Here is a 72,089-nt window from a genome sequence, read left to right on the forward strand (position 1 = left end):
CACCAGGCTCCCCGTCCCTGGGATTCTCCAGGCAAGAACACTGGAGTGGGTTGCCATTATGTCAATAAGAGTGTTCAAAAGAACCTATATAGGATTGGTGCTTTGATTGGATAATTTGGGAGAGGGCCTAAGAAACTGGAGATTTGCTCTAGCCTGGATGCTGTCAGAAAGCAGGGGAATTGCATGATTAGGTATATTATTCAGTCTTATCTGTCATGAGGATAGTAGGGTATGGATTAATTTGTCATTGTTTTTTTAAATCGTCACATTAAGAGAGGATGCTTGGTGTAAAGAGTAAAAAACTGGGGGGCTGAAGGACTGAAAATCGGCTTAAACTGAAAAAGCAGCAGCCCTGCCTGTTAATCAACCTGGGAAGTCAGACACAGATAAAGCCAGCTGCAGCTTAATAGACAATGTTTTTCCCAAGGTCATAACCCCCAGTGTGTGTGTGAGACCAGGGCTTTGTTATCACTGATGCTTTCAGACCTGCTTTGCAGTTCTCATCCATCTTTTGGGGGATACCCAGTTGCTAAACTGCCCTCACCTCAGGATAGCAGCCAGTCCCTTAGCTAAACCCTGTTGCTAATCCTGCTACAGAAGGAGCATCCAACCAGGAACTGGTCTCTCTCCCTTTAGAGCTTCCTCAGAATTTCTCAGCAGGAACTCAGACCTTACAACGAAGATGCCCTCCTCCCCCTGTGGAGAGCCTCATTTGAAGTATACTTTCTTGCTTACACATCAAATATTTTGTCAGACTACAGGCTTGAGCCCAGTGGTCTTTAGCTGACTAGACCCTAGCAGATACAAATCATTTAAGGGCATATACACTACTGCTGTATCGTGCCAGCCTAGCAAAATGCCGGCCCGGGACGGACTGGACACTGCTGCTGCATCCAGGCTGTGGGAGGCCATTTTCTGTTAGGTTTGTACTACTGTAAATCCATAGTCACCTTCATTTAGGCTGCCAGTAATCTGTGTTTCTTCATTCTCTTGCTCAATTCAAACCCTGTCTACTCTGTTTGCCTATTTATTCCCTGATGATTTGCTTCACAGAAAAAAAGGTCACTAGAGAGATGTTCACAAATGCATCTGAATACACTTCATCCCTCCTCCTCTTCTATAGGAAGTATCCCTCCTATTATTAAAGAACAGTTTTTCAACATGTGCTTGAACTCCATGCCCTCTCTCTCTCACAAACTCTGTTGTTACTTGGTCTGTATTTTTTTAAAAATTATTTCTCCATTGGACCTTTGCATGAGTTTGAATATGCCATTCCTCTCATCAAAAGAAATCTGGCCCTCACATTTCTCCCCAATAACAGTCCTGTCTCTGCTTCCTCATTAGACTTCCCAAGTATTCTTTTTTTTTCCATTCTCTTACCTATTTGCTCTTCAAACCCACTGTATATTCTGCCACTAGTATATACAACAATCCTTATTACAGTCCATGATGACATCCGTGCCATTTAATTGAATAAATATTTAATTGTTTAGCTTGTTCTCTAGGCAATATCTGACACTGTCAATACCAAAATTGAAAATATCCCAAGTGGCGTTAGTGGTAGAGAACCTGCCTGCCAATGCAGGAGACCCAGGAGATGCGAGTTCAATCCCCGGGTCGGGAAGATCCCCTGGAGGAGGGCACGGGTAACTCACTGCAGTATTCTTCCCTGGAGAATTCCATGGACAGACAGCGTGATGGGTTCTGGTCCGTGTGGGCTGCAAAGACAACTGAGCAACTAATACACACAGGCATCTAGAATACAATGGCTTGCTTCCTCCATAGCTTTGTGCTGTTTCTCAGGGTTTGGTACCAGTGTTCCTCAAAGCTGAATCCTAAGCATTCTTTTCTCATGTCAGCCCAAAGCTTCAATTAGCAGCTATAACTTTCAAATAAATATGGAGGTCAATATCACTGCTGACCTCCATATTTATTTCTAATATCCTGATTCTAGACCTTTACTAATTTGTTTCCACTGGGAGGTCTCACAAAATTTATGTCATACTATACCCTGAACTTATTCTAAACACCCACCTCTCATTGAGGGCACTGACACCTCTCTACTTTCCCCAACCAGAAACCCCTGGAATTGTTTTAACTCTTACTGTTAAGTCATCTCCAAGATTTAAGAGTTGATCTCCTAAATACTGGAACCGTGTTCTCCATTCTCACTGTCTAGTCTTGAGTCAACGTCGTCTCTGCTGTTGCTCTCAAAAGCCTTTTGAAAGAGCCACACATTGTTCTCATATCCTTCAATTCACTCTCCATTCAGCACTTGCAGGAATTTTTCTAAAGTACTGGATTGGCACACACACACAAAAAATCCAATGCAAAAAGCACCACAAAACCCCTCTGTAGTAGACAAAATTTATATATAGGAGGTTCTTACACAGTGGAAGGGGAAAAGATGGGGGTTTGATAGGACCTAAGTTAGCAGTGTGTAATAAAACTGAGATTATAGATCATGGTTATCTGAGGTTATTACACCTGACAAAAGACTGAAGTCAGTTTGCATATCAGACTTTTTAAAATGGAGATGAGTTTAAGGCATTGTATTTTTCTCAGTCCCTCAGTGCTGCCACCTTTGTTTAAAGCCCTTGTAATAGTTTACCACTACTTTTAAGATAAAGTCCATAATTCATAAACCTGTACTGCCTATCTCTATAATCCAGTTTCAAGCTTCTCTCCACCAAGAAGAGCCTTTTTATCCTCTTTAAGTATACTTAGAACAAACTGGCTTTATTTCAACACTTTTAAGGGAGGGGCCAGATTTTTCCTTTGGGCCTCAGGGCCTTAACATATGCCATAATCTCACCTTGAAACATTTTCCCTCTCTAGGGTATTTAGCTAACACCTACTTACTCTTTAGATTTCAGTGGAAATATTTCCTCAGCCTGGATTAAAGTGAAAGTTGCTCAGAGATTTCCGACCCTGCGACCTCACAGACTATACATTCCATGGAATTCTCCAGACCAGAATACCTGAGTGGGTAGCCATTCCCATTTCCAGGGTATCTTCCCAACCCAGGAAGATTCTCGCATTGCAGTCAGATTCTTTACCAGCTGAGCCACCAGGGAACCGCGGTTTAGGTCGCCACTATAAACTCTCACCAGGGCTTCCCTGGTGCCTCAGACGGTAAAGAATCCACCGGCAATACAACAGACTCTGGCTCGATCCCCGGGTGGGGAAGATCCTCTGGTGAAGGCAATGGCAACCCACTCCAGTATTCTTGCCTGGAGAATTTCACTGACAGGAGCCTGGAGCCCTACAGTCCATGGGGTCGCAAAGAGTCGGACACGACTGAGCGACTCGCACACACAAAACTCTCACAGACCTCTGTATTTTATTTTAGGAACACTTACCAAACTTGTGATTAAATTATTGTCTAGTTGTTTCTTTCCAGTTGATCTCTAGCCCCCATCCTCGACCCTGGATCTCATTCCCTGCTTTATCCACGGAACACGCTTAGTACATAGTAGACTCTCCACAAATGTTTGTTTCAGTGGCAATAAGATATAGCAGAAGCGTCCATTTGCTGTTTTAAACAAAAATTTTAAAGGTGCAAACACACACTTGAACGACATTTTCTAACATCAAACTAGGAAAGCAGAGGTCTCTATCTTCGGTCAAGTTTTTTTTTTTAACCGCTTTATTGACGTATAATTGTTTAGATTATTTAAATAGTATCACTCCACTAAATTCCAAATCTGTAGCTATCTTGGCTAGAGCATCAAAATGCGCGTCCGCACCAGGCCGGCTCCTTGGGGGGTACCGGAAGTAAAAACCTGAGAGTAGACCACTAACTTCCGGACAGAGAGCCCCTATCTCCCCTACTTCCGGTCCCGCCCTTCTTTGCGAGAGGAGGGCTCAATTAGGTCAGGACTTCCGGTCTTCCTTTGTAAAAGGGGCGGGTTTCCTAGGGTACGGGAAGGTTTGAGTTTCGACTGTTTGCATTCGGTTCGTCTTCGCGGTTGCAGCTGCAGCTGTTCCTGGCTACTCGGACTTGAAGAGAGACCGCCAAACCTCCTCCCTGTAGCCTTAACTCCTCTCGGTTATGACTTTTCTTTCATCGGGAAACATCACTTGCTGGTAACTTGTCAAATTGAAGAAATACTCCTCGAGAAGCGTCGAAGGCAGGAACACAAGCTGCTACTCCGAGTATTTTGGCAAACTAAAGCACAAGGGCCATTGACTGGCCTCGTTTCCACGACTTTAAAGCTCAGAACTGCTTGCTGTGTGAGTCAAAGACGTTGATTGTATGAGGCTTTTCCTGTAGATATGCGTTTGATGAGGTTCCCGTTAATGTCGAGAACAAAATTTTTGATCAAAGTAGACATGACGCTGGAAATGTAGGTTGGAGGCATATTATTATTATTATTAATGATGGCAAGAACTTAAGATATTCTGTTTCTTGTGTCTGCTTGATTATTTAAATAATCTAAGTAACAATTATACCAGAATAAGCTGTTGGAAAAAGAACCTTGGCTTTAAAATAGAGGCCTTTTTCCAGTTGGTATGAGAAAATATATTTTTCGACTGTGTATCTGCACCTGTTTTTTCTGAAATAGCAAGTGGACCTCGTACGTATATAGGATACATATAGCCGCAATATAAATATATTTAATGCTATGAGTATTTATTGCCAGTTAACAAGTATGTAAAAAAGTGATGTAAAGTGGTTGGTATGGTCTGGATTGTGGAAAATTACCAATGAGGGAAATACTGGAAATGGATTGGAGAGGTGGAAAACTGGGAAAAGGTCCCACACGGTTTACAGGAGTGGAGGGGAAAGCTGACCAGAAATAGAAAAGGAAGAGACAGATTTATGGGAGAGACATACAGAGTCAACAGGACTTGTCACAAGGGTGTGAAGGGAAACACTAAGAAGTCAAATTGAGATGCCGTTGACTCAAATTGCAAATTCAGGAGAAGCAAGAATTTTAAAATTCACTTATATATTCTTATATATTACTTATATATTTGTGATTAAATAGTTATTGCACCCTTATTATTATTGGCCAAGTATTGTTTTAGATGCCAGGGATACAGTGAATAAGAAAGATGAAGTCCCTGCTCTCATTGAGTTTCTGTCCACGACCCTGGGATCGAACGCGGTTCTCCTTTATCAGATTCTTTATCATCTGAGCCACCAGGGAAGCCCCATGAAAAAAGACAAAAAGCAAGTACATAAATAGAACCCATTTTGATAGTAATAGATGTTATGAAGAAAAACGATGAAATGGATAAAAAGTCATGGTTGGGAACAACTTTTAACTGGTCAGGTTAGGCCTTTGAGGAAGTTAGATATTTGTGCTGAGATATTAATGGTGCCAAAGAGCCAGTCGTGTGATGAGTTGGGGAAAGTGCTAGGCAAAAAGAACAGTGCAAAGGTTCTGAGATGCGTTGCTGCTGCTAAGTCGCTTCAGTCGTGTCCAACTCTGTGCGACCCCATAGACTACAGCCCACCAGGCTCCCCCGTCCCTGGGATTCTCCAGGCAAGAACACTGGAGTGGGTTGCCATTTCCTTCTCCAATGCATGAAAGTGAAAAGTGAAAGAAAAGTTGCTCAGTCATGTCCGACTCTTAGTGATCCCATGGACTGCAGCCCACCAGGCTCCTCCGTCCATGGGATTTTCCAGGCAAGAGTACTGGAGTGGGGTGCCATTGCCTTCTCCGATGCATTACAGCTTCTCAAAAAAAACATTTAAAAAGCCAATGTAGCTAAAGTGTCCTGAACAAGAAGAGAGTTAGGAGAAGACATTGAAGAACTAGATAGGTGCAGATTGTATGGCTTTTATAGGCTGTGGTTAAGAATCCGGCTTTTCTAAGTGCAGATACTGGGTTTAAGTCAGAAGGGGTTAAATCTCGTTTTTATGTTACAAGGTCCTTCTAGCTACTGTTTGTAGATTGGCATTGAGGGAGTTAAGAATGAAAGTGAATTTGAGGGTATTAACAGAAGTTTTCCTTGAGTGGAAGTGATGTTGAGTTTGATTTATCTGTGGAACCAGGACATGGAGAGAACTCCTGGAGGCAGCTGGATGCTCAGGAGAGAGGTCAGGTAGATTTGGAAATTCTCTAGAGAAAGAGAATGATTCAAGTTGTGTGAATTTCCTCAGGAGAGATCATGTGGTTTAATATTTATATATTGACATACTCTGCCAAAGATTGTAAGCTATATCATATGTAACTCATTACATACAGTGAAATGGGTAAGATTTTTTTTAAAGGCATAAAAACCTTTTAAGGGTGGGCATAAAAGCAACATAAGTGTATCTAGTAAGAAGAGATAAAATGAGGACTAACTAAGGTCAGGTGTTGATGAATCCCTTGATTTAAGAAATGGTGAAGAAGAGCAATGGTTAAACTATTAAGAAGAACAGATATAGAGGCGGGGTGGGGAGGACCATGGCACCCCCACCCCTTTTACATAAAAGGCAGAAGAAGAGAGTTTGGTGCAAAGAAAGACAGAAAACACTGTCACATATTGACTAGTTTAGTAGGATGAAGACTGAAGTCATTGGATGTAAGAAGATAGGGGTGACCATTGTGAAACAATTTCAGTAGTGAGGTGACAGAGAAAGCTGGATTGCAATGCACTGAAGATTGTTGGGAGAGAAAGTGGACACTGGGACTTGCCTGGCAGTCCAGTGATTAAGACTCATGTTCCCAATGCAGGGGGCTTAGGTTGGATCCCTCGTCAGTGAACTGAGATCTTGCATGCCTCGAAGCTCGGCCAAAAAAAAGACAAAAGCAAGTTGATCCTGAGTGAATACTACACCTGAGAAGTTTACTGGTAGGAAACAGAGGTAAGCTGGGGAAAGTGGTATCTGTGAAAAGTTACTATTTTTTTTTTTGGTCAGGTGAAACTCGATCACCTGGGTAACAGATGGAGATAATGTCCTAGTAGGGGATGCAGTTAGTTTTAGAAAGAATTATAAAATTTATTGATCTCCTGCAAAGCAGCATTCCCACTACTGGCACTGTTACATATGTTGTCTCATTTAATCCTCACAGCAGTCCTGTTACTACCCCCATTTTACAAATAAGGAAACAACCAACCTGAAGTTTATAGCTAGGAACTGGTAGAGTGTGAATGGAACCCAACTCTTTCATTCCCCTTCCATCACACCTATGTGGAAAGCATAGGTGAAAATACAGAGACATTTTAGAGGTAAAGAAGAGGAAATTGAATTCAGTGAATAAGATGAAGTAATTCACTAGGTGATTAGTTAGCTTTCTGAGTTGTGACATGGAGCTACTTCCATAATGCCAGGTTAGTGGCAGGAATCCAGGTGTTATTTTCAAGTGGGCCAAATAGTTACTTTTGGCCTGCCTTTTACATGTACTACAAATGGTTTGCTACATTTTTCTTTTTCTTTTTTAAAAATATTTATTTATTTATTTGACTGCCGCAGGTCTTATTTGCAGCATGTGGGATCTGGTTTCCTGACCAGGGATCAAACCCGGGACCCCTGCATTGAGAACATGGAGTCTTAGCCACTGGAGCACCAGGGAAGCCTCTGATTTGCTGTATTATTTTTGCAAAGATGGAATTTGATTGTTATTTGAAGTGAGATCCTGAGCATCCAATTTTCAGAAGTTAAACTTCAGAAGTAAAGCTACTAAAATAAGGGCAGTTATAACTTGGTGGGCTGTCTTCCCCCTCCCAATTATCTTCCCACACTACTGAGGTAAAGCCCTCGGGATTAATCAAGGCATTCAGGTCAGGTCAGGGTAAGATCATCACTTTTCATCCAAAAAAGTAAGCTCAGTGGCAGTGTGTTGTGCTTATGTTCATCCATTTATTTTGATAGAACTTTTGTACGTGAAGAGAACTGTTGGTGCTACTGTATTTGCTATTTCCTTCAGCCTTTTGCCTTGGAAAGACATTTTATCCACAGTCACAGTAATGGCGGCTGAAGTGCAAATGGTACTTTATGAAGATGATTCAGTGCAAGTGCAATATATTGATGGTTCCAGATTGCAGCTTTCTCCCTGTGGCTCTGAATTTTTATTTGAAAAGGCACCTCCTGTTTCAGCACATCCTTTACAACAGCCAGAAAGAATTCGCCAAAGGACACACTTCGTTATTAGCGCTTACCGAGTAAGTAAAGATGACACAAAAACTACTCTTTTTCATACTAAAATATTGTTGAGGTGTCCAGAATATAGAAAGTGGCTAGTATTCTGGATTACTGTCATTCTAAATGGATTTTCAAATCATTTTTAAAAATCACTTGGTGTTTTTTTTTGTAGGAGCAGTTACAACGAGCCCTCGATTTTCGTAACTCTTTTGCTACCTGTCCTTTTTTATCTGAAAGCATCATACCTTCTGAAATGAAAACGGTAATATTTTTTAAACAAATATTCAAGGACAAGTAATTGCAAACAGGTAGTTTAATATTTAGGTTTTTCCTTCATGTCCCTGAGCATGGACATGTTGCTGTGCAATGCGTAGGCCTGTACATTTCAACAGACTGATATTTTCAACTGATATTTTGTCCCTTGAGACACAGAAGTTACATAGTGTATCTCTGTGCCTTTTTTCCTTTTTATCTTTTTTGTATCAAAGGATTATACTCAGAACTTTATAGATTGGTGATTTCCTGATTCCCAAAGGTATCAAAATTAAGAAATTATATGGCCATTTTCAGTAGCTTATGTGTAGTTAATGTGTAGGAGAAATGTGTAATTACTTATAGGTATACACGTTTTATTCTATTTTCAACTTTTAGGAGCAATAATAACCATCATTTCTTGAGGGGTTATTATGAGCCAAGTTCTAGGAATGATATAGAAAAATTTTAATAGCTTCAGTATGGCATGGGTATCTGCTAATCAAAATGGATGTTCAAACAATCAGAACAGGTATATTGACTACTACCAGCCCCTTTTTACAGATGAGAGAACTAAATCTCAGACTGTTTACCTAATTTGTCCATGCAGTTTTTCTAAATGGCAAAGTCAGGATCTGAACCCAGTGTATCTGACTCTGAAGACTGTGGCTCTTAACCACTTTCTGCTGTAGACATGATGCTTGCCTGCCTGCTGAGTAATTTTCTATTACATTGTCTCATGGCAAAGGAGTCAAAAATTATAAGCCAGTAACTTTGTTTACAGGGCCATTTTTCCACTGTATCTTTTGAGTAACAATTCACTGAAACTATATAGCTTGCTGCTGATGCTGCATTAGATAGTCTGATTCTAGAAAACAATTGTCTTAACTGATCATCCTTATAAAGCACCTTTGCCATCAATGAATACTGGCCTTACTTTTTTTGTATTTCTTTTAATTGAAGTATAGTTGATTTACAATATTGTGTTAGTCTTTGCTGTCTCTGCTGTACAGCAAAATAACTCAGTTTACATATATATACATTTTTAAAAAATATTCTACTCCATTATGGTTTATCTCAGCAGATTGGCTGTGGTTCCCTGTGCTATGCAGTATCCATTGTTTATCCATTCTAATGTAATAGTTTGCATCTACCAACCTCAAATTCCCAGTCCATCCCTCCCCAACTCCCTCACCAAGTCTGATCTCTGTGTTTGTGAGTCTCTTTCTGTTTTGTAAATAGGTTCAGTTGCGCCACAGTTTAGATTCCACATGTAAGTGCTATCATATGGTGTTTATCTTTCTGTGTCTGACTCACTTCACTTAGTATGACTATCTCTAGTTGCATCCATGTTACTGCAAATGACGTGACTACTACCCTTAATTTTAGCACACTAACATCTGTACACACAGACAGCATTGTAAATTTACAAGGCTTTTGTAAGTTTTAAGGTTTTTTTATAAATGGAAGATGAAATATGTGATTTGGCAAGCTTAACTGGTTAAAAGACCATTATATTACACTCACTGTTCTTATCTTATATGAAAAGATGCAGCAGGCTCTGTTACCTATTACAAATCTGTTTGCTGTTGGTTCAGAACAGTTTACCTTTGAGCAATTTGATTTTTTTTTTTTTTAATGTTACCTTTTAAGGCACCTGGAATTTATTTTAGTGTGTGATGTACCTCTGTAGGGCAACTACCTTAATACATGTTATCCTATTTAGTCCATGTGATAATCCTTTGAGATAGCATTTCCCAATGCTATTGAATAATTTCAGTACCATTTGTTAAATACTTAATTCTCCCTTTACCTCCTTGTTCTGAAAACCTTAGGTTACCATATGTAACATTTTATGATATGGTTGAGTCTGTTTCTGTATTCTCTCAATTTATGGTATGGTTGCTTTTTCATACAGTTGTGCTGGTCTTCTCTCATTTATATTCTTTTTTCAGAATAGACTTTTGGGGAAGGGCTGCAAATCTGTTTATCTCTGATGCATTGTACACTTTAAATCAGAATATGTTTGCCATTAAAAATAATCAAGATGATTTTTCTTTCTCTTTTCTGTCCTGTTTGTCAGTGTGTGTGTGTGTTTTGTCTCTACTTTTCTGAGACAGATAATAATATCAAATGTTCTCTGGAAAACCATATATAGACTGATACTTTTCATTCTTTCTAAATGGTAAAGGACAAAACTTTTAAGAGCTTTCTTCCATAATATGTTAAGTATCAAATGATGGAAAACGTGTACCGTTAACAAAAAATACCATTCCTTTTTTTCCTCTCGTCTCAGCGTATCTTGATTGATGTCTCAGAAGTGAGATGGCCCAGTCTTGACACTGGTGATGGCATGACGTATATGCAGAGTGGCACTGTGAGGATATCATCTTTAGATGGTCATGCGTACCTTTGCCTGCCCAAATCTCAGCATGAATTTACAGTACATTTTTTGTGTAAAGTAAGCCAGAAGCCAGACTCATCTATAGAAGTGTCCGAAAAAAATAATAAAGGCAAAAAGGACAAACAGGTTGAAAAAGCTGGAAAAATCTGTACACGTGGAAGTTTATCAGGACAGAGACTGAAGAATAAAGAAAATGAACTTTATCATCAGATCATGAAATCCGAAGAACCTTCAGAGAAGAGTTGTGTGAATGGAGCCAAAGGGAGGGAGGTGCTGTCTTCACCTCATCCGAAAGACACATGTATATACACATGGGTAAAGCAGTGCTGGTCTGTGGCCTCCTGTCCGGAGGAATGGAAATACCCTTTGTCTTTAGCGCTTCATTTTCATGATAAAATCAGCAGTATGTCTGGAATTGATGCAGATATCACCCAGAAGAGAATGTTAACTTCTGATGTTTCTGAGGAACGAGGAAAAGAAGTTTCTGTTCTTCCCAGGGCCCTGTTACTGAGCTGTCCTGCCCCACACTTGCACAGGTAATGGAAGAATGACTTATTTGTCCTAACACTTTTGTCAAAACCAGACCTCACCTAAGGATCATTTATCTATCTGAATCATCTGATACCATGCATAAGGAAAGTTCAGTTGATCTTAAACTTTGCTTGTAACAGATAGGAAATAATGTCCCTAGCTAATGTGTTACTTATATTTCTTCCTTTATATACTACACTAGGTACTTTGTTAAGCACGGAGACTGTAGAGATGACTAAGACAGAGTCTGTGCTCTCTAGGAGCTTAGAGTCTAGTAGGGATCCCTGTCACCGAAAATTTTGATAAAATGCAGTAAGTGATGGCATAGAATTCTGTGGGAAGCAGCTCTAAGACATGTCAGCTGCTGCTCAGTGGGCCCTGTTACTTCTGTTGCCAGAGCATGGACCTGACAAGTTTGTGATCATGATCCTTGTGTCCATGATCCATGTTCATATATAGCCTCAGAGAATACCCTTGTCTTTGCTTAACTCAGTATAAATATGTCTGGGTTTCCTGGGTGGCACTAGTGGTAAAAACCCTGCCCACCAGTGAAGGTGACATAAGAGATGTGGGTTCAATCCCTGGGTCGGGGAGATCCCCTGGAGGAGAGCATGGCAGCCTACTCCAGTATACTTGCCTGGAGAATCCTATGGACAGAGGAGCCTGGCAGGCTATGGTCCATAGGGTTACACAGAGTCAGACACACTGACGTGACTTAGCACGTGTGCAGCATACATGAATATGTCCATTTCAAAAGGGATAAACATGGAGAGACTTCTGGATGGCTAGGTACAAACCTTTTACCATCACTAAGAGATGAATAACCTAATGGTTACAGATTTTTAACATGAACTCTGTATAAGTAGTATAGTAATAATAATAATAATAGCTAGCACAAACCACTACTTTGTGTGACCTGCAGTCATACTTTAGCTGTTTCATCCTCATAGTCAACCCTTGAGGTAAGTACTATTATCACCCCCAACACTGTAGAGGAACTTGAGACATGGAAATGTTAACCCGACCAAAGTCTCACAGCTGGTGCTTGTAGAATTGGGATATGATCTCAGGTCCTTTTCTGAGTACTTATTTGTTACTGCAAAACAAAATGCAGGACTTATTTTTAGGCTTGTCATGATTATCTAGTTAGAATTGGGAATTCCAGTATTGTTAGTATACATGAAAAGAGATTAATGCTTCTAAATGAATAATTTCTCAATAACTTGATTATCCTTAAACAGGACTTAACAGGCCTTCCATTATCTGGTCCATTCCTGGATCTGTAATCCTCACCCCTCTTGCCCTTGCTCTCTCTATACTAAACTGGATTTTAATGTGTGTGTATGTTTGGCTGTGCTGGGTCTTAGTTGTGGCTTGCTGAATCTTTTTAGTTGCAGCATATGGGATCTAGTTCCCTTACCAGGGATCGAACCCAGGTCCCTGAATTGGCAGCATGATGTCCTAGCCACTGAACCACCGGGGAAATCCCTAAACTGAACTTCTCGCCATCCCTCAAATGCTTGCCCAAGCTTTCTTTTACCACTTTCTTTTACCACCTGTTCTTTCCTGTGCCTGGAACACTCCCTTTCTCTCTCTAAGCTCACTAACTATGCTCATTTCCAGGTCTTAGCATAAGCCTTATTTCTTAGATAGGACTAGACTGTATACAGTACATGGTGGTGGTTTAGTTGCTAGGTTGTGTCTGATTCTTGTGACCCCATGGATTGTAGCCCGCCAGGCTCCTCTGTCCATGGGATTTCCCAGACAGGAATACTGGAGTGGGTTTCCATTTCCTTCTCCAGGGGATCTTCCTGACCCAGGGACTGAACCCACATCTCCTGTGTAGCAGGCAGATTCTTTACCACTGAGCCACCAGAGAAGCCCAAAGTGCGTGTATGTGCTCAGTTGTGTCTGACTCTTGCGACCATTTGGTGGATAGCCCACCAGGCTCCTTTGTCCATGGGATTTCCCAGGTGAGAATGCTGGAGTGGGTTGCCATTTCCTCCTTCAGAGGATCTTCCCAACCCAGGGATCAAACCCACATCTCCTGGGTCTCTTGCATTGTAGGTAGATTCTTTACCGCTGAGCCACCAGGGAAGCCCATACAATCCACAGCATCCAGTAGTTCTCCTTTCTTTATGTTCAGTATCTTCTGTTTAATATCTGAGCTAGATAAAATTCTCCACTGAGGGCAGGGCCCATGTCTGCTTTCTTGAGTGTAATATCCACAGTGTGTGTAGCACAGTATCTGGCCCACCATAAGTATTTCAGTAAATATTTACTGTTTGAATCCTAAATTTTTAAGGTCAGTAAAACTTAACATATATTTATGCTGAGATTCAACAATGAGATTATTAAAAATACTAAGAAAATATGTGGAAAAATAAGATTACAGTTGACTCTTGGACAACACAGATTTGAACTATGTGAGTCCACTTACATGCAGATTTTTTCAATAAATATAGTACCTGCATTTTTATTTTTTTACATCTTTAAGTTACTAAATGTGGGAGAGAGTTTGTGTTTGACTAGAGATCACAGTTTGTGGAATCAGAACTAGGGTTTGAGTCCTGATTTTAGCCAAAGTGTTTCAGCTTTTCCTGCCTGTGGGTGAGTCATTTATCAGCTCCTTTGTTTTTGAAACAGAGACAATAGTACTTGGTTTCCTACTGCACTGGTGTATTGCTGATCCTGTTCACAGCACAGGATCTTGCTGTTCACACTGTTTGCTGAACCCAGGGTAGGCAAGGCGTGAGCTAAGAGGCTGGAAGAAGACTTGAGGAGCTGTAGGAACGAACTGCAGACACGTTATTCTCTCCTGGCTGGCTTAACACAGCGTCTCTCCTGGCTGATGCAGCAGCCGGAGTAGCAGCCATAACATAACCGTAGTGTAGCCATAACACAGGCATAACATAACCTCATATAACATGACCATGATGCCACTCCAGTGTAACCCTGATTCAGCAGAAGCCAGGGCTTTCATGGTGGAGCTCACACAGGCATACGGCACAGAGTAACCCGTGACCAAGCAAGTACCTCCTGATACGCAGCATTATAAATGATCTCAGCTGTTACATAATCATTATTTATTTACACAACGGCACAAGAGCAAGAGGCCATGGGGCAAGAGAGCCTGACCACGCCATCTTGGCTAATTTGCTCTTTCCCTACAACTGGCATCAGTGCCCCCACCCCCATGTTATTCAAGGGTCAACTGTAGTTTTAAATTTTATTAATGTACTTCTGTATTTTTACTTTTTTTTTAATCTAATATAAGCAAGAAATAAGTCTTACTACAGCAGCACTGTTTTGTTGAATTCTAAAGGTAATTCTGTCAAGCAGCCAGAGTTAATAGTTTGGATTTTTGTCCTTCACAGGTGGAACTTTTCTGATTCACTTTCACAGAAACAGTTTGGTGAAGAGGAATATTCCTACCATGAACTAGTCAAAGTGGTCTGGTACAAGGGTGTTACCTATAGGTAAGGCTCTTCTGTTACATTTGGAACTATTTAGCGATATCACAGAGGGTAGAACTGGCTTCAGAGGTGGATTCCCCCAGGAGGATACAGTTTTGCCAGGACCACCGTTGTCCTGTGTTGGCCCTGTGTTTTTCAGGTCTCATAGTGCACCTAGGGGCTTTGTGACTGACTCACATTAACCACAATCACAAGATTTTTGTGACAACACCAAAGCCAGTGAGGGATTCGTTTTGCTTGAGAATGAAATGTTTTGCCAGTTATTTAGGATACCCCTTCTAAGAAAAGGGGACCTTGTCATCTTAGACATATCAGAGGGTTGCCTGTTGAGCATGGAATTAGGGAAGACGTTCACTAGCCCAGGAGAGATTTTGGACATCATTCATGCAGCAAATATTCACTGACCATCTCCTCCGTATCTAAACTATTCTATAGAATTATCCCTATTCTACCACAAAGTATACCTCTAGTGACTGGAGTACTTAGTGTTGGCTAGATTCAGAGTTTCACTTCTGTAAATAATGCTAGAAGAAATTTGTGAAGTTTTTTTCTTTTGGGTTCTCCTTTTCCTGCATGAAAACCCACCCCCTTCTCTCTTTTTTTTAAAAAAAAGTTTATTAAAATAATTTTATTGAAGTACAGTTGGTTTACAATGTTACGTTAGTTTCAGGTGTACTGTAAAGTGATTCAGTATACTTTAGTATGTATATATTTTTTCTTTTTCAGATTCTTTTCCCTTATAGTTTATTATAAAATATTCGGTGTAGTTCCCTGTGCTATACAATAGGTCCCTGTTGGTTATCTATTTTATTATAGTAGTTTGTATCTATTAGTCCTAAACTCCTAATTTATCCACCCCCTTGATTCTTTCCCCTTTGGTAACCATAAATTTGTTTTCTATGTCTGTGTCTATTTCTATGTCTGTGTCTATGTCTATTTCTGTTTCATAAATAAGTCCCTTTTTATCTTTTTTTCTTTTTCAGATTTCACATACAGGTGAAAAAACTATGGCATTTGCTTTCTCTGTCTGACTTATGTCACTTAGTATGGTACTCTCTAGGTCCATCCATGTTGCTGCACATGGCAGTATTTCATTCTGTTTTATGACTGAGTGACCCCATGGACTGCAGCCTACAGGCTCCTCCATCCGTGGGATTTTCCAGGCAAGAGTACCGGAGTGGGTGGCCATTGCCTTCTCCAAGAACATTCCATTGTATATACATAGACAGGTAGATCGCATCTTTATCCATTCATCTGTAGATGGACTTTTAGGTTGCTTCCATGTTTTGGCTATTGTAATAGTGTTGCATGGAACATTGGGGTGTGTTTATCTTTTTTCCTGGGACACGTGCCCAGGAGTGGGATTGTTGTATCATATGGTAACTCTACTTTTAGTTTTTGAAGGAATCACTGCACAGTTCTGCATAATGGCTGTACCAATTTACATTTCCACCAACATTGTATAAGGGTTCCTTTGCTCCACATCCTTGCCAACATTTGTTATTTGTGGTCATTTTTTAAATAATGACCATTCTGACTGCTGTGAGGTAATATCTCATTATAGTTTTGCATTTCTTTAATAATTAGCAATCTTGAGCATTTTCTCATGTGCCTCTTGGCCATCTGTATGTCTTCTTTGGAGAAATGTCTACTTAGATCTGCCCATTTTTGATTGGGTTATTTATTTTTTTGGTATTGAGCTGCATGAACTGTTAGTATATTTTGGAGATTAATCTCTTGTCAGTAGCATCATTTTCAAATATTTTCTCCCAGTCCATAGATTGTCTTTTCATTTTGGTTATGATTTCCTTTGCTCTGCAAACCTTTTATGTTTAATTAGGTTTAGAGAAATTTCATTTAGAAAAGTTAAGGAAACAATCCCATTTATCATCACATCAAAAAGAATAAACCTAGGAATAAACCTACCTAAGTCCCATCACTTCATGGGAAATAGAAGGGGAAACAGTAGAAACAGTGTCAGACTTTATTTTGGGGGCTCCAAAATCACTGCAGATGGTGATTGCAGCCATGAAATTAAAAGACACTCCTTGGAAGGAAAGTTATGACCAACCTAGATAGCATATTCAAAAGCAGAGACATTACTTTGCCAACAAAGGTCCATCTAGTCAAGGCTATGGTTTTTCCAGTGGTCATGTATGGATGTGAGAGTTGGACTGTGAAGAAAGCTGAGTGCCGAAGAATTGATGCTTTTGAACTGTGGTGTTTGAGAAGACTCTTGAGAGTCCCTTGGACTGCAAGGAGATCCAACCAGTCCATTATGAAGGAGATTAGTACTGGGTGTTCGTTGGAAGGCCTGATGCTGAGGCTGAAACTCCACTTCATGCTAAGAGTTGACTGGTTGGAAAAGACCCTAATGCTGGGAGGTGCCAGGGTCCAGCCCCGGCTGATCCAGGGTATTTGAAGTGGGGACGGCGTCGGTGAGGATCAGGATACAATAGCTTCAATTAGATATTAATTAGAGATGTAAAGAGTAATAGAATGAGGATAGCTCAGCAGGAAAATTCAGTGGAGAAAAGAGGCTGAGTAGCTTGGTTTACGCGGGAGACCAATAAAACTTCAAGACAAGAAGTTTGCACCACTTACGTAGGCCGCAGGCGTCCTTCCGTTCTCCCGAAGGAGAGGAGACACTGAGGCCTCCCCGGTCGGATCTTAGAAGCCGAGGCATAATTAGTAAGCGTGGCGGGTTCCGTGCTCCAGATGGAGACTCAGCCAGAGTGAGAGAGAGAGCGACATGGGGAGACCAGTATTTCGAGAAACTGATCCCAATTCTTTATTTTCCATGGTCTACTTTTATACACTGAGATGTTATGCAAAAGTCACATGGGGTCAGCAGTCCTGACTTTTATCAAAGTCAGGTGCGTCATACAAATGTATACAGAGGTCTTAGGGGTGTTACATCATCTTCTGGCCAGGGGACCTGCTGACAATTTATGACCCTCTCCTTGTGACAGCGGTCAGTCAACCAGGACACTTATTTCTCCAGGGGTGATTATTCTTAAAACAGACACCACCCAAATAAAGTTACATTCCTATAGGGTAAGGGTGTAGTGGGTTTTAGTTAAGGAAAGAATTTACTTAGCCTAAGGTCTAATGTGATTAATATCAAAGGTTAATACTTATTTCTTCTATATATTCATTAATGTGTGTAAGGGCAGGGGATATGGAGACTTAGCAACAAACATTGGCTCAACAAATGAAAAACCCTTCACCAATACAATTTCTAATCAGCCCACTATACTTATACTAATAGTTTTCTAACTTTTCTAAGGAACCTGTTTTTAGAAGGTTTAAAGCATCTCGTGCCTCTCACAGTTGGGAGGCTGTGAGCAATCACATGTGGCCGGACAAGCCTGTCAGGCAGGCTAGAGAACCTTCAGAGGAGTTTGTAGGTTAAAACACTCTTATCACGCCCAGGAATTATTATTAACTGGAGCTCTAAGTTAACTCCTTCTCTGAAAGAGGTGGTGGGGGACAGCCCCCCGTAAAGTCAGAGGTGTTGGTAAGAGCACAAAGTAGTAAAGTAGGCAGGCTCTGGTTATGGGGGTAGATGCTCAAGGATTTCCAGGGGGACTCCTGAGGCTCGATCCCGCCTTTGCGTATGTCGAGCCTCCTTCCTCATGACCTTTGTCATGGGCAGAGTGCCTCACGCCAGTTCCCAACAGGGAGGAATTGGGGACAGAAGGAGAAGGGGACGACAGAGGATGAGATGGCTGGATGGCATCACCGACTTGATGGACATCAGTTTGGGTGAACTCTGGGAGTTGGTGATGGACAGGGAGGCCTGGCGTGCTGTGATTCATGGGGTCTCAAAGAGTCGGACACAACTGAGTGACTGAACTGAACTGAAAGAGACAGAAGACCTGTGCTCTGAAAACTATAAGACACTGAATGAAAGAATTTGAAGATGACACAAACATGTTCTTGAATTTAAAAAATCAACATTGTTAAAATGTCTGTACTACCCAAGACAATCTACAGATTCAGTGTAATCCCTATCAAATTAACAATGGCATTTTTCACAACTAGAACAAATAATTTTAAAATTTGTATGGAAATACAAAAGACACCAAATAGCCAAAACAATCTTGAGAAAGAAAAACAGAACTGGAGGAATCAGGCTTCCTGACTTCAGACTATACCACAAAGCTACAATAATCAAAGCAGTATGGTACCGACAAAAACAGATACATAGATCACTAGAATACATAGAAAGCCCAGAAATGAACTTAAGCATCTATGGTGAATTAATCTATGACAAAGAAGGCAAGACTGTGCAATGGAAGAGACACTTCTTCAAGAAGTGGTGCTAGAAAACATGTAAAAGAATGAACTTAGAACATTCTCTAACACCGTATACAAAATAACTCAAAATGGATTGAGAGACCTAAATGTAAGACCATATACTATAAAACTCCTAGAGGAAAATATAGGCAGAACACTCTTGATGTAAATCACAGCAATATCTTTTTGGATCCACCTTCTAGCGTAATGGAAATAAAAATAAACAAATGGGACCTAAATCCACCCACTTCTGATAATATATTCTTTATACATGTTTCAATAAATTGACTTGGCTTGAGTTTTTATACATTATATACCCAATACCTTTATTGTACCTGGCTGCTCCAGGTACAGTCAGTCACCTTCTTTTAGGGTGGCTCCATTTACATATAGCTAATCTGATTCATCAGGTATTGATTCTACTAGTTTCATTATTACAGAATAATATTATTTTTAGGTTCTAGAGTTGTCATATTTAACTCCTATGCAGTAGGCATTGCTTTGGTGACTGTACTGTGCCAGCCACCATGACTGTCCGTGGAATACCAGGATGATAAGATGCCTGACTTCTATAAATTGCCTTCATGTATGTTTTAATCTCAATAAGAAAAAAATTTTTTAATGATTATTTCTTTTCCCTAGACTTACCCATAAACATATGAACTCAATAGAGATTTATCCTGGAGATGGATCTGTTTTCAAATCAGAAGGAGCTTATTTGGGGAACTATTTTACATATTATTCCATTCGAGAAGAATCAGAAGAGGTATGTTGTCAATAAGATCAAGAAGATTTTTTTTCTCTTTTTGGCCACAGTGTGTGCATGGGAAACTTCCCCAAACAGGGATTGAACCTATGCCCCCTGCAGTGGAAACAAGGGGTCTTAATCACTGGACCACCAGGGAGGTCCAAGAAGATTTTTGATAGATAGCTGTTTCCAAATAATGCTGAATATGTATATGGGAACTGTGATCTTTTATAGCATTTCTTGCTACTACTTCTTAGTCTAGAGAATTAATATAATTTTACTACCAGTAATTCTTTTGCCATAGACCTCATCAAATGGAAACACTGAAACGAGTGATATTTGAATCAGTACATTTCTTTGAGGGCTCCCCAGATGCCGCTAGTGGTAAAGAACCCATCTGCCAGTGCAGGAGACGTAAGAGACACAGGTTCGATCCCTGGGTCAGGAAGATCTCCTGGAGAAGGAAATGGTAACCCACTCCATTATTGTTGCCTGGAGAATCCCATGGATAGAAGAGCCTGGTGGGCTGCAGTCCATGGGGTTGCAAAGAGTTGAACACAACTTAGGACAGATGGACAGATACTTCTTTGAATTAATATTTGCACATTAAGAAGCACATTCTTTTTTCCCCCCACCACAGGTATTTAAAACACTTCTTAACTCTTAAATCTTTATGAACAGTTAGAAAGTTGAACAGAATTGTTCTGTCATTGAAAACACTAAAACACAACATGATACATTTAATATATCAGGCCAAAATATCATCATGTGGAAATTTTGTTAATTAAATTTACTTGTTCCCAGTCTGACACTTGAAATCCACCCTTTTATAAGGATCACCATAGTATCACACAGCTTTGCTTTGCAGGATGGAATATAATATGTTTTCTGTCTCTTACAGAGTGGAGTATTTGAGTGGTTAGATTGCTATGGAGAAGAATTAAAACTTAAGCAGATTTTTTTTTCTTTTTTTTAACTAGGGAAAATTTCAAATATATACAAAAGTAGAAAGACAAGTGTAACTGACCTTCATGACCCATTACCCAGCATGCTCCATCTGTACTTCCCGCTGCCCCTTCTACTCCCTGTTTATTTTTAAGTAAATACCTCAAATCATTTCACTCATAAATATTTTACTGTATATTAGAGCAGATTCCCTCCTGAAGTCTATTTATAGGAAAGTATTTATTCAGTAAATACTAATTGAATTTTTGAAGGATACTTCTAAGCACTGGGTGGAGACAAAGAGCTCCTGTCTTCAAGAGTCCACAGTCTAGTAGTCAGTCAGTAGGCACATGGGCAGATGAGATGAAAGCATGACCAGCAGTACGTGTGTTTGTGTATGCGCACATATAGTGCATGAGATAATCAACGGGCACATAGAGTGTACGCATAAATATCTACCTTCTGACTTCATCTATCAGAGTTCAAAAAACTACAAGATAAATACAGAATATCTTCCTGGAGCTTCAGTTTTACTCAGAGGTATCATAGGGAGGAATCATTGGAAGGAATGATGCTAAAGCTGAAACTCCAGTACTTTGGCCACCTCATGCAAAGAGTTGACTCATTGGAAAAGACTCTGATGCTGGGAGGGATTGGGGGCAGGAGGAGAAGGGGACGACAGAGGATGAGATGGCTGGATGGCATCACTGACTCGATGGACGTGAGTCTGAGTGAACTCCGGGAGTTAGTGATGGACAGGGAGGCCTGGCGTGCTGCGATTCATGGGGTCACAAAGGGTCGGACACGACTGAGCGAATGATCTGATCTGATCATAGGGAGGGGCTGATAATTTTTATAATGAAGCAAATATATCATGGAATAGCAGCATGTGTCCTGGGGGTAAAACAGAACTTCCAGACAAGTTGTGCCTTTGTGGTGGACTGCTTTGGGTTCACATCTCAGACCCCTGTGTACAACACATTCACTCTTCTCCGTCTACTTGAGTGAAAAGATCTAGAAACAGCTGGCTTTCCTTTTGGAGTAAAATTGTTTGTTCCTTACTTGAACACACACTCCAAAATAAATTCCAGATGGATTAAAAGGCTAAGTGTAAGACCAAAAAAAAACCTAATAGAGGATGAGTAAAGGATAAGAATGGTTGTGCTGTGTAACCCATAGTATTTGAAAACATGTTCAACTTTACTACTTGCATCAAAGTAATGCAAATTAAGATAACAATGATATAACATTTTTCACTCATCAAATTGTCAAAAGGTTGATAATATCTACTGCCAGCAAGGGTGTGTGGAAAGGGGTGCTCTCATCAATCAATTTACAGCCTTCATGAGGGCCAACTTGACAGTATTAAGTGAAATTGGCTAATAGATGCTGAGGTTGGGAAGATCCCTTGGAGGAGGGCGTGGAAACCCACTCCAGTATTCTTGCCTGGAGAATCCCCACGGACAAAGGAGCCTGGCGGGCTGCAATCCAGGGGGTCACAAAGAGTCAGACATGGCTGAGCAACTAAGCACAGCACACATTGAAGTCAGCAAACAGATAAAGCCCCTGCCTTCACGGAACTCCATTCTAGCCGGGCAGACCAACATTAAGTATAAAACTATTGAGATTATAATGAAAATCAAGAAGCAGGGGAAAAAATGCAGATTATGAAGTGAAGGTAATTTCATTTTTGATATGTTGAAGCTGAAATGTCTTTGTGATATCCAGTAGAGACTTAGATACTCAAGTCTATAGACCAGGATAAATGAGGAGACTGTTTTTTGACTACCTACTGTAGACTAAATTCTGTCCCGGTGCTTTGTAAATGCATTATTTCATTAATTCTTGGAACAGTCTGGATTGTAGGTAGTATTCCTGTTTCGTAGGTTGTGGACACTGAGGCTTAACAAAAGTTTGTCTAACCTGCCCATCACTGTAGTTTAGTGAGTGGCACACCTGTGAAATGAATCCAGCTCTGACTTCAAAGCCCATCTTCTCTCACTGATAGTAAAGTATGAGCTACATTCTCTTGTGGTTTAGTTCAGGTCTCTACTGCTACTTCGCCCTCCAGCATTAGGTTCATATCTCTCATGCTTTTTTTGAGGAGTAAATGAGATGATCCTTTGCAAACTACATAGCATAGCACCCAGCACATAGTATCTGTTTAATAAATGTTACTTGTTGCTGTTGTGATATTTATTTATTCAGAGGAATAACAAAAAACATTTTTTTCTAATTCAAGAAATTGAGCCTGTAAAGAATATTATCTTACACAAGCTAGCAGTTGTTCTTCCATTAATAAAATACAACAAAATGGGAACGTCTCTGGTGGTCCAGTAGCTAAGACTCCTGTGCTCCCAGTGCAGAGTTTGATCCCTGGTCAGGAAACTAGATCACTCATGCTGCAACTAAAGATCCTGCCTGCAGTGACAAAGACCCGGTTCAATCGAATAAATAAAAAAAAATTTTTAATGACAAAATGGTATAGTCATTCAATTAAAATAGTTCTGTAAGCTTATACAATAGTCTTTTGGGTGTATCTAAAGAGAAAAGGGCACTTATATAGTAGGTTTCCTATTAATGTACAGGGAAATTAATTTGTTAATTTGAGTATAGCCAAGATTTAAATTGAGCAGTAAGTTATAGGCTATTAGACTATATTTTTTATATAAGATGACTTTTGATAGGAGGAATTTTAGACTTTAAAAAAATTGGGAAAGTAGAAAAGCATCATAAAATACCTTTAAAATTTACCTTTTATGGGTTTTTGATTAAGTTAAAATAATTGCTTGCCTTGTCACTATGTAGATAAATATTTCAAGAAAAAAATAGTTAAGTAATAATGGCCAAATTTCATTATTGAGGTGTTTGTTTGTTTGTTTTTTAATTTTAAACTAATTTTCAGAGAGAAGAGAAAACTTACGCAGTAAATAACCTTCCTCCAGATAGGCCAGGAAGTCCGTTTTCTGTGTGTTCTCTAATTAAACAGGCAACCAGGTAAGTGCTTCCTGTTCAGCTAAATTTGGTGTTGTATGTCTGAGAAACATGATGCATTTTCTAGTGCTTAGGATAAGGTTAAGAATTGATAGGTATAGCGGAAATGTCTTTAGTAAAATCTGTCAGCTTTTCTGGTCTCATCATTTATAAAATAAAGTGTTCACGATGTCATTGTAAGAGCACTTCTGGCTTTGAAGTTAAATATGGAGAAATATCCATATGTGGTGAGCAACCGCTAGTAGAAAACATGTGCCTTTTCTCTGGGTGCTGGAGGCATCGTTGTTGTCCCTTGGGATCAAGCTGAAGGTGTGATGATACTTCTAAATCGTCATATTTCTTCATTGTCCTAGAAGCGATCTTGATTTCTGAGAGTGAACAGAAGACGAACTGTAGTTTGGTTCTCTGGCTCATGTGTTTTTTAATTAATTAATCAGTCTGTGGTGCCTAGAGGGATGAAAGCGGATTGTTCAACTAAATTGTTTTTATAGACTTATGTCTAAGCAACTTCCAAAGTAGATTTGAAGGAGCGGAATTGGTCATTTGATTTTCCAGGGAAGTTGATTCACATCCCCGCCACCCTTGGTCTATACCATACCTTTCACGTGCTGTGCGTCTGTCACTTCTTAAAAAGAGCAAATTCTGAAAATTCTCTCCATTTGGATTCTTTTCATTGCCAAAAATTAGAGGAATAACCTTAACTGTGTAAGATTAGCACAAAGAGAAGCAACAATAAGTAGATTCCTTTTAGGGGCTTAAGGAAGAAAAGAGGTCCAAACATATTTTTGTGGAAATGAGTTACTTGCCTCAAGTTCTATAGCAGTGAGAATGGGTTGCTAGAATTGGAAAACGACAATATTTGCAAATGTCTAAGTATTTTTCTTGTTCACAGAATTCTTCAGCATTGTGCCAAGATGAGGCTCTCTTTAAGCCATAACTACCGTGTATGCTGCTGGAAAATGGTATCTTATTTTAAAAGCAAGATATTTTTAATCATTTTGTTATTTGTGTACATACTTATAAGTTCAAATTACTTTCATCCAAGTCATGTGAGAAATTCTTTGTCACATGAGTACTGGTTTATTAAAAAATCCACTTAATAAACACTACAAAATGCCTGTTGCATTATGCTTTTACTGTATATAGTTTGTTTTTGTTTCTTCTTTCTTAGTAGAGGGGGAAGGGCAGGGGAGTTGATTGGATTTGAAGTAGGTAAAAACAGTTCTTTTAAAACATATTACACTACTCTATGTTCATAACTGTAAAAGTAAGTTTTTTTTTTAAATGTTGACTTGGAGGAAGTGATTCTCAGACCTTGATTTCTGTATTTATACTACTTTTATTATAAATCTCTGTGTTGCTGTAGTTCCTATTCTTTGTCTGTTTTCTATATAAAGTTTAGCAGAATGGTGACTTTCCAAAGATACTAGAACTTAATCTGCTCATAATGGACTCTTGGATAGCCACTTCCGGAAAAGTCAGAACATGTCTAAGGATTCTGCAATATTCAACTTCTGAATGAGAATCTGAAGTTGCCTCAGAGTTCATTTATCATTTCAGTCTTGTTAGTGCATAACTCTGTTTCCTGCTGTTTTTATTTTCTGGTTTTAGGTGCCTGGAATAAATGACAGCAGTGTACTGCCTTTGCTTTTGAGAGAATCGTTCGTGCCTGGTGTGGGAAGATTTCTTGCGTACTCAGATGACAAAGTACATGCTATCTTTTTAGATGGCATTACTTTAACCCTGAATTGGAATTTTGGCTCTTTTATTGAAAAGAGACAGGTAATTATACTTCAGGCTGAAATCTCTCTTTTATCAGTTTTTTTTTTTAATCTGTGGAAATAGTACAAAGAAAACATGATGTTCTCTACACTATCTCAGTTTATTTTTTGAAGTATAAAATCTGTCAAGAGGCTTTACTAAGCTCATTGGATTTCCCATCAAAAATCAGAAAGGTATGACAAATCCTCATTTTTATAAAGATAACTTCATTATAGAGAAAAGGATTAGTATTTTTGTTCTTTTGATAATTACCTATATAAGAGTGGTGATTAAATAATATCCATATCCCTTGTAAAATATAACTTTTAAGTTAGTCAAAATAAAGTTTTAATGATTCATCTACTTATTTTAATTGAAAATTAAGTAAGGAGGTTTTGTTTTGTTTTTCAGTTCTAGAATAATAAAACTTACCTTTCCTGCTTGTTTCCTCAGGTAAATCGAGGTCTCACCTTAGGTTGGTGTAAGTTAACTTTTCCTGATGGACAAAATCAGTTAATTCAAATTCAACATCCCAGACCATATGAAAGGTACTGAAAAACAATTAAAAAAAATAACTTCATGTTAGTAAATAACTTCCTTTTAGATGGAGGAAGCATTTATATTATTTAACTTAGTTTTAGACCAAGAGGAAGCATATAAACATTTAAATATTATATATATACTTTTAGTTTTTCCATGTGGCTTGAAGTCATTTCAGCAGGTTTCAGAATTTACAATTATATTGTCCTCTAGCATAACTAAATAGATCAGATCAGCTTTAATCATTTCCATCTGTATTCTAGTGATTTTTCAAAATAAATATGTTACAACTGGCTTGCTATGGAGGTTGGACTGTGGTCAGCCGTGTTAACGAATTAACTAATTAATCCCATAGTGTGTGCATGCTCAGTTGTGTCCGACCCTTTGCCACCCCATGGACTGTAACCCTCCAGACTCCTCTGTCCATGGAATTTTCCAGACAAGAATACTGATGTGGGTTGCTATATCCTACTCTGGATGGGATCTATCCCATATCTCCTGCATCTCCTGCATTGGCAGGTGGATTCTTAACCGCTGTGCCACCTGGGAAGCCCATTAATCTGCTAACTGATTTGAAATAAAGTTTACAGCCACAAATAGCTAAACTTACGTATATTTCTATAAAGAGAAATAAACTAGCTGATGATTATTCTTAAATGGAGAAGATTAGGGGTTCCATGGTGGGCCAGTGGCTAAGGCTCTGTGCTTCCAACGCAGGGGACCTGGGTTTGATACCTGGTCAGGGAACTAGAACCCACATGCTGCAAACTAAGAGCAGATAAATAAATAAATTAATTTTTTTTAATGGAGAAGATTATTGAAGTCAGCTTTTTCATGAGTGTGCTTTTTCTTTTTTGGCTTATGGAATTTGTTATAATAATCATTCTTCTTGTGATGTTCTTGACATGTCAGCAGTTTTACTTGAGGATCCTCACAAAACAACTGCTGTTTTACCTCTTAATTTATTTTCCTGTTGGGATTTATTGCATTTTAATTTAAATGCTCCAACATTTATTGGTAGTTTGAATAATTTGCCTCAAAAGATAAGCAAATTTGTATTTAGCAAGCATACTGTTTATTTCAGCCAGTCATTCCAGATCATTCATTTTATTGAACTTGATACTTACTTTGTATATCCAGTGAGTTATATATAATTATGAATGTGTGTGTGTGTTAATAGGTGTGTTCTGGTTTAAATTTTAGAAAGTAAATACTCACTTAGTCATGTATATAGAGATATTTTTGTGATAAAATTTAATGAAACTCATTTTACTTTAGAAACTAAAAAGAGAATTTAGGCATTTGAACTTGGAATTAAATCTAAGTGTTACCTTTGTTCTGATTCTTAAATCTCATTTTTATTAATCATGAATGTAAATCATTTCTGATGAATGAGAAAAACTGGCCTTTTTCTTTTACCAATGAAAACAAATTTTCAAATAGCCCTACTTTAGAATTTTTTCCCCAAATTAATAATTTTTTGAAGATTTTTATAAATATTCTACATTTTCATTTTTCAAACATCTCTCTTAATGTGTTCAATCTAGATATGTGACAACAGTAATATCATGGTGCAGAAGGCTGACCCAGATTAGTCAGCAAGAAATACCCATACATCCTTCATCTTCTGTTCCTGAAGAAAGCTGGTATTTATATTTATTTTAAACTTAATCTGTGTAGAAGAGCCAACTAATCCTCTCCCCAAGAAAACTTTCTCTTAAATATATTTAACCAGTATGATTTTTTTTGATAGCTTAAATCTTGACAATAATTTATCTTTAATAGGATATCTCATTTATTACATTTCATCATAGTATGTTTCATCTAAAGATCAGAAAACTGCATTGAAAACTTCATATCAAAATGGGTGACTCTTAGTGTAAAAAATTCATCCTGGATACTTTATAGAAAACTTTAGAGTTTTTTTTTTTTTTTAGTAATATTAAAGGAAATAAAATGTTGACTAACAAGCTTTCAGAAAAACTTGATTTTTAAATAATTTCTATTATATTAATTGTCTCCCTCAAATTAATTGACAAATCAACAAATAAAGCAAGATTTCAGTCCCTCCTGCTTACCTTTCTGTGTGCAGAGGACTGGAACTGGGCTTTGAAGGAGTTAAGACATTTAGAGCGGAAGCAAGTGTAGAAATGAAAAAGGATATTTTGGCTTGTGGAGACAGTAAGACGTTTTTGTGGAGCAGACACTTGTTTCTTGGGTATAGTGTGACCTTGATGGATAGGAATAGATCTTATAAGGGGAATTCAGACTTCAGAGAATTGTAAGTTCCTATATGGGGAAAAAATGACAAAAACAAAGAATCTTGGGAAAGTCATTGTCACTGTGGGTACATTACAAAAGGAGGATACCAGGAAAAATTTAGGAAGCTTTAAATTTAAGTCAGTTGTGGACTTGCCTGGCCATCCAGTAGTGGAAGACACCATGCTTCCCACTGCAGGGTGTGTGGGCTCAGTCCCTGGTTGAAGAGGATCCCACATGCCATGTGGTGTGGCCAAAAAATAAACTTAAGTTGTAAGGTACTTAGCATAGTGTGGTGAAAAATATAAACATTAAGGTGATAACGTTTTCCTGAGTTACTTAGAGAAAGAGGTACAATCAAATCAGTGGATGTTATTTGAATACCCAGATATCTTAAGGATTCAGCTTTGGTCCATCTCTTCAGCTATGTAGGAACAGAAAAGTTGCCTCAATAGGTAGCAAAAAATATGGTTGGGAAGAAAGGGAAATTGTGCATGGCTATAAAATTGGTTACTTCATTATTGCTTAGCTGTCAAAATTTATAAAACGTTAGCCTTTTTGTATGAAAGCTTAGAAGAGGGTAGCTGTCAAGACAAACTGAGAATTGAGCAGTTGAGAGAAGTACAGATTGGTGAAAGCAGCTATGGGTGGAAGCAATGCAGAGCAGAGGGGAGACAAGAAATTGAGGAGTGGGGAAGGGAAGCACAGTGCGTGCAACAGCTCCATTCCCCTCGCAAAGCCTAAGACGTCTGCACTGTGATTCTTGTTTTCTTATAAAAGTGAAAGGGTTGAAGGAAGAGAAGAGGTCACATAATAAACAACTACCTAAATTGTATTTCAGTATTTTTTTTCCAACTCAACTTCTATTATTAGCTTACTGGTTCGACTTTTTAATAAGGATACTTGTCAAAAATAGGAGATATCTCATAAGAGATTGGCTTATCGTATGAGCAACAGCCTTAAAGGTAGTTTGTGTTGTTGCTTACACCCAGAAAATGCTTCTCATGTGTGAAAGGGTGGAGGGAGTGTGTGTTTTGCAATGATGAAGAGTCAGCAGATTTTAGAGTAAGTCACATCCAAGTCTTTACTACAGATACTTAAAATGATGATATATTTCTCTTATTCTCCATCCATAGGCTGGAGTACAAGGGAAGAGTGCAGGCTGACAAGGTCCATTGTATATAATAAAGTCAGTAAAGCAGACAAGTCTTTTACCCTTTTGTGAACTGTGAAAAGACTTTTCTAGTGACTGAATAGAGAGACGTTTTAGACGTGAATGTCCTCGTTAATTTTGCAGAGAGCTAGTACAGTTACACTATTTTCTAGTTGTGTGCCAGTGCTCACGTTTCATCTAGTGATGAGGGAATAGGCAACATACACATAAAAGGTTCTCCTGGATTTGTACACATTCAGCCTTCTACCCAATACTGGTTGCCAGTGCCTGTTTCTATGGAACATGGTGAGAGTCAGTGTTCATGTTAACCCTTCAAGCCAAAGAGAAAAGAATGTTTAGTATGCTTCGTTTAAGAAAACAATGAAATGATTAGTCTATTCCAGAAGAAATTTAATAGAAAATAGTTATGTTTGGACACCTAATTCAGTTGTATAAAAAGTTAGCTCTAGAGACCACCCATTCCCTAAAAGTTCCATATAAATGAGGTCTTACTGTATGTGTAAGATCCCTTCTCCTCCAAAGAAACTATCTAGGTGTGAAGATTTAAAAGTTAAATTGATCAAGAAAAGGCATTACAAAGAAATTTATGATTAATTAACATAATAGTATAGGAATTCAAAGGAGAGAGCATTTCTTTCATAGCAGTGATGAGATTTTAGTAGTTTTTTAAAGTTTGAGTAAACCTTGTGGAGGAAAGTAGAAGGTATGCCAGATCAGTACTGAGTTATACCAGAAAGGCTCATTACCTTCCAACCTCGATACTGAATTCAGAAGTCCTTGGGATGGAGGATTTCTATTCACTTGCCTCACTCATGCTTGAGTGCATCCTCAGTTGTGTCTGACTCATTGCAACCCCATGGACTATAGCCCGCCAGGCTCCTCTGTCCATGGAATTTTCCAGGCAAGAATACTGGAGTGGGTTGCCATTTCCTCCTCCAGGGGATCTTCATGACTCAGGGATTGAATCCGCAGCTTCTGCATTGGCAACCAGATTCTTTACCACTGCACTATCTGGGAAGCCCACTAACTCGTGAAAGACTATCAGTTGAGTCAAGGTGATCTGTGGCTGAATAAAGTCAATATAAAGAGAATTCTTAATTTCTAGGTTCTTCTCTGTTAAAAATTCTGATCTTTATGAAAAAAATAACTATGCTTATTTGAAATATTGTGGATATAAGAGAATCAGACAACTGGCATTAACCTTTTTTTTTTTTTTGGCACAGGTCTGTGGCTTCTGAACTTGAAAAGATACAGAAGTTTAATTGTATCCTTTAAGCATAATGTAATGTCCTGCACGATTTCTCTCTTTCCCTTGTAGGCTTAAGCTAGCATATGGAGACTTTCACACTTATATTATTATGTCCTAACATTATAACTGAGAACTGTCTCTGACTTCTTTCTTTTGTAAAATCTGTATGATTTTTATTTACTATTATTTTTTTAAAAATTTCAGCTTCATTGAGGTATAATTGAAAAAACTGTAAGGTATTTAAATAGTACCTCACAGTGACCTGACCCACATATGCATTGTGAAAAGATTACCCTATCTTGTTAATAAACCCAAGCATCACTTCACATATCTTCCACCTCTCTTTTTCTTGGGGACAAGAGGGATGAGAACATCTGATTTCCACCCTCTCAGCAAACTTCAGTCATACAGCACAATATTATCAACTACAGTCATCATGTTATACATTAGATCCTTAGACTTTATTCATCTTATAGCTGAAAGTTTATATGCTTTTACTAACTTCTCCCTCTTTCCCCACCACCCAGCCCCTGGCAACTACTACTCTGCATTCTGTTTCTATGAGTTTGACTTTTTTTAAAAATTCTACATATGAGTGACACCATATAGTATTGATATTTGTCTTCCTCTACTTATTTCACTTAGCAAAATGCCTTCTAGGTCCATCCATGTTGTTGCAAATGGCAGGATTTCCTTCTTTCTCATGGCTGAATAGTATTCTATTGTGTGTATATATGTGGAAATCATCTTTATCCATTCATCCAACAGTGGACAATAGGTTATTTCCATATTTAACTACTATGAACATAGGAGTGCAGATCTCTCTTCAGTAGACTGTTTTCATTTCTTTTGGATATATATACCCAGAAGTGGGATTGCTGGATCATATGGTAGTTCTGTCTATAATTTTTTGAGGAAACTTCCATACTGTTTTCCATAGTAGCTGTACCAATTTATATTTCTCCCAAAGTACACAATGGTTCTCTTTTCTCCACATCCTTACCAACACTAGTTATATCTTTCATATATATACACATATATATATATATAAACTTTATTTTTATTTTCTTTTTAAAAATGTCTGTATTTGCCTGCATCTGGTCTTGGTTGCAGCATGTGGGATCTTCATTGCATCATGAGGATCTTTTGTTGTAGTATACTTTTCACTGTTGACTGTATTAGCTGTGGGCTAATCATATATGATCTTTATTATGTTGAAGTATATTGCCTCTATATCCAGTTTGTTGAGTGTTTTTCTGCATCTATTGAGATTATATGACTTCAGTCCTTCATTTTTCATGTGGTGTATCATATTTTCATATGTTGAACCATCCCTGTATCCCTGGGATAAATCCTGCTTGATCATGTATATGACCATTTTAATATATTATTGTATTCAATTTGCTAATATTTTGTTGAGGACTTTTGCATGTGTGTTCATCAGGGATATTGGCCTATAATTTTCTTTTCTTGTAGTGTCTTTATCTGGTTCTGGTTATCAGGGTAATCCTGGCCTCGTAAAATCAGTTTTGAAGTATTTTCTCCTCTTCTATTTTTTGGAAATGATTGGTTTAAATATTTAGTAGAATTCACCAGTGAAACCATCTGTGTCGGGAGGTGTTTGGTTACTGATTCAATTTCCTTACTAGCAGTTGGTCTGGATTCATCCTTGGTGGGTTGTATGTTTCTAGGAATCCATCCATTTAACTTGTCCAATATGTTGGTCTATAATTGTTCATAGTATATTATGATCCTTTGTATTATATGGTATTGGTTGTAATTTCCCCTCTTTCACTAATTTGAGCTCTCTTTTTTTCTTGATAAGTCTAGCTAAAGTTTTGTTCATTTTATTTTTGCGAAAAAAAAAAAAAAAAGCCAGCCTTTTTTCATTGATCTTTTCTATTGTGTATAAGCTCCTTCCAGGGAGACAGAAACAACCTAGAGCAGGCCAGAGAAGGAATATGGAGATATCACCTGCCAGCCTTCCTCTGCAGGGGATTATACTCTGCCCCTAGGTGTGTGCTAAATTAGAAACTTTTTAAAAATTTGTCTGCGCTGGGTCTTAGTTGCAGCATGCAGGATCTTTGATCTTTTTTGCAGCATGTAGGATATTTAGTTGCAGCATGTGGGATCTAGTTCCCTGAGTAGAACTAGGGATGGAGCCCGGGCCCTCTGCGTTGGGAGAGTGGCCAGTGGACCACCAGGGAAGTCCTAGAAGCTTTTAAAGTAGCAGACAGGCCGCTTTTAGGCAAAGATTGGGAGATGAGTGTTTGTCTGCTCAGAGCTAGGAGTTTTAGGGGCTTGTCCCACACTTGGAAGTCTTAAAAAATTAAAGCATTAGATCTTGGGTCTAAACCCTTTACTCCTCAGAGTAAAGCTGGGAATTGTGAATTCCCCCCTATTGTGCTGAGGGTGGGGTTTATAGTGAAAGCCTGTCTCATTCTTACCCATTTCTTTCATTGCTGATGTTTTCTTATTCATTCAGTGTATAGCAGTCACTTGGGTAGTTCCTACATTTCTGACAGTGAGAATTGCTCTGTATGTAACGTAGATTCAATGTGTTTGTGGGAGGAGGTGAGTTCAGGAACTTCCTCTGTTACCAGCTTAGACTGGACTCCTACTTCTTTTTCTTGTTAAACCTTTTGTTCTGTGCATTCCTATCCCACTCATCTAAATTTCTTTTATCCTCTTATTTTTCGATAATCCTATTCAAATAAAGTAGCTCTGAAATAGCTGCTGCTGCTGCTGCTAAGTCACTTCAGTCATGTCCGGCTCTGTGTGACCCCACAGACAGCAGCCCACCAGGCTCGCCCGTCCCTGGGATTCTCCAGGCAAGAACACTGGAGTGGGTTGCCATTTCCTTCTCCAATGCATGAAAGTGAAAAGTGAAAGGGAATTCGCTCAGTCATGTCCGACTCTTCGTGACCCCATGGACTGCAGCCTACTAGGCTCCTCTGTCCATGGGATTTTCCAGGCAAGAGTACTGGAGTAGGATGCCATTGTCTGAAATAGCGGACACATTTATTTTCATTCTAGATGTTTTAAGTTATTTAAAAATACCCTGCACAGATTGTTCATATTCCTCTCACCCCTACTTTGTTCCCTTTCATTGCCAAATCACTTCATCACTTAAAGAAATGTTGTTGTTTAGTCACTAAGTCATGTTCAACTCTTGCAGCCCCATGGACTGTAGCCCCCTAGGCTCCACTGTCCATGGGATTTCCCAGGCAAGAATACTGGAGTGGGTTGCCATTTCTTTCAGGGGATCTGCCCTACCCAGGGATCGAACCTCGGTCTCCTGCATTGCAGGCAGATTCTTAGCTACCTGGAAGCCCTTAAAGAAATGTTACTAAGATTTTAATTCATTTCCTCCCTGTCACCAAACTTCCATCCAAATACAGACTTTTCCTTTCCTTTCCCCTTCTTATATTCTAACTAGTTTCTTCATTTATATAAGGGATAGACTTGATAAATTCTGACATCCCAACTCTATTATGAATCCAAGAGATCTTCCTCCCAATAGAAAAATAATATTTTAATATGAAGGCTAGGTTTTCTGTATAGGGGGAAAGCTCCTTAACTAAGCAACTTAGTGTTATTGGAGAGTAGTGGTGTCCTAAACCAGACTTCTAACAAGAAAAACAAACAGTCTTTGGATCGTTGTAAACCAAAATCTTCAGAAACCTTGCTAAAAGAAGTTAATGAAAAGAGTGTATCAGTGGCATTGAAAAAAACCTCTGAAATCCTTCAGGATATTGACAATCTTCTATCAAACTCTAAATGGTGAAAAATGGAATTAGTAAAATATATTATTAAACCCTGAGGATATTATTTCAAGTGATTGGTAGAATATTACTAGAAAGCCAAGAAATTATATATATACATGACTTGTGTACAATGATTATATGAGAAATGATATCTAACTTTGGAGGTGTTTTATCTAACTTGTAAATTTTAAAGTATATATTTGTATATAATTAATAAAGAACCATTTAAGAAACTTGAACAATGTATCTCAGATTTGAGAAGAAAATTTTATAAAACTTTAGAGTTGTTGCTGTTTTGTCTTGTGGAGCATTCACTATTAATCAAGTTTTTTTTTATTTTTAATATGCAGAATTGTGTGCATTGGTCATTTGCTATTTAGTCTCTCCAAGTATTTTTCAGCAGATCTATGAAAAGAGAATCAGCTCTTTCAAAAAAAAAAAAACCTTAATGTGGGCAATATCGCTGCAAGCTAAGAATGGAGCACTTCAGCTAAGACTAAATTTTATCTGAATTTGTCTCATGTTACCAAATATTTTCATTTGTTTTGAATATCTCAAAAGATTTATGCTACAAAATACATGAAACCAAAAGAGAAATAAGCTCACCAAAAGTACTATTTATTGCACCTATTGCGAAAGAACAAAACCATACTTCCAAAAAGACTTAAGGATTATACCAAATATAACAAGAAATAAAATTAACTTATGATTTCTTGAGAAGACCAGCCAGCCTCTTCACATAAAAGGGAAGAAGCAACAGAGGAAACAAGAAAAACACAACGAAAAAAGCAAGAGTGTAACAGGTTAGGAGATACAATGTAAGCAATTTGAGCACAATGCTTTCTTCAGTTTCTCTCCCACGGGGCTCCCTGCCACCCTCAAGTATCAGCACAAATATCCCTCAGAGGGTCTTCCCCCAGTTACTATTACATCACCATATTTATTCTTTGTGGTCTATATCTTCCACTAGAATCTGAGCCCCATAAAGTTATTTTATAGTCTTATTAACAAGCATAGTGTCTGGCATGTTGTGAACACTGTGTGTGTAAATGAATAGCCCCTTTGGGCAGCAGACTGACCACAGAAATAACTTAAGTTCTGTTTTGGTCACAGGAAACCATCTATGTCGTCCCTAAATAACTCCAGAAAGCCTCGACTATAGTAAGACATGTACCCATGCGGCCATTAAGGGTAATGCCAAATTGTTATTGCATTCAGACAGAAAAAAAACTGTCCATAACACGACTAAAAGCACTGTGGTTAATGTATTCAGCGATAACTGTGTTTAATAAGCTTTTACGCTGTGCAGGTAAAATATGTATAATTTCCTCCTTGAGTCATTCCCATTAGCTCAGAGCCTAGAGTATTACTTTGCCAACAAAGGTCTGTCTAGTCAAGGCTATGGTTTTTCCAGTAGTCATGTATGGATGTGAGAGTTGGACTGTGAAGAAGGCTGAGCGCCGAAGAATTGACGCTTTTGAAGTGTGGTGTTGGAGAAGACTCTTGAGAGTCCCTTGGACTGCAGGGAGATCCAACCAGTCCATTGTGAAGGAGATCCGCCCTGGGTGTTCTTTGGAAGGACTGATGCTAAAGCTGTAACTCCAATACTTTGGCCACCCCATGCGAAGAGTTGACTCATTGGAAAAGACTCTGATGCTGGGAGGGATTGGGGGCAGGAGGAAAAGGGGACGACAGAGGATGAGATGGCTGGATGGCATCACCGGCTCAATGGACGTGAGTTTGAGTGAACTCCGGGAGTTGGTGATGGACAGGGAGGCCTGGCGTGCTGCGATTCATGGGGTCGCAAAGAGTCGGACACGACTGAGCGACTGAACTGAAGAGTGTGTCAAGCAATGTAAAGTTCTATAGCAAAAGCTGAGCCACACCTTAAGGTTCTGTGAGAGACCTAGAAGTTTGCTTGAGATGGAAGATTCCAATTGTCTACCGTCTCCTTCAACTATATATTAGTATTGATACAATCCCACTGCTGCCCCTGCACTACATCCAACAGTTGTTTTGAGAAAGTAGGTAAGAAGGAGAAAGAAATTTCCCTCTTTGAGTCCCCTCTTTTGGGCCAGTACTTCCTAGGGTCAAATGTCAAGCTAGATGTATCCTTGGTGCTTGGAGAGCACCCACCACTCTCAAAGCAGGGAGTCGGGATGGAACTGGTCAGACCTACTAAACACCTGCACCTTGTCAGCCCAGTTAATCAAGGTCAAGCTACCCTTTATGTTGTCTCTTTTTCGACTCGAGGGAATTAATAGTCACGATTAAGCCTTCTAGCCTTGTCACTGCCGACCACAAGGAGCGGCCCCCTAAGTCCACTGCACAAACGCAGAGTAACTATCAAGAACTCCCCAAGGGGGCAGTGGAGCACCACAAGAGAGCTTCAGGCCTGCAAAGTCGCGCGGTCTCGCGGAGTGAAAAACTCCTACGCCCGCCGTAAAGGACCCCTTGGAGGAAGTCGGAAACATCTCAATACATCCGGGACAGCCGGTGTCTCCGAGCTCAAGCGTCTAAGACCACGCTTCCCACATTTGGTGAGGTTAACTATGTGTCGCCGCTTCCCGCCGCAGCTTGGGTGGGCTGTGGACAGCTCCGGCTAAGCCGAAAACGAATCCTCATGTTGAATATGGAAACCAATAAGGCACTTTTCACTTCCCACCCCACTGTCCCAAATGTCTCCTTTTAGGGAGCACGACTTTCGAGGTAACACTAGATACCCACCCTCGCGCCTAACGAACACTCAAGTAGCGTTCCGCTCGGCGGGGAATGGAACTAGAATCCCGGCGTCCTCTCGGCTTCCGTAACGACGTAGCGGGGAGTGGGGCGGTGATGTAGCCGCTCTGGCCTGCGGCGGGCATCTCTATGGTACCGACAGGAGGGTGGAGAAGGTATAGGGGGGCGGGGCCGCCGTTCGCGTCACAGGCTTGCCTCAGCAGGCGGAGCAGATAGTGGTTGCCTTTGGTCCTCAGTGAGGAGCAGACTGTATGGACGCCGCGAAACTGCGTCCTGAGGTGGGAGGCCGGAAGCGGGGACCACTTGAATCTGAAAGTCTAGAGGATCCAGGTTCTCGGTGGGGAAGGCGGCAGGCGCATGGGACCCGGGAGCAGGTGGAGTGTGCTCGACCGGCAGTAGCCCGGAGCCCTTCGGCTTTGTCGCGCCTTCTAGGTCCCATAGGCATTCAGCCCTCACCTAAGCTCCTCGCCCCTTGCGTTTCCTTGGGTCTGGGCGGGGTGCCGGCGCTCTCGCCTGAGTTGCCCCTTGCCATCCTTACCGGGCTCGAGGGCCCGTAATGCGCCCCCGGCTCAAGTGCTTAGTCGTTCAATCGTGTCCGGGTCTGTGCGACCCCATGGACTGTAGCCTGCCAGGCTCCTCTGCCCACGGGATTCTCCAGGCAGGAATGCTGGAGTGGGTTGCCGTGTCCTTAAGAGGATCTTTCTGACCCAGAGACTGAACCTGTGTCTCGTGTGTCTCCTGGTTTAGCAGGCGAGTTCTTTACCGCTAGCGCCACCTGGGAAGCCCTGAATCAGGCCCGTAGTTGGTGGCATTATACTGTAATGGAGATGGTGTGTGGTAGAGTTTGGCTGTTGCAGAAGGTGTCTCCTGCAAGTCATGGAAATTGATGATCTGGGTAACTGGCTGTTATGGCAGATATCATTAAAAATAATATCGTTAGTTCACAGGCTGAGGATTGCTAACTTGCTTTCCCCTTGTATTAGTATCATGACATATTAAACACCTTGAGCATATTAGCTTCATGCATGACAAGTTTAAAAGAAAATTACAATTCTCGTAATGAACTTGCCCAACAAAAGTGAATATGTAAAATAAACATTAAGCTATTTTACAGTTTAAGAGGTTCTAGAGCCCATTCTATTTATGGAGAAGGAGCAGGAAGTGGGGAAACTGGAAGGGAAATGAAAAATGGGACACTTGGGTGTTCTCAGTTCAGTCGCTTAGTCGTTATCAGACTCTGCGACCCTGTGGACTGAGTGTTCTAATCAGAGATAGTAAGAGGAAGTACACCTATTAAATTTCTCATACCCAGAATCTATTCTATACATCTGCACCAACAGTTGCAGTGGAATAGATGATCAAGTTGTGTGTTTCTGGGGCCATAATTATACCTTTCTTGAAAAGAGAAACTACTGTTTTAACTATCCATGCTGCAAAACAAATTACCCCAAAGCTTAGAGGCTTAAAACAGTAAACAGTTGCTACCTCGCTGTATCTTTGGGCCAGGACTTTTGGAAGAGACTTAGCTGGGTGGTTCTGCTCAGGGTCTCAAAGTTGTAGTTCTAGATGTTGGCAGGGCTGCAGACATCTGAAGGCTTGACTGGGGCTGAAGGATCTGCTTCGGAGTTTACCCAAGTGTGCTTTTTATTCCTCTCTCATCGAGCAAGTTGTTTACACCTTCCATTTAAAATGCGATTTGTGCTACCCTATTATGTGTATCCGTTCCTATTCATAAACTACTATATAGTTATTTTGTAAACAATTTTTTCTTTTTCAGATCACTTTAAATTTGGATCATCATTTAAATACTTTAAGTGATCTTTTCTTGTTTCATTTTGCTCATGACACTTCATTAGCTACCTGATCATTTTTGTATCTGAGCTCATCAAGTAAAATATACGGTGAGTAACATTTAAATATTTATTGATGGTTGAAAATTGTTTAGTGAGTAAAAAAAGATGGACGTAATGAAATGGCTTTACAGAGACATCATGCAACTTGCAGTTAGGTGGATGATGACCTTTTATTTCTGTGTGCTTTCTGGGATGAGATTTGACAATGAATCTGTAATTAAATGCATATGGAAGCAAAGTTTGAGTGGCAGAAGAGCTGTTCTATTAGGCCTTTATGTATACTGTGCCCAACCTACGTTCTCCTCGCACTCATCCACCTGATTGGCCGCCTTTCTCCTTAGGGCTAATTTACAGGCCACAGCTTACTGAAGGAGGGGGATATTGTTTGATGCTGTGGCACCTCTCTGGCTTGGTCATTAATTCAATTTGTGTGTCCCAGTTTCCATCCAGCTAAGTGGATAATGATGTTATCTTTGGTTTAAGGAATATTTTATAAACTTTATATATACTGAGCCTTTAAACACATTGACTTCTTTATCCATTCAGGTGTCAAATGCTTACTTTGCAAAGTAGAAACAAATGATTCATGACTTATGGAGCTATAAATCTTAAGGTATATATAGAAAGGATTCATGACCTTGGAGGTGTCTTTTGCATTTTGGTTGTATCTCTTGGTTGAGAATACCTTGAAATCATTATTTCCTAATCCTGGAAGAATCTGTAGACTATAACTCAGTATTTGTGCTTTAGAGAACAATTTTCATTTTTTCAGTTTTGCAAATGACTAAGAATGTGAGGGGGTTTCCCTGGTGACTCAGTGGTAAAGAATCTGCTTGCCAATGCAGGAGACAAGAGTTCAATCCCTGGATTGGGAAGATCCCTTGAAGAAGGAAATGGCAACCTACTCCAGTATTCTTGCCCAGGAAATCCCACAGATAGAGGAGCCTGGTGGGCAATAGTCCATGAGGGGGTCACAAAAGAGTCAGACACAACTAAGGGACTAAACAACAAAAGAATTCGAGGATTGTTTTAGGGTCCCATATCATTAACAAAATAGCTGTTCTCTACAAAGCAAGTATTCTTCACACTATTAATTAAATTAATTAATTATTAATTTAATTAATTAATAATTTAATTAATTAAATTAATTAATAATTTAATTAATTAAAATATTAATGGAAACTTCATAAATTTATTTCATCTAGAGATATAGAAATCTTTAATATAGACTTCATATGCCAACCAATACATAAATGTGAATACATTATTTTTATATTATACTATCAATTGGACTTATGAGATTTACATACAACTTTACAGCTTCCCAGGTTGCACTAGTGGTAAAGAACCTGCCTGCCATTGCAGGAGATGTAAAAGACACAGGTTCAGTCCGTGGGTTGGGAAGATACCCTGGAGGGGATGGCAGTCCACTCCAGTATTCTTACCTGGAGAATCCTGTGGACAGAGGAGCCTGGCAGGCTACAGTCCATAGGGCTGCACAGAGTCGGACACAACTGAAGTGACAGCATGCATGCACACATACAACTTTATTAATGTTTATTAATGTTGTATAGTCTAATATTTTTATTAACATTTATAATGCTATGTATATATTTCTACATTTTAAAAAATTACACTTTTATGAAGCTGAGTTTAGCATCGTGGTCTGAGTTTAATTAATTCTAACTAACTTTTCAAAGGAGTTTTATTGGTTTTGTGTTCATGCTGCTGCTGCTGCTGCTGCTAAGTCACTTCAGTCGCGTCCGACTCTGTGTGACCCCATAGACGGCAGCCCACCAGGCTCCCCCACCCCTGGGATTCTCCAGGCGAGAACACTGGAGTGGGTTGCCATTTCCTTCTCCAAAGCATGAAAGTGACAAGTGAAAGTGAAGTCACTTAGTCGTGCCCAACTCTTAGCGACCCCGTGGACTGCAGCCTACCAGGCTCCTCCGTCCATGAGATTTTCCAGGCAAGAGTACTGGAGTGGGTTGCCATTGCCTTCTCCATGTGTTCATGATAGATATTGAAAATTTGGGGGAAATCAAAGAAAGGAAAAAAATAATGATCACATGTAAGCTGAATGAACAGTCTCCCAGATTTTTTACATGTATGTACATATTTTTAACAAAAAGGTAATACTTTATGTATTATTTTATAGGATACCTTTAAAATTTTAATATTTAATATGTCAATAAATTGGAAATAAGTATTTTTTAATGACTGCATAATAATATGGAATTCATTTCAGTAGTCCTGTATTTTGGACACATAGTTTCTAACTTTTCCTTATAAACAATGCCATGCTGAACATTCACATGTAACTCTTTGTATATATCAATTAGTTTCTTAGGGTAATTTTGTAGAAATGGAAATGCTGAGTCAAAAGTGTTTGCTCATTTATTAATCATTTTTGGTACATATTGTCAAATTGTTTGAGAAAAGTTATGCCAATTTATACAACTGCTAATACTCTATTATAATAAAGTGATCATTTCCCCACCACTAACAGATCATTAGCTATCTTTTGTCAATCTTAGATTGAAATCTCATTGTTTTAAATTAAATTCAATTGATTACCAATAAAGTTGAAATATTTTAATACTCTTCTTGATCTTTGTATTTCTTCCTTTTCCAAATTGCCTTTTCTTAGACATAGCCAAGTTATTATTGAGATACTTATTTTTTCTTTGTGTTAATCTTTTTTTCTTTTTTATTTGGCTACATCAGGTCTTAGTTGCAGCACTCAGGGTCTTCATGTGTTACATGGGGTCTTGCGTTGTGGCTCACAAACGCTAGCTGTGTGTGGTGTGCGGGCTCCAAAGCACGTGGGCTCAGTAGCTGTGGCATGTGAGCTGGGTTTCTCTGTGGCATATGGGGTCTTAGTTCCCCCTGACCAGGGACTGCACCTGCATCCCGTGCATTGCAAGGCGGATTCTTAACCACTGGACCGGCCCATCTTCTCATTAATCTTAAAAACTCTTTGTAAAGTAAGGCTTCTTGTCTTTCTCCATCATACATTTTCAAAATTGCCTTCATGTATTAGTCTTTAACTTTGCCATGCAGTTTACATTTTTATACAATCGTGTCTATCAGTATTTTTAAAATATTTTTGAGCTCCTCTAAAAGTCTAGCCAGCTGGACTATGTAGAAGTCTGTTTACAAATTCATGTAAATATCCCAAATTTGGTACCAAACTGATTACAAAAGCTCTCTTGACCATGGTTTCCATGGTTCCCAGGCAGCTAGTCAGTCAAACTGATTCCCTCTCTTAATTTAACCAGAGAAATGGTCTGTATTATTAATATAACACTCTAATCCATGTGAATGTGACATTTTGAAATCTAAAGTTGTTTAAACAACTCCTCCATATAAAATCGAGCATTGTACAGATGATCCAATCTCAGGTTTCACCTGATGATTGACTTTTCAGTACTACTTAGCAATTAAAACCTTTTGTAACGGAACCCATTACCATTGCAGACTGGTCATTATCCTGCTCAGTATAGTATATATTTGAGATTCCTCTTCTAACGCATGTAGAAGGAGAAAAGAACCACTTTCTACTAGTTATGCTGAAAAGGCCAAATACTATCTTTTCAACCTCCCTTGCAGCTCAGGAATGGGCATGTGATCTAGGCCCAGCCAGTGCCCAACTCTGAATTTTGTATTGAGAGCAAAGAAACAGAACTCCAAGAATTTTTTTATAACAGCAGCAGATGAGGCAGAACTAGCAGCAATGCCCGTGATAATATCTGGTGATGGGTTAAGCAGTGTAAGCTGGATTCAGGGGCAGGGGGGTCTTCACTGCAGGTGTCTGGTGTCATGTGCTCTGAGGTGCTTGAGGCATAGTTTGAAACTTGTCTCTTGAAACCTGGCAAGTCTGTGATTTCCCAATATCCTTTTAATAAATGCTTTTTGCTTGTATTGCCAGAGTGCTTTCTGTTCCATGTACTTAAGAAACCTAACTGACACAGGATCTGAGTACAATAATAATTGTTCCTTACCAATTTGGAATGGTACATACATTTCCCTCTTCTGCAAACACACACTTGATCTGTCTCAGATTTTGTGTTCACCTTTCAGTGTTCACATCACTCTTCTTTTGCAAGTTTGCTTGCTAAGTCTATTCAGTTGTATCCTTGCAACCCAATGGACTGTAGCCTGCCAGGCTCCTCAATGCATGGAATTCTCCAGGCAAGAATACTGGAGTGGGTTGCCATTTCCTTCTCCAGGGGTACTTCCCAACCTAGGGATCAAACCTGCTTCTCCTATGTCTCCTGCATTGGCAGGTAGGTTCTTACCACTAGTGCCACCTGAAATTGAATGCCAGTCTGAAAACAGTCTGTGAAGCTGCTAAAAGAAAATCCCTGTTATGATTTTGACTAGAGGTGGATTAAATTTATAGATTAATTTGAGGACAGTAATATCATCCATGTTGTCTTCTATAAACCATTCAGTAAAATGGTCTGGCTCTTGGTATCAGTGAAGTTCCATCAAAGAAGCAAAACTACTTTGCATGCTAACGAATAAGAAAGACCTTCTGTAACTGTAGGGGCTGGGAGAGCAGGCAGTGCTTTTGAGTCTGTTTTTGGGCCTGAAGCATGTCAGCTAGACAGTTGGGAAGGGAAGGTGGATGTGGATGAGAACAAGGACATTGCAGTCTGCACTGGCCTCTCACCAGCTTTAGTTTCGATGCTGTGGGTGAGCTGCAGGAGAGGCCCAGGACTTGGAGAGGGTGAAGGAAGATATGGTGGGAGTTGAAGGAACTGCAGGCCTAGCCTGCCCACACCAGCAAGGTGAGCTGACAGATCAGCAACAACACATGCAACCTCCACAGTGTCTAGCACCAACCTTCAGAGTTTAAAAATATGGCTGCTATTTCACTTCTGCTTTCCAAGTTCCATGTACAGAGTCTCCTATAGCTGGCACTACAGGAAGGGGATTCTGGGAAGTGTATTTCCAGCTTAGCTGGAACATAGCACAAAGCCACAGAGCTCTACATAGTTGATCGACGTAATACAGTTCTGTCATTTTCTTCACGTGCGGTGCAGTATCTGTTCAGTTTATCCTTGATATTTGAGTTTTTATTGCTGTTATGAATGTTCATTTTCCTGTACTTTCCCCTTACAATTATTGCTGGTATATTCATAATTTATCTTGAATTAGCCACCTTTTGCAACTTAAATTCTAGGATAGGCTACATTGCTTCAGTTGTGTCCAACTCTGTGCAACCCTATAGACTGTAGCTTGCCAGGCTCCTCTGTCCATGGGATTCTCCAGGCAAGAATACTGGAATGGATTGCCATGCCCTCCTCCAAGGGATCTTCCCAACCCAAGGATCAAACCCACACACATCTCTCAACCTGCATTGACTGGCAGGTTCTTTATCACTAGTGAGACCTGAGAAGCTCTAATTTCTAAAAATTTTCAATTTATTATCTTGAATAAGCAGTCATTTCACTTACAAATTAATGTAATTGTCTTTTCCTTCCTGAGGAGGGTAATGATACATTTTCACTCTCCCTCCCTCTATCTCTTCTGAGAAATGGAGTAAAAGTGTTAGTCTCTCAGTTGTGTCAACTCTTTGGGACCCCATAGACTGTAGCCCACGAGGCTCCTCTGTCCATGGAATTCTCCAGGTAAGCATACTGGAGTGGGTTGCCATTTCCTACTCCAGGGGATCTTCCTGAGCCAAGGATCAAACCCTGGTTGGTCTCCTGCACTGCAGGCAGATGGAAGCCCCAAGAAATGGAGTATGTTCTGCCAGTAAACAAGGATATCACAGTCATCATCCATTCCGTTCTCCACTGTGAATTCCTGAGCCCCAAGGGAACTCAGGAAGGCAAATACCTGCGACCTCATAGCCATCAGATTGCAGCCACTCCCTAGAGTCAGCTCGAGAGACCTCAGGATGTGAAAAACACAGGGTACTGGCCCCAGGATTGCTGCGATGCAAATGAATGATTTCAGTGAGCCCAGACTCTTGCATCTTCTCATACATAGAAAAGCACTAAATTCCTTAAATTGGAATATCTGGTTTCTCTTATTAACAGTAATCTTTTAATGTTCAGACTACCTGCTGTTTGTTGTAAAACTTCTATATAACCTGACTCCTCCCCTCTCCTCCTCAAGCCTAGCTGTTCTTTCAGGATTATTTGAGATGTTCATCTCCTGGGCTTGAAGTCCTAAAAATTCCCACCAAATAAAGCGTAACTCTCAACTTTTAGGCTGTGACTTTTTTTTAAGTCAACACTTGCTTGCTTCATTGCATTGATTAGAAATGCCAGAACAGTATTATAACAGCTGCACTGTTTCTGACTTTAAAGGTAATGTTTCTTGGTTTTCATTCATTTTGGTTCTTATAACCTAGCAATTCTTAATGTCTAGTGAGCATAAGAATTACCTGGTAGTCACACTTGCTAAACATGGAGATTTCCAAGAAAAATGCTGCATTTTACTAAATGCCATTTAAGCATTTACTAGGCAATACCTGGTGGATAATAGATACACTGTATGATGAATTTTCATTAATTCATTCAACAAATACTTAGTGAGCATCCACAACCAGAGCATACTTCTCAGATGTAATGGTTTTGCTGGGATTCAGAAAGCTATAGTGGATAAGACTGGCAGCAGACCACCAAACAATGACCATGACCCTTTTTTTTTGGTGCAACTTTGGTTTTTGGAAGTGCTTTGGAGCTTCTTTTCTGTCCAACTGCTTAGCTGGTCGTCACCGGTTTTCATAAAAAATCCACTTTTCCTTGCAGGTCACAATCTGATTGAGAAATGGTTTGTTGTTGCGTAGAATAAGAGAAGACAACACTTCAAAATGATGGTGTTTTTTTGTTGTTGTTGTTGTTGTTTTTCCCGGTCAGCTCTTGAGGCCACCCACTTATCGGGCTTTTTTACCTTTTCAATTTGCTACAAATGCCAAACAACTGTAGAATGGTTGACGTTGAGTTCTCAGCAGCTTCTCACGTAGTTGTAAGAGAATCAGGTTTGATGGTGGTTCTCAGTTGGTCATTGTCAACTTCTGATGACCGGTCACTATGCTCTGTGGCTTCAGGGCCCTAGTCTTATTTGCAAAACTTCTTGAACTACTCTGTAATTCATTAGCAGTTCCTGGGCCAAATGTGTTGTTGATGTTACTTGTTGTCTTTGCTGCTTTACGACCCATTTGGAACTCGATTTTAAAAATAACTCAAATTTGCTTTTTGTCTAACATCATTTCCATAGTCTAAAATAAATGTAAAATAAACAGCAAGTAATTGGTGAAAAACAAAGCGAGAAATGTACATTAAAATGGTATATAACATAACCACATTTAAGAGTGTATTCCAACATCAAATGGCAAAGTTCAACAATGCAAAACTACAATTACTTTTGCACCAGCCTAATACCACTGCTGCTTAATTTTGTTTGTGTTTTCTAGATAGGTATTTTCTCAGCTCTTTATTTTCTATATTGCTGAGACTTTTTGTTTGAGATGTTTTCTTATGAACAGTAACTTCATGGATGTTTCTTTCTTTTCCAAGCTGTCTCTTTATAGAGAAATTTAATACATTCACATCTATTATAGTATTTGTGTTTGACGTGTTTGTTTCCTTTTTTTTTTTTTTTGGTATGTGAGGGTGGGAGTAAAATTGTCTTCTTCATAGTTTACTTTTCTACTTTGCTATATTGAGCAAGTTTTCTGTATTTTTCTCTTATTCCCATAAAAATTTAAAAGACCTGCTCCTTGATTATTTTTTCCCAAAAAATTATATATAAGTGTTATAATTTCTAAGGAAAAATCTTAAAATTTATAGTTGTCACATAGATGCTATAATTTAGTTATGTTTAGAGTCCCTGTTGTCATAGTCCTGTTCTCTCAGAGCTCTGTAATTGTCCCACAATGTTCGGTGTTGGTGTTAATTACATTCTGTTTCTTTTGCAGATAACTGTTGTTGCTGGTTTGGGTCTTAAGGATTTTATCTTTATTTATTTTTAAATATTTATTATTTTTATTTATTTAGCTGCTCAGGATCTTAGTTGCAGCATGTGGGATCTAGTTCCCTGCTGCTGCTGCTGCTGCTGCTAAGTCGCTTCAGTTGCGTCCGACTCTGTGCGACCCCATAGATGGCAGCCCACCAGGCTCCTCCATCCCAGGGATTCTCAAGGCAAGAACACTGGAGTGGGTTGCCATTTCCTTCTCCAACGCATGAAAGTGAAAAGTGAAAGTGAAATCGCTCAGTCGTGTCCAACTCTTAGCGACCCCATGGACTGCAGCCCACCAGGCTCCTCCGTCCATGGGATTTTCCAGGCAAGAGTACTGGAGTGGGGTGCATTTCCTTCTCCACTAGTTCCCTGACCAGGGATCAAACCTGGGCCCCCTACATTGGGAGCATGGGGTATTAGCCACTGGACCACCAGGGAAGTCCTCTCTTTATTTTTTGAATTTGTTTTTTCTCTCAATGTCCAACTCTTTGTCCTTTTTTTTTTTTTTTCTCCCTCAAGCTTTTAGAAAATTCTTTGAATGTATTTTTATTAATTGTGTTTTTTGAAGCATTCATCTTACTATGCGTTGCTTGTTTTGAGTTTTTATTTGGGCAGTCAGGTTTTTTATTTCCATAAGCTCTTTCTTGTTTTCAGGTTGCTCCTTACATGAAAGGCTGCTATTGTTATTGACAATAAAGTATATTTTCCTAACTTTTTAACATCTGTATTGGAGTATAATTGACATATGATAAACTGCATATGTTTAAAATATGCAGTTTGATACATTTTGGTGTGGGTTTGAAACTATGAACCATGAAACTGTTACCACAATCAAGATAATGAAGTAATGAATCTGTCTCTCCAGTTTTCTTATGCTCCTTTTTAATCCTTCCTGCACCTCCTTTCTTGCATTTTCTAGAATTTTGTATAAGTGGGATCATACTAGGTACTTTTTAAAAAAACATTTCTAGATAAGAAATTCAAACATAAAAGTATTACCTAAATTTAACAATTATAACATTTTCCCATACTTTATTTGCTTCTTAAAAATACTTTGTTTTATAACAGTTTTAGGTTAATAGAAAAGTTGAGCAGAGTAGAAAGTATTCCCATATGTCCATTCTTGCTCTACACATTTCTCCCCATTATTAACTTTTTCCAAGAGTGTGGCATGTTTGCTTGGCTTCCCCAGTGGCTCAGCGGTAAAGCATCTGCCTGCAATGCAGGAGACGCAGACCTTCCTGGGTCCGTCCAGGAAGGTTACAGTCCACGGGGTTGCAAAGAATTGGACAAAACTGATCATGCACATACATTACATTACACACACACATTTGATACAATTAATGAATAAGTATTGATATGTTGTTATTGACTAACGTCCACAGTTCACATTAGGGTTCATTCTTTGTACAGTTCTATAAGTTTTTGTGCTAAGTCGCTTCAGTCATGTCCAACTCTTTGTGACCCCATGGACTATAGTATGCCAGGCTCCTCAGTCCAGGCGATTCTCTAGGCAAGAACACTGGAGTAGGTTGCCATGCCCTCCTCCAAGGGATCTTCCTGACCCAGGAATGGAACCTGCATCTCTTTAGGGCTCCTGCATTGGCAGGTGAGTTCTTTACCACTAGTGCCACCTAGGAAGCACCCTATGGGCTTTTACTGTAGCCTTCCCGCGCCTCCCCCCACCCCCCATATTTTGTTTCTCCAGTTGGGTTTTTCCAGTTTGAAACTAATAAAAAAAAAAAAAGCTGCTATGAGCATTGATGTGCAAGTCTTTGTGTGGATGTTTGCTCTCGTTTCTCTTAGGTAAATGCCTAGGAATGGAATGACTGAGTCATATGGTAGGAGTATGTTTAACTTTCTCAGAGACTGGAAAGTGGTTGTATCATGTTACATTTCCACCAATAATGTATGAGAGTTCTGATCGCTCCACATTTTGCCAACATTTGGAAACGGTCAGCCTTAAATTTTAGCCATTCTGATAGTTACGTTTGGACTCTCATTGTGGTTTTACTTTCCATTTCCCAATTAATTAATGATGTTGAGCACATTTCATGTGCTTATTGACTGTTTGTATATCATCCTTGTAAAGTACCTTTTCACATCTTTCATACATCTTGTTATCAGCCTGTTTTTCTGTGATCATGTTTTGAGAATTCTTTATTCTGTATACATATCCTTTATCAAATATGAGATATGCAAATATTTTCTCCCAATCTATGTCTTGTGTTTTAATTCTCTTAACATTGTCGTTCAAAGAGCAGAAGTTCTTAAGTTTAATGAAGCTCAATTTATTAACTTTTTTAAACAATGGAGCTTTAATACTGCTACCAAGAACTCTTTGTATAACCCGAGGACAAAGATATCCTCCTGTATTTTCTTCCAAAAGTTTTATAGATTTGTTTTACTTTTACTGTGATCCATTTTGAGTTAATTTTTATATAGGGAGGAAGGTATGGATTGAGGTTCATTATTTTTGCATATGGATACCCAGTTGTTATAGCACCGTTTGTTGAAAGGAGTGTCTTTTCTCCATTGACTTTCCTTTGCATATTTGTCAAAAATCAGTTGACCATATGTGTGGATCTGTTTGAACCCACTCTCTATTCTGTTGCATTGATATATTTGTCTGTCTTCATAATGGCACCACATTCTTGGTTATGTAGCTTTATAGCAAGACTTGAAGTCAGGTGGTGCAAGTCCTTCAACTTAGACCTTTTTAAAGGTGTTTTCCTATTCTAGGTGTTTTGCATTTCTCTATAAACTGTTAGAATATATACAGTGATCTATGTATAGTTTTTATTACAGAATGGAAGTTGAATCATTCTCAATAAATCATTTAGTTAGTCTTTAATGCTCAGAACAAAGACACAACAATACAAAGTAAAAACTTCAGGTATCACACAATATTAATAACTGGATAAGTGATCTCAATATTTTATGCCAGGTGAGCACTCAGAATTATGATTGCCTTTTTATGCCAGTTAAGGTCCTTTGGTTAGAGGTAACAGTCAGGAAAAGGGGACTTATTGAGAAAATCCTGAAGTAGCTCATAGAAGTGAAAGGTGAGTTGCAGGAACCAGGGCAGCTCTGAGAACCTTAGAGATTGGTCCTGAGGACTTGATGTCCTTATGATTCTTTTTTCCTAGGCTCTTCCATGTAGTAGAGCCCATGCTCTATAAGAAGTAAAGGAACTTTCTCCATCAGGTCCACTTGGAAAAATTCTGATAAGGAGTCCAGTTGGCCTAGCCAGGGTCACCTTCATCAGCAGAGTAATCACTGCCATTCACTACTATAAAATTATTACTAATTAGTCATTGCTATTTAATCACTACTACTAGTAAGGGAGGCAGGGAGTTCTAATTGGTCAGCTCCAGAGTCTGGGTATTGTGATGAGCACTTTTCCCAAAGGAAGGTGATGCTGTTATCAGAAAAAGTATGGAAAGCAGTTGCTGGAGTGGATGCCCACTGCTCTGTAGTACACATTGCCAAAAGAAAGATTTGATGACTTCAAAGTAATAGATTAGTCAACAGGTTTTCTTAAATTTCCCTTGATGCATGCTACCATCTAAACAGTTGTTCCTACAAGGCTAATCTGTTCTCTTTGGGCCACGTGGCTTATTATATATAAACTTAAGAAATACTATGTCTTTCAATACTTGAAAGTTTCTAAGACAGTATATCATAAAATGTTCTCCCTGTACACACTCAAAGGTACCCATGTGAAGTAATGGATATGCTAACTGTATTATGATCATTTCACAATACATATGTATATTAAATCATCACATTCTGCAGCTTAAACTTACACAGTGCTGTGTATCAGTTATATCTCAATAAAGCTGGGGGGGGGGGAATGAAATTACAGATAACAGTTAAAGAAAAAAGGACTTTCCTGGTGGTACAGTGGATAAGAATCCACCTGCCAATGCTGGGGACTTATTTGATCCCCGGTCTGGGAAGATTCTACGTGCTGCAGAGCAACTAAGCCCAGGTGCCTGGAGCCTGAGTTTCGCAACAAGAGTAGCCACCGCAGTGAGAAACCCCCGTACCACAACAGAGAGCAGCCCCCGCTCGCCGCAACTAGAGAAAAGTCGGAGCAGCAGTGAAGACCCAGCACAGCCAAAAATAAGCAAACAGTGGAAGAAACACCAATTTTTACAATTTGATTTTATACTTCTAGAATTATTGCTGGTATTTTTTATTTATATATCATACGGCATCCCACAGTCCATTAATATTTTTCTCTCCTTTCTATTTTAGGATGACTGGGAATGTAAACAAGAACAAGCTGTTTGTTTTGTGATGGCTTTTAGCATGTACTGACATACTGTTTGCAATGGCATCAGAGACTGAGAAGACTCATGCTTTGCTCCAGTCATGCAGCACTGAATCTCTTCTTTCCAGCCTTGGTCTGGGCTTATTCTGCACAGTAGCTGACAGACTTCTTCAGTTTCCCATAATTCAACAAAATGCCTGGCTTCGTGCACTTTCAGATAATTCAGTACACTGTGTGATTGGCATGTGGTCATGGGCAATAGTCATTGGAATCAGGAAGAAGACTGACTTTGGAGAAATCATTTTAGCTGGATTTTTAGCCTCTGTTATCGATATAGACCACTTTTTGCTATCTGGATCCCTGTCTTTAAAGGTAAGAAGCCTATATGTTTAATTTTTCTGGTCTTTGATTTCTTTGACGCCATGATATTGATATTTATAGCATCAGTTTAGTTAGAGAAGATTAGCCTTATTTTAAAACAAGAAAGCCCATTCATCCAGTTTTTTTGAGCACCACTTTCCTGAGGGTTCACATATGTTACTGACCACATTATATCACATCACAAAGTGCTGTGGATGTGCCCAGAGCAAAGGTTCAATAATTATAACTGAGGGGTTCCATTCTGGCTTTATAGGAGATGTTTTAGCCAAGTCTTTTATTTTTTTAATTGAGGTATAATTGATTTAGAATGTTGTGTTAATTTCTGCTGTACAACAAAGTGGTTCAGTTAAACATATATATATACATTCTTTTTTAAAGCTATATTCTTTTCCATTATGGTTTATTGCAGAATACTGAATAGAGTTCCTTGTGCTATACAGTAGGACATTGTTGGTTATCCATTAGCCAAGTCTTGAAGGAGAGATTAAGTTCTATACTCTGCTGTGCTTAGTTGCTTCAGTCGTGTCCGACTCTTTGCAACCTATGGACTGTAGCCCGCCAGGCTCCTCTGTCCATGGGATTCTACAGGTGAGAATACTGGAGTGGGTTGCCATGCCCTCCTCCAGGTGAAATATCCCAATCCAGGAAGCAAACCCATATCTCTGGCATCTTCTGCATTGCAAGCAATTTCTTTACCTGCTGAACCACCTGGTAAGCCCATTAGCACACTGCTGCTGCTGTTGCTGCTGCTGCAACAACCCACTGGAGTGGGTTGCCATTGCCTTCTCCAATGCAGGAAAGTGAAAAGTGAAAGTGAAGTCGCTCAGTCGTGTCCTAAGACCCCCTAAACCTTGTTCCCATTAGCTCATGGTATCAGAATGTGGAGAAGCAAACCTATAGGTTTGTCTCCTGACTACCTTCATAAGGCATGTATCTGGTGTTATCAACTGCACACAGGCCTCCTGAATGGATGGTTTCTCCAGCCCTGCAGAGCCTCTCAAACTGCTTCTGTAAGTGACATATGCAGTAAGCAAGGGCACCAGTATAAAGACAAATGCTAATTGAATAATATTGGAGCAGCATTTCACATACTTCTGACAAGCACAAGCACAGGATATGAAGTAAGTGAAGAACAGAACCAGGAAAAATCATGTCCTAGACCAGGACTGGTAGGAGTTTACCTGTTTTTGCGGGCAAGCTGTCACTTCAGTCATATCCGACTTTGTGTGACCCTATGGACTGTAGCCCACCAGGTTCCTCTGTCCATGGGGTTCTCCAGATAAGAATACTGGAGTGGGTTGCCATGCCCTTCTCCAGGGAATCTCCCCCACCCAGGGATGGAAACTGGATCTCTTAAGTCTCCTGTATTATAGGTGGGTTCTTTACCACTAGTGCAACCTGGGAAGCCCTATCTATTTTTTACTTCTATGATTTTATGATATATCCTTCTTTTATTATTTATGAATAAAGGTTCTGCATGAATATTTTAGAAATCAGGCAAGCAACAGAAATATCTTGTTTCCTCCTTGTGTGTGTGTGTTAGTCACTAAGTTGTGTCCAACTATTTGCTACCCCATGGACTGTAGCCCACCAGGCTCCTCTGTCCATGGGATTTTCCAGGCAAGAATACTGGAGTGGGTTGCCATTTCCTTCTCCAGGGGATCTTCCCGACCCAGGGATTGAACCTGGGTCTCCCGCCTTGCAGGCAGACTCTTTACCGTCTGAACCACCAGGGAAGTTTCTTCCTTAGAAACTATTAATGTAAATAGTCAATATCTGTCCATACATCCAGAGCGTAACTACTAATCATCTCAACAGGAGGCTGTTGCTCTCCTCCGAGCAGTGACTACCATAGGCGCCCCATCCCACCCTGTTATTAGGGAGCATGTTATGCTGTGGGTATAGAACTTAAAACCCTGGTTTCATTCCTGGGTCAGGAAGATCCCCTGGAGAAGGGATAGGCTACTCACTCCAGTAGCTCCCTGATAGCTCAGATGGTAAAGAATCCATCTGCAATGCAGGAGACCTGGGTTCAATCCCTGGGTTGGGAAGATTCCCCTGGAGGAGGGCATGGCAACCCACTCCAATATTCTTGCCTGGAGAGTCCCCATGGACAGAGGAGCCTGGCAGGCTGCAGTCCATGGTGTCACAGAGTCGGACATGACTGAGCTGCTAAACACAGCGCAGCATAGAACTTAAAAACAAAGGTGGAGACTAAAACGGCATAATGCAGAAATGTTTTATGTTTTGACAGAATAGAAATAGACAACTGAAAGTATGGAGAAGGGAGAAGGATAAGAATGTAGAATAAATCAACTCTTTGATTGATGTTTAGCAAGTTGTTGTTGTTCAGTCGCTAAGTCACGCCTGACTCTGTGACACCACGGACTGCAGCACGGCGGGCCTCTCTGTCCTTCGTCATCTCCAAGAGTTTCCCGTGGATCATTCACGAATTAAGCCTGGAAAACTTGCATTTGTTTAGATATTGATTACATTTTTACAATGGTTTAGAAATTCTATTGGTTTATTTAACTCAACTTTCAAATCATGTTTAAAATAATACACTCTTTCTAATGCTTTTGTAAATAAATTTGAAAGTATTCAAGGCTAATATAAAATAGTTACAACAAAAATACTCCCCTTTTATGCATTTATTAATTGAAGAATGGAGTAGGGGAGAGGCAGGATAGGAGAAAGGAATTATGAGATACAAACTACTAAGTATAGAATAATTAAAATACAAAGATGTAATGTACAGAGCAGGAAATATAACCAATATTCTATAACAATGTTAAATGGAATATAACCAATTAAAAAATTGTATAGCTAAGTTGTATACCTGAAATTAATATAACATTGTAAATCAACTATACCTCACAGTTTTTTATGTTTAATTGAAGTGTATTTTAATCAATTGTGAGACTTTTTCATTGCTCTTAGAGGCCCCAAACAATTCTTTAAAACTCCAAATTTACTCTAACCATACATTTAGGATATAAATTGTATTGTGACTTTTCTGAGCACATAGTAGGAAACTTTAAGAAGTTAGTCACATGTTCTTGAGATCTTGATTTCATTTTTAGTGCAAAGTGTATTTGGAGGTGACATAGAAAATGTTCCCTTTGCATTTCCAGTAGACTGTAGGAAAACATACTTACGATGTTAGGCAGCATCTATAAAGTGCTGGTTGCCGAGAAGGAGATGATACTAGCTACCGCTTTCTCCCTGCAGGCTGCTCTGAGTCTTCCACGACGCCCTTTCCTTCACTGTTCTACTGTGATACCCACTGTGGTTCTGACCCTAAAGTTTACAATGCACTTCTTCAAGCTCAAAGACTCATGGTGCTTTCTTCCCTGGATGTTATTTATATCCTGGACCTCACACCACATCCGAGATGGAATTCGCCATGGCTTGTGGATGTGCCCATTTGGAAAAACTTCTCCTTTGCCATTTTGGCTTTATGTAATAATCACATCATCTCTACCTCACATCTGTTCATTCGTCATGTATTTCACAGGGACCAGACAAATGATGTCTTCAAAACATGGAATTCATATTGATGTGTGAGATAACCACATGGCAGTCTTTGAGGACCACTGGTTGAGACAATGACAACCAACATTAAAGTGAATTTAAAACACATATAAGGCACTTATAGTAATTATTATAATTCCTAAATCCTCCTGCTCAGGAGGCATGTACATTTCTTAAAAAATTATCTGTATTTGTTGTATTCCTTTCTTCTATAACACTGTAGTGCAATATCAGAGTTTCACTCCATGGTATATTTTATTATTTCTTTTCTTTATCTGGCTTTACTAATATTATTAGATTAACATCCAGTTAAGTTTTCTGGAAATATACCTTTAAGGTAATTCATTTCCTGATGAAAAACAGCTCAAATTTTAGGATGATTAATTTGTGGAACGTTAGCATTTTATTTGGATCCAAGTTTTCCTGAGATACTGAGATAAGAAAATGGGCAAAGTAAATGAGATTATGAATAAGATGTATAATGAATGCTAACGTTTCTTCGTTTCATATATTTTGATCCTGACTCATTTGCCAAGTGCTTTAGTGAGTTGTGACTACTGGCAGAAACTGCTTTAGTGCATTTATAATATTCTTAAAAGACAATAGCATTAGACCTAGATTATTGTTTCAGAAATAACTTTGGGAAATTATTATAATGTGTTGGCTGTAGTAACATTCTACCGAAGTACTACTTTCCAGTATCTTTGCCCTCAAATCTCATGTGTTGGAGTTTTAACTGTTTTGAAAAACATAACTAAATTTAACAAAATATTTGTTTAAAGTTAACATTAACAAAATATTGATACTTGACCCATCACCATAGAATCCACAAAAAAGGACCTAACCAATAATGTCATTTCAAATGTAAGCTCCTGAATGTGCCATTAAAATTGCTTTAGTTGCTATCAATTTGTTTATATGCTATTCTAAAATACTATACCAGCTAAATCGTTTCTTAAAAATTTGCCTGATACTGACAATTTTTTTTTTTCCCCAAAAAAGGTAGTATTAAGAGATTGGCTTTTTCCTCTGTTCTTTAAGTTGATCTTCTGTTAAAAAATGATTAACCTTCATTGGAGAAGGAAAATTGAGTTGCTGTAAGCTTTACATTTGCAGTTTAATGTTACTTTGATATAATTCGGTGCCCCCAAAGCACCTGTTTTTGTTTTTGTAGCATTTGTACCAGCTGCTGTCTTCAGATTTTCTTACACGTTTGAGTTTGTAATGATGGTGATTTTGTGCCTTAATCTCTGAGAAGTGATGAAGCAATGCCTTATCCAAAGCAGGTTTTTCTTATTAAGTTAACAGAGTTCTGTAAATTGTTATAAACAGTCAGGCTCTTTAGTTTTTCTTCTTCTTGTTAACTAATTGGTTGCAATCTGTTATATTTTATAAAATAATTCACCCTTACAATCTGTTCTTGTCTTTCCAGAGCAATTACTGTGTCAATTTGGTTGGTTTAATAGTATACATTATATAGTGGGGGTAAATTGATTAAGGTAGAGATTTTTTAAAAGCATTTGATTTTAGAAATCCATGGAAATAAAGTTATCTTGTGTCATTTTTCTGACTGAATTACACAACTCTTCCTTTTTTCTCTTCTCTGTATTAAACAAATTAATATCGTAAAAATATAGGGCCTTAAATAAGAATGTCACATGGGCATTTTGGAGGTTGTCCTAACTTTATTAGAATGGGAACTCACTTTGACCATGTCTCCTTGCTTAAACAGTCACTTCAGATTTTAAGTGTGGCTTTATCTTTGTTCCTACCTCCACCATCAGAAACGTTTATTGTCCTCTAAGTGGTCTCTGAAAGCAGTGGTTGTAACCTGTAGAGATATAGTGACCAAGTTCCCATGCCACCATTGTGTTCCTTCTCTTAGTGGAAGAGCTTGTGGCAATACAACTTACGTTGTATCGTCCTTGTACATGTGTGTTTTCTCTATTCTCTAGACATTCTCCTTTCTTGTAATCTTTCTGTCTTGGCTGTATCACTGATCTGACCTCCCAGCCTACTGGTCTCTTGAGCCACTTCTGTTATACTGGCTACTCAGGAGAACTTCTACCAATAAACTGTTTTCTACTCATCCCAAGCCTACTTTCTTTTAGCAGTAGACTAAGAACCCCTGCCACCTCTTCTTAATATCGTCTGCTTCTGTTAGGTCCATACCATTTCTGTCCTTTATCGAGCCCATCTTTGCATGAAATGTTCCCTTGGTATCTAATTTTCTTGAAGAGATCTCTAGTCCTTCCCATTCTGTTGTTTTCCTCTATTTCTTTGCATTGATCGCTGAGGAAGGCTTTCTTATCTCTTCTTGCTATTCTTTGGAACTCTGCATTCAGATGCTTATATCTTTCCTTTTCTCCTTTGCTTTTCACTTCTCTTCTTTTCACAGCTATTTGTAAGGCCTCCTCAGACAGCCATTTTGCTTTTTTGCATTTGTTTTCCATGGGGATGGTCTTGATCCCTGTCTCCTGTACAATGTCACGAACCTCCGTCCATAGTTCATCAGGAACTCTATCTATCAGATCTAGTCCGAGAAATATCAATAACCTCAGATATGCAGATGACACCACCCTTATGGCAGAAAGTGAAGAGGAACTGAAAAGCCTCTTGATTAAAGTGAAAGAGGAGAGTGAAAATGTTGGCTTAAAGGTCAACATTCAGAAAACTAAGATCATGGCATCCGGTCCCATCACTTCATGGGAAATAGATGGGGAAACAGTGTCAGACTTTATTTTTCTGGGCTCCAAAATCACTGCAGATGGTGATTGCAGCCATGAAATTAAAAGATGCTTACTCCTTGAAAGGAAAGTTATGACCAACCTAGATAGCATATTGAAAAGCAGAGACATTACTTTGCCAACAAAAGTCCGTCTAGTCAAGGCTATGGTTTTTCCAATAGTCGTGTATGGATGTGAGAGTTGGACTGTGAAGAAAGCTGAGCACCAAAGAATTGATGCTTTTGAACTGTGGTGTTGGAGAAGGCTCTTGAGAGTCCCTTGGACTGCAAAGAGATCCAACCAGTCCATTCTGGAGGAGATTAGCCCTGGGTGTTCTTTGGAAGGACTGATGCTAAACCTGAAACTCCAATACTTTGGCCGCCTCATGCGAAGGCTTGACTCATTGGAAAAGACTCTGATGCTGGGAGGGATTGAGGGCAGGAGGAGAAGGGGATGACAGAGGATGAGATGGCTGGATGGCATGACCGACTCGATGAACATGAGTTTGAGTGAACTCCGGGAGTTGGTGATGGACAGGCAGGCCTGGCGTGCTGCAATTCATGGAGTCGCAAAGAATCGGACACAACTGAGCGACTGAACTGAACTGAAGAACCCCTGTAGTGTATGGGTTAAAACTCCCGTTTATCCTCACTTCCCTTCTTTAACTTAGACCTCTCTTCTCCCAGGCAGCCTTTTCCTCCCAATCAGGCACATACTTCTTGGCTCCTTTCCCAACTGAAAGGGAGAGGAATAGGGGCTGTTCTGATATATGCTCACTACTGTCACAGCTAAACTTTTTATCCATCACAATTCTCAGTCTGCTTCATTTGATATCTCATTATATTATTTGCTCCAAATCCTCACCCACTCAACTACCTTAAGACTCAGCTTCACCTTCTTTGATGATATGAGTCACTGGATCACTTTTTATCTCTTCTGTGCCACTGACTCTCATCACCACATCACATCAGCCATCCACCAGGACAGCAGGCCTCCATACCTCTTTTTCAGGTGACACTGAGCATCTCTGAGATCTCCAACTTTGTTTCCTTTTTCTAGGCCAGTTGTTCTCTAATATACAACAGGATCACCTATGATGCTTATTAAAACAGGGACTGCTTGAGACCCACCCCAGAATTTGCCTTTCCAGAAAGTTCCCAGCAGCTCTTGCTGCTGTTCAGGAACCATCCTTTAAGAGCCACTACTCCAGACCCAGCCTGTTTCTTTAACTTCATTTTCCTCCCCTCCCTTCTCTTCAGTGATACCTTTAATTTTTTCTTAACTTTCCTTTATCAGCAGGTCCACTAGCCTGCTGCTGAAAGTGAAGTGAAAGTCACTCAGTCGTGTCCAACTTTTTGTGACCCCATGAACTCTACAGTCCATGAATTCTCCAGGCCAGAACATTCTGGAGTGGGTAGCTACTGGGTACATTTAATTCTGTCCTGGCCCCTACCTGTGCAATGCTGTAAGTTACTATTTCAACACCCTAATACTCCAGACTTCCTTGTGTATTATCCAGTTAGTCAACCCAGAATAATCCTTAGTCTGCTTTCCCCAGTTTTTTCTCCTTAAGATCACATGTCTTTCAAGTAGTTATGGAACCATGCTGACTTGGTCACTACAGCTCATGTCAGCTAACTTCACCTGGGTACTTAGAGCTTTGCTCACTGCCAATTTTTTTCCTAAAATATTGTACGGGACAAGCCAAGGCTCAGAATCTCTGTCCATGTTAGATGCAGCCACAAGCCAGTAGGCTCAAAGCATTCCACTGATCTGAGAAACTCTTGTTAATAATCAATCTCCACAGTTAACTTTGCACTTTGCATAAATCTAAGGTATTGCCACATGTCTCCCTTGGCATTTTTTTACTTCCCAGGAATCATGATAATAACCAAGGGATTTCTGAAGCATTTAACCCTTTTGAGTGACCTTGAAAGGAGTTACTTAGCTTACATACCCAGCAGCACCAATAATTGCTGCTTCAAGATCTGGGCAGCATTCAAATCCCATCAGCTGCAAGGCTGAACAGGAGGGGAATGTCAGATAAGGGCTCTAACACTCCAGTCTTCTTCAGACATCTGTGTGAGATGCTCATCAAGAAAGTACCCATCTGAATTCACACATCCTTACTCATTCAGTATTCATTTGACTTAATTTAAGCACTGTCCAGGTTCTCAGATCAGCAGTATTGATACCATGTTCATGAAGTGGAAGTCAGAGGAAATTTCCATAAATATCTAGGTGATGATAAAGTATAAAGTGTGGTATTTATTAAAGGTTATATAACAGACCATACATAGGGGTGATATAAAGCATTCATAAGAAATCCTATCAGGACCACAATGCATGCTGCAGAGGCCCTGCTCTTGGACGTTCAGTTCAGTTCAGTCGCTCAGTTGTGTCCGACTCTTTGCAACCCCATGAATCGCAGCACGCCAGGCCTAAGCCATGTGCAAATACCATAGTTCCCTCTTCCTGGACCTTCATGGCTGTTTGCCCAGTCCATAACAATAGTCTCTCAGTGTTAGGCCTGTCCCATGGCCAGCAAAGACTATGTTGTTTCTCTAGATTCTAAATTGATTGGCACAGGGCTGCTCTTGGTCAATCTGGCCTCACAAAGTGTTGCACAAGCCCCAGGCCAATCCTTCTGGGAAGGGCTCTGCCACATTTCTTTTTTTTAATGTATTTTAATTAATTAATTCAGCTATGCCGTGTCTTTTTTTTTTAATTGTGGCATGCAAACTCTCAGTTGTAGCATGCGGAATCTAGTTCTCTCACCAGGGATTGAACCCAGGCCCCTTCCCTTGGGAGCTCGGAGTCTTAACCATTTACTGGATCCCCAGGTAAGTGGCTCTGCCATTTCTAGCATGTGAAACAGAGCAAACCACTCTGCAAACCGTATGTTCCTATCTTGACAGATCAACCCAAGTGAGATGGGATTAAATAACCCCCAAAGATCTCTGAAAGGGTAATAATATTACAGAAGAATGAGAAGAAAGTAGAGATGGGAAGCCTGCCTATCTGGCCTGCTTATGATATGTGTAGCCTATATTACTTTTCTCTTGCTGCTATAACTCAGTGGCTTAAAACAGACAAATGTATTACTTTACAATTGTGTGTGTCAGAAACCCCATATGGTCTCACTGGGCTGCAACCCACACATTGGCTTGGATGCCTTCACCTGGAGGCTCCAGGGGAGGAGCAGCTCTCTTGCCTCCTTCAGCTTCTAGACACCACCTGCACTCCTTGGCTCATGGCGCCACCCATCTTCAAAGCCAGCAATGCCAGGTCAGGTTCCTTTTCACTTTGCTCCTCTCTGCTCCTCTGCCCATAGTCATGTCTCCCTCTGACCACAGCTGAGGAAGATTCTCTGATCTAAGGGCCCAAGGGATTAGATTGCATCCATCTAAATAATCCAGGCTAAACTCTTCATCAATGTTCTTCATCACATTATGAAGTCTCTTTTGCTGTGTAAGGTAACACTCCCAGGTTCCAGGGATTAGGACGTAGAGATCTTCGAGGCCGTTATTCTGCTTGCCCTTTGAACCGAGCCCTGGTGTCTTTGAACAAGTCATTTGTCCTTTTTAAAAATCAGCGACAGGCCAGGTGTTTTCCAAGACCCCCTTTCTGCTCTTTTTTTTTTTTTTTAATTCCTGATCTCATTATTTATTATGTTTTGGCTGTGCTGAGTCTTCCTTGCTGTGTAGGCTTTTCTCTGGTTGCAGCAATCAGGGGGCTACTCTAGTTGCAGTACCCAGACTTCTCGTTGCAGTGGCTTTTCTTGTTGTGGAGCACAGGTTCTAGGCACTAAGGCTTTAGTAGTTGTGGCTCCTGGGCTCTAGAGCACAGGCTTGAGAGTTGTGGCACATAAGCTTAGTTGCTCCATGGCATTTGGGATCTTCCTGGACCAGGGATCACACCTGTGTTTCCTGCACTGGCAGGTGGATTCTTAACCCTGAGCCACCAAGGAAACCCTGCTCTTACTTTCCAGACTCCTCAGCTCCTGTCCTAGTCATGGGTATCCTCACTTTCTGGGGGAAATGACCTCCAACTTGCCTTGTCTGAGTTAAGTTTAACCTTGGGATAATAATGTCCTTTTTTCCCCCAAGTAGTAACACCTCTGATTGTTATCTCTCTTTATTTTTCCATGTAGAACTACCGAATCTTCATACAAATGCTTTCTCTATTCCCTGTGAAAAAAAACTGTTTAATTCATAAATGTCTTGGCCAGTTAAACATTCATCATTCCTCTGAGTGGAAATGAACACTGTACCAGCCCTTACATAACACTGGTTCAGTCAGCCGTGGAACAAATGTTTAATGTATCCCTGCTGTATTGCAGGCCTTGCATTAAAAACTAATCTTCTAATGGTGAAAATGACACTATTTCTATATTAAAAGAACAGCAAGGCTAATAGTGCGGCATGCAGGAGACAGGACATTTCAGTGCAGCATGGTAAGTGCTGCTGTGAGAAAGCTCAGGGCCTCTGATGTCCCACTAGGGAAAAAAGGGGAGTTCCCTGAAACTAAAAAAAAAAGGAGGGCCCCAGTGAAGGTAAGAGTGAGGTGATCAGAGACGGGTGGAAGATCCCCAACGCCCGAGGAAACAGTGTTCACAAAAGCCTAGAGAGACTGCGGATTGTAGATAATTTCAGCATTGCTGGAGCAGGGTGTTTGAGGTGGGAGGGTAGTGAGGGTTGATGGTAGTCAGCTGAAAACCTTGTTTACCTGTTAAAGAGCTGGAATTTATCCTGAGGGCAACGTGGAAGCATTGAAATGTTTCAGCCTGAAGTTGGCATAATCAGCTTTGCCTTTTTTTCTTGGAGACTCTTAACTGGGAGCTCGATCCAAGAGCACCTGTATTTTAGCGGCGGTCACATAATCACGTGGCCTTTCCATGAAGAACTTCGGAGGTAGAGGCACAGCAGCAGGAAGAAGCTTATGTACTCAGTGCCACTTGCCTCTGAATCTGGCTGCTGCTACTGCTGCTGCTACTACTACTACTACTACTCAGTCACTTCAGTCGTGTCCGAATCTGGGCGACCCCACAGACGGCAACCCACCAGGCTCCGCTGTCCCCGGGATTCTCCAGGCAAGAACACTGGAGTGGGTTGCCATTTCCTTCTCCAGTGCATGAAAGTGAAAAGTGAAAGTGAAGTGGCTTAGTCATGTCTGACTCTTCGCGACCCCATGGACTGCAGCCTACCAGGCTCCTCCATCCATGGGATTTTCCAGGCAAGAGTACTGGAATGGGTTGACATTGCCTTCTCCTGAATCTGGCTACTCATAATCTAAGAATAAAACACTAGAAATACTATGTAAGCAAAATGACCCCTACCTTAAGCAGACCAGGGATATGGTCCCTCTCCAGTGGACTGCAGCCCTTTGGTTCAGGTCTGAGCTCTCTGCATGGACCACTGGATTCTCTGCAGTGCCTAGAATGAACTGTGCTCCAGTCACCTTTGGGCACTGGATTAGAAGCCTTTTCCTTCCCCACTTAAGTGTCAGGGTAGCTCTTACTCTCCTTTCAAGACTCACCTCCATTGTGTCCTATAGGTGGAGTAGGTGCCTGCGTGTGTATGCTCAGTCATGTCCAACTCTATGCCACCCCTTGGACTGTAGCCCGCCAGGCTCCTCTGTCCATGGGATTCTCCAAGCAAGAATACTGGAGTGGGTTGCCATGCCCTCCTCCAGGGGACCTTCCTGACCCAGGGATCAGAACCCACGTTATCTTCCATCATCCTGGATGGGCAAGCGAATTCTTTACCACTGTGTCACCTGGGAAGCCCTGTGTCCTGTCGGTAAATCATTTTAAATCCTCTCAATCCAGCCTCCAAGGTCGAGCAAGGGCTCCACTTCAGTGAAGTGTTCTGCATTCTTCTGTTTCGTGGTTATCACACTATGCTCTCCTATCCGTATTCAGGTGCTTCAGCCCTCCCCCACCCACCAACACTACAAAGGCTAGAGGAGAAGCCTTGCAATTACACAGATCTGGGGACTTCCTGGTGGTGCAGTGGTTAAGACTCTGCCTTGCACACTATGGTTTGCACACTTAGCCAATGCAGAGAGTGCGGGTTCAATCCCTGGCTGGGGAACTAAGATCCCACATGCCACAGGGTGTGGCCAAAGAGAACAAAAAACAAACTAGATCTGGATATGCACCATTTATAACCAATGCAGGATACTGGGCAAGGCGAAAACTACCCTAAAGTGAAAGTGAAAAGAAAGTGAATTCGCTCAGTCGTGTCCGACTCTGTGCGTCCCCATGGACTGTAGCCTACCAGGCTTCTCTGCCCATGGGATTCTCCAGGCAAGTATACTGGAGTGGATTGCCATTTCCTTTTCCAGAGGATCTTCCTGACCCAAGGATCCAACCCGGCTCTCTCACAATGCAGGTGGCCACTTTACCGTCTGAGCCACCAGGGAAGCCTGGTATAGTAGTCCCCAGATATTAATTAACAAGAAACCAGTTCAAAGATATGTCGGTGAAAGGGACAGGACTTCCTCATCTCACCAGAGGTTCGCATAGGAATTAATGGTTCTGAACCCTACCATAACCCTGCCCAGCTTCTCCCTCACACTTACCCTTTGCTGGGCAGCAGTAACTGGGCAGAGGAGGAAACGACAGGCATCCAAACTTTGCAAGTCGCAAGGCACTGGTGAGAGAGTTGATTATTTCCATTCAGAGGTGCCATCCCCTGGGTGGAGGACACTGAAATGGCAGAGCACTGAGGCGAGAAGGCTGCCGGGCTGGGTGCTTCCGAGATGGAAAACGATGCCCACCTGAGGACGCCCTCCCAAGGTCCGGGGAAAAGTCCTTGCTTGCCCCTGAAAAAGAACGGCTCAAAGGATATGTGTTCACTGTGCAGAAAAATATCAGGAAGTATCAGAAAAATTGACAGATGAGGTACTCAAGGTCCCCAAACTTTCTTGGCTTACAGTTGATGTTCTTAATGTTGCCGTAATTTTTTAAACATACCACTACGCCAAAAGAAACACCAAACAGTTCCTGTTATTTGGTTAGCTCCAAATGACTTAATAGTAGTAGTTGTGTGATGTCCGAGAGTTGTCCTTGTGTGTCTCTTGATGATTCAGAATATCCCACACCATCCCATAGAGTTAGTTTCAGCATCTGGGTGGGCCTTGGCACGCACTTTGGGGACTACATTACCAAGGCAACAGCAGCCTTCTTTTTGAGGACCTGGGTTCTCTGAAGCATCCATTCCAGACCGGACAAAGATTCATCGAGCCCTGAAAGGCTGGGGATTTTGATTTTCCCCACTTCAGAGTAACCAAGGGCTTGCCCCAGGAACGGAATAGGATGGAGCCTATCCTGGGAATTAACATTGAAATTGTTGGTTTTCTTTCTCTCTCCCTCTACCAGCAAGGACACCTTGAGGGCAAAGAACGGTCTGCTCTTACTCTTTCCCTAGAGCCGTGACCAACGTAACGTGGGGACTCAGTACAGACACACCTGCCTTCCTTGTACTTTGCAGACACGTATTGTGTATTTTTACAAATGGAAGGTTCATGGTAGCCCTACATTGAGCAAGTCACTTGGTGACATTTTCCCACCAGCATTTGCTCACTCTTGTGTCTTCATGTCACATTTTGGTAATTCTTGCAATATTTCAAACTTTCTCATCATTATATGTTATGGTGGCCTGTGATCGGTGATCTTTGTTATTACTACAACTCCCTGAATGCTCAGATGATGGTTAGCATTTTTTAACAACAAAGTATTTTAAAATTAAGGTATGTACATTGTTTTTCTAGATATAATGCTATTGCACACTTAGCAGACTATAGTATAGTTTAAACATAACTTTTATACGCACCAGGAAACCAAAGAATTCGCTTGACTCACTTTATTGTTGTATTTGCTCTATTGTAGAGTCTGGAACCAAACCCTCAGTATCTCCAAGGTATGCCTGTACATTTTTGTTGATTGAATGGTTTTATCTGTTTCACCTTCCACTATTTTCTTAGAAAATAAGCATTGACATGTCTTAGCTGTAACTCAAGGTTCTTTCCTGAAATGTCAACCAAAAAAAAAGGAAAATATAATTAAAAGTTTCAAAGCCAGCACCAAGGACCTGATGGGAGCTTAAAATTTCATCTCTCCACCCTAAGGAAGACGTAAGGGGAAAGGTGATCGAGGAGTCCAAACACAGGAAAAAGAAAGATGGACATTACTTTGATGATTTTATTATTTAAAATTGTGGGGTCTTTTTTGATGCTTTTAAAGAATTGCTAAATTATTGGGGTGGTTTGGGTACAAGCTAGCTATGAGACAGAGGAATACATTAATCTCCCTTTTAGAGGCAGCTGACAGCAATATCTCAGGTTTTCATGCTCTTCCGGAACCTTCCCACTTTTCATTGAGAGGGACAGTCTGTTTCTCCTTCTTTCATCCTGTGTAGAACTTCGTGGCTGCCCCAACTAATGGAATGCAGTGTAAACGAACCTGCATACATTTCCGAGACAAGTCGTAAAAGGCTATACAGCTTCCATCTGGTTCAGTCTCTCACTCTTGGGATACTTGCCTTGGAAGCCAGCCCCCAGGCTGTGGGAAAGACAAGACAGTCACGTGGAGAGGCCCATGCAGACAGCAACGGGGTCCCCAGCTGACAGCCAGCCTCAACTGCCACATGACGGGAGTGAGCCCTCCAGAGCATTCAGGCTCCCAGCCTCCAAATTTCTCCAGATTATGCTGAGTGGAGATGTCAGTCATCCTCTTCCTCAAATGTAGATTCAGGAGCAAACTAAATGCTGGGGTGCGCTTTTGTTTGTTTTGCCTCTCCATACCGCCTATTGGAATCTTAGTTCCCCAACCAGGAATCCGACCCGTGCCCCTTGAAGCTGGAAGCATGAATTCCACTAGGGAATTCCCCAATACTGTGGTTGTTTAAGCCACCAGTGTTGGCGTATTTATTATGCAGCCTCAACCCAAAAATATTTTTTACCACTGTATTTGAAAAATGTGGGACTTCCTGGGTGGCTCAGTGGTAAAGAATCTGTCCGCCAATGCAGGAGATTCAGGTTTGATCCCTGAGTTGAAAATGGCAGCTCACTCCAGTATTCTTGCCTGGAAAATCCCATGGACAGAAGAGCCTGGTGGGCTATAGTTGATGGGGTTGCAAAGAGACACAATTGAGTGACTAAATAACAACATTTGAAAAGTATATACATGATATAGTAAGGAACACAGAACTCTGAACATAGAATGCCTGGGTTCCAATGCTAGCTCCGATATTTACTACTCTCAACCTTGGGTAAATTACTTAACCTCATGCCTGTTTCCTTATCTGTAAAATGGAGGTAATAAGAGTCCCTGCTTCATAGGGATGACGCTAATTATTTAGGGGACTTAAGATGTGCAAAGTGTTTGGAATTGTGCCCACTGGGAAATAAGCTCTAAATAAGGATTAGATTAGCAGTGGCCACAGGACTAGAAAAGGTCAGTTTTCATTCCAATCCCAAAGAAAGGCAATGCCAAAGAATGCTCAAACTACTTCACAATTTCACCCGTTTCACATGCTAGCAAAATAAGGCTCCAAATTTTTTAAGCTAAGCTTCAGCAGTACATGAACTGAGAACTTCCAGATGTACAAGCTGGATTTAGAAAAGGCAGAGGAACCAGAGAGCAAATTGCCAACACCTGTTCCATCATAGAAAAGGCAAAGGAATTCCAGAAAAACATCTATTTCTGCTTCACTGACTATGCTAAAGCCTTTGACTGTGTGGATCACAACAAACTATAGAAAATTCTTAAACAGATGGGAATACTTCACTACCTTACCTGCTTCCTGAGAAACCTGTATTCAGGTCAAGAAACAATAATTAGAACTGGACATGGAAGAACAGACTGGTTCAAAATTGGGAAAGGAATATGTCAATTCTGTATATTGTCATCCTGCTTATTTAACGTATATGCAGAGTACATCATGCAAAATGCCAGACTGCATGAATCCCAAGCTGGTATTGTGATTGTCAGGAGAAATATCAACAGCCTCAGAAATACACATGATACCACTCTAATGATAGAAAGTGAAGAGAAAATAAAGAACTTCTTGATGAAAGTGAAAGAGGAGAGTGCAAAAGCTGGCTTAAAACTCAACATTCATAAAACTAAGATCATGGCATCCAGTCCCATCACTTCATGGCAAATAGATGGGCAAAATGTGGAAACAGTGGCAGATTTCATTTTCTTGGGCTCCAAAATCACTGCAAACAGTGACCTAAGCCATGAAATTAAAAGACACTTGCTCCTTGGAAGGAAAGCTATGACAAACTTAGACAGCATAATTAAAAGCAGAGATACCACTTTGCCAACAAAGATTCGTATAGTCAAAGCTATGGTTTTTTTCCAGTAGTTATGTACGAATGTGAGAGTTGGACCACGAAGAAGGCCGAGCACAGAAAAATTGATGCTTCGATTTGTGGTGCTGGAGAAGACTCTTCAGAGTCCCTTGGACAGCAAAGAGATCCAACCAGTCGATCTTAAAGGAAGTCAACCCTGAATGTTCACTGAAAGGACTGATGCTGAAGCTGAAGCTCCAGTCCTTTGGCCACCTGATGTGAAGAGCCAACTCATTGGAAAAGACCCTGATTCTGGGAAAGACTGAAGGCAAAAGGAGAAGAATGACAGAGGATAAGATGGTTGGATGGCAGCACTGACTTGATGGACATGAGTCTGAGCAAGCTCTGGGAGATGGTGAAGGACTGGGAAGCCTGGAGTGCTGCAGTCCATGGGGTCACAAAGAGACAGACACGACTTAGCAACTGAACAAGGATTAGATATTGCTGTGGTGGTGATAATGGTTTTATAGTTGGTAATCTTGGTGTGTTCGACAGAATTCTAAGACCCCAGTGACTCTGGCTTCCTGGAATCCTGTCATTTGCTTCTAGTCAACTATGGCAAAGACAAAGAAATTTTGCAGATGTTGCAAATTTTGCAGTACTTAAAACTAACTTTAAGTGAATCAAAAGGGAGATTCTTCTAGATGGACCTCACCTAATGAGGTGATCTCTTTAAAAGAGAATCTAGAGATCAGACCCTCTTGCTGGCCTTGAAGAAGCCAGCCACAAGGAGTGCAACAACCGTGAGGAAATGAGTCAACTACCACGTGAGTGTGGAAAGAAAGTGCAGCCTCAGGAGAAAGTGCAGCCCCTGCTGACATATTGATGGGAGTCAGAAGCTGAGGAGAAGATCCAGGTAGGAAGTCATACCTGACTCCTGACCCATGGAAACTGTGAGCCAATAAACAGATGTTGTCTTAAGCAAACTAAATTTGTGCTAATGTTGCTCAGAAATTAAAAAAAAAAAAAAAATATATATATATATATAATTAAGGACCTCCCTGCCGGTCCAGTGGTTAAGACTCTATGCTTCAACTGCAAAGGGTATGGGTTCGACCCCTGGTTGGAAAGCTAAGATCCCACATGCTGTGCAGCACAGCCAAAAATAAGTATTTAAAATAAGATTTAAAATTAAAAAAATATATATAATTAGTAAAAATTCAAACCATAAAAAAGTATACAGAATGAAAAGTAGATTTTTCTACCATCATAGACATTCACCTTCCTCAGAGGCAACCACTAGGAAGAACTTGGCCCTCCTCATTCCAGAAATTTTCTATGCATGTGAAAATGTCTGCATGCATCTGTATTTCATTCATACACATACAAGATATTATAGATGTAGATATATAATATTCTTAAAGCCTAGGCCAAGGGCATTGGGTGAATATATGTCATCTCAGAAATCTGCATTCTTTAGAATCAGTATAAAACATCTTGCAGCTGAAATGGCTTTTAGGAGAGCCAGGCTAAGTCCTCTTACGTGCTTAGGTGGCTTCTTGATTTACACTCTGTAATTAAATGAGCGATGGGGTTGAGCATCAGTTTGCCAAAGCAAACAGAGAAGAAAGACTATTTTCCACTGCTTTGCAGTCTTTTTCCCTTTCGCTTACAGACCCGAAGTCTTTTCTTACAACACATTATCTTTACTGTTGCAGCAGTCCATTGTGTGGTGTGCCATATTATTTTTCTAATACCCTATTGATATGACTGATAGGTGTGCGAGTTCTCTTAATATTTTGCTATTAAAAAATGCTACAATGAGAGTTGTATGCATCCATCTTTGCGTACTTGTAGTCTGTATTGTAGAATAAACTCTGATAGTGAAAATCTTATGTCAAAGAATATCTTCATATTAAATTGATAAGTATTACTAAATTAATGTCCTAAGACTTTGCACCAAATTACACTCCTAACCACTGGTGATAAATACTAGCTAACACACTTTGATCTTTGCCACTTTCGTAGGTGAAAAAATATATCTCACTTTACTTTCTTTTTGCTCAAGTAGTTTTGAATGTTGAATAATGCTGAGTAATGTTTATAAGCTTTATTTCTATGAACTACCTGTTCATATCCATAGCCAAATTTTCCATTAAGTCACTGGCCTCTTCCTTATTGATACTCAAGATCTTTTTACATAATAGCCCTTTGTCTGTTGTCTTACAAATGTCGCACCCCCCACCACCACCACATGTACTTTTATGCCATTTGTCTTTTACAGAGTTTTATTTTTCGGTGAAAGAATTTCACTTTTTATACAGTAAAATTTTTCATTCTTCTTATTTTTGAGTCTAATTTTATGAGTCTTATTTTATGCTTAGAAAGTCACTTGCTGCTCCATTTTTTAAAGTTCATATTTCCATTGGATACCTTTATGTTTTAACTATTTACATTATATACATAGTACATCTGGAATCTAAAGCTTCGGCTTTATCTTTTCCACGTGGTTAACCAGTTGCTGCAAACATTTCATTGAATAATTCAGTTTTTCCTGAAGTAAAATGCTAACTTTACTATGTATTAAATTCATACATTATATTTTCTGGATTTATACACTGGTGTCTTGTGTCTACTATGACTCTTTACAATCTCTTTTGTTTTCTTTATTTACTTTTGGCTGTGCTGGGTCTTCGTTGCTGCATGGACTTTTCTCTATGGAGAAAAGAGAGCGGGGGCCACTCTCTATTGTGGTGCAGGGGCTTCTCATCGTGGTGCCTTCTCCTGTGGAGCACAGGCCCTAGGCAGGTGTGTTTCAGTAGCTGCGGCACATGCGCTCAGGGGTTTTGGCTCCCGGGCTCTAGAGCACAGGCTCAGTAGTTGTGGTACACGGGCTTAGTTGACCCACAGCATGTGGAATTGTCCTGGATCAGGGATGGAACCTGTGTCTTCTGCGTTGGCAGGCGGATTCTTTACTGCTGAGCCATAAGGGAAGCCCCTACTATAACTCTTAATAATAGTCGATTTGTGGTATATTTCAACACCCAGAAAGACTAGTCATCATTCACAGTTCTTCTTTTTCAGGTTTTCTGGAGGACATTCTGTTTTTATTGGAGTTACTATTCTGCTCTGATTCCCAATTTATTGACTGGTCTTAGGCAAGTGACTATATTTCTATATGTCAACATCATAAAGAACTGATGATATTGGACTGAATCTGGATTATTTATATATATGGAAAACATGAAGGCTAAAAAAAGAAAAGTTGTAAGTTTAAGTCTGGAACAGAAACTACAGTGTTAACCAGGAATAGGAATTCAACGAGAGGGAAATTCCCTACTGAGGTTCTCCCCGGTCATACTGTTTCCACTTAGTCCCTCATTCACATTGTCTGCTCTGTTTACTTTGGCATACCTGATGCCCAACCCCGGCACACTTTTAGTTAGAGCACAAGTCAGAAACTGCAGCGCTGAAAGAGACCCAGCATGGCACTCCTAGAAGCCGTCTCAGCTGAAAGATGTTCTATCTGATTTCTAAAGAATACAGATTTCTGAAATATCACATACTCACCCTCTCCCTCAGTCACCCATCCTTGACCCTTGTTTCAAGTCTACAAATTCCTTGCTGGGTGAAATATATATTTATTTATTTATATATATTTATTATATATATATTTATATATTTATTTATTTATACAGGCTTTCCTTGTGGCTCAGTCAGTAAAGAATCTGTCTGCAGTGTGGGAGACACATTCAATCCCTAGGTCGGGAAGATCCCCTGGAAAAGGGAAAGGCTACCCACTCCAGTGTT

At 40.0% G+C, this 72,089-nt stretch overlaps 2 protein-coding genes across 4 annotated transcripts; both read left to right on the forward strand.

Moving 5' to 3' along the window:
- Positions 1 to 3,856: 3,856 nt before the first annotated feature.
- C20H5orf34 (chromosome 20 C5orf34 homolog) lies at positions 3,857 to 34,724 on the forward strand. The gene is made up of 14 exons (XM_027520158.1): positions 3,857 to 4,236; positions 6,675 to 6,805; positions 7,415 to 8,103; positions 8,256 to 8,345; positions 10,632 to 11,275; positions 14,648 to 14,749; positions 19,691 to 19,814; positions 23,647 to 23,738; positions 24,628 to 24,697; positions 25,347 to 25,517; positions 25,950 to 26,044; positions 27,584 to 27,682; positions 30,693 to 30,733; positions 34,312 to 34,724. Exons 3-14 carry the CDS (start codon positions 7,909 to 7,911, stop codon positions 34,503 to 34,505), a joined length of 1,917 nt encoding a protein of 638 aa, XP_027375959.1. The 5' UTR covers positions 3,857 to 4,236; positions 6,675 to 6,805; positions 7,415 to 7,908; the 3' UTR covers positions 34,506 to 34,724.
- Positions 34,725 to 36,327: 1,603 nt separating this feature from the next.
- On the forward strand, positions 36,328 to 56,829 carry TMEM267 (transmembrane protein 267). 3 transcript variants are annotated; one of them, XM_027520247.1, is made up of 4 exons: positions 36,328 to 37,025; positions 39,002 to 39,125; positions 51,321 to 51,708; positions 54,949 to 56,829. In XM_027520247.1, the coding sequence occupies exons 3-4, from the start codon at positions 51,397 to 51,399 to the stop codon at positions 55,282 to 55,284; spliced, it is 648 nt and encodes a 215-aa protein (XP_027376048.1). In that variant the 5' UTR covers positions 36,328 to 37,025; positions 39,002 to 39,125; positions 51,321 to 51,396; the 3' UTR covers positions 55,285 to 56,829. The 3 variants fall into 3 exon arrangements, with proteins under 3 accessions (XP_027376048.1, XP_027376047.1, XP_027376049.1); XM_027520246.1 differs by lacking the exon at positions 36,328 to 37,025 and adding an exon at positions 37,394 to 37,502; XM_027520248.1 differs by lacking the exon at positions 36,328 to 37,025 and adding an exon at positions 37,457 to 37,598.
- Positions 56,830 to 72,089: the final 15,260 nt, after the last annotated feature.

This window comes from Bos indicus x Bos taurus, chromosome 20, assembly GCF_003369695.1.
Source record: "Bos indicus x Bos taurus breed Angus x Brahman F1 hybrid chromosome 20, Bos_hybrid_MaternalHap_v2.0, whole genome shotgun sequence".
Lineage (NCBI taxonomy): Eukaryota > Metazoa > Chordata > Mammalia > Artiodactyla > Bovidae > Bos > Bos indicus x Bos taurus.

Coding starts and splice junctions, on each gene's coding strand:
- TMEM267 (XM_027520247.1), top strand. CDS start 51,397: ATGGCATCAGAGACTGAGAAGACTCATGCTTTGCTCCAGTCATGCAGC. Junction 51,709..54,948: donor CTGGATCCCTGTCTTTAAAG/GTAAGAAGCCTA, acceptor TTCTCCCTGCAG/GCTGCTCTGAGTCTTCCACG.
- C20H5orf34 (XM_027520158.1), top strand. CDS start 7,909: ATGGCGGCTGAAGTGCAAATGGTACTTTATGAAGATGATTCAGTGCAA. Junction 24,698..25,346: donor GTGTATGCTGCTGGAAAATG/GTATCTTATTTT, acceptor TTCTGGTTTTAG/GTGCCTGGAATAAATGACAG. Junction 27,683..30,692: donor TCTGTTCCTGAAGAAAGCTG/GTATTTATATTT, acceptor TTTTTGGCACAG/GTCTGTGGCTTCTGAACTTG.